The sequence below is a fragment of the Lactuca saligna genome, chromosome 6 (assembly GCF_052625555.1).
Source record: "Lactuca saligna cultivar CGN05327 chromosome 6, ASM5262555v1, whole genome shotgun sequence".
Classification (NCBI taxonomy): Eukaryota; Viridiplantae; Streptophyta; class Magnoliopsida; order Asterales; family Asteraceae; genus Lactuca; species Lactuca saligna.
Genome location: NC_136422.1, coordinates 180853684 through 180925772, shown reverse-complemented (window position 1 = coordinate 180925772; position 72089 = coordinate 180853684). Strand labels below are relative to the sequence as shown.

Genomic DNA, 72089 nt, shown 5'->3' with positions numbered 1-72089 from the left:
GAGCTGAATAGTCGCTTCCTCTCGATTTTGCTGGAGCAAACGCCTGGTTTCCTCCATTTGACGATCCAACATTGCCTGGATCATCGCTTGCACTCCGGCCATCGTTATTGGTCCGACAGCGGCTTCCACAACTGGTATTTGCTCGATCACGGGGGGTTGGTGTCTATTCCCATTTGCGTTTACGTTTCCGCTACGGGTCCTTGCCATCTTGATCTATACACCGAATAAGGTGAATTTAGATCTTTATTTAGGAGAGACGTTTTAAATCGTCCTAATCACTCCGAAACGTTTACATGCTAGTTCTAATATCGTAGTCGTACGTTTAGAATCCTAAACACATAAGGTTTCCAGATCCGGTCGGCAACAGACCATAGATCCGAACAAAATAACAGCATATCATGCATAAAGCATTTAGCACATATAAGCATTTTAGGCACAATTCCTAAAATAAGCTAGTGCTCACACCTCACAATCATCGCTTAGCATTCTAAGTTTAAGTCTAGAAATCCTACAAATTCCTAGTTCGCTTAAACTAATGCTCTGATACCAACTGTGACATCCCCAAAATCACGGCCAGAAAAGACCGGTTTTGTTTATACTTTATTTCAAAATCAGAGTTATTTTTTTAATAAAAAGGGTTGCGGAATTTGTCCCAAAACAATAATATGATAAAGATTTATCAAAAGCATTTCCATAGAAATGTATTTCATTAAAAGACTCGGGATGTCATGTTCGTACAGATCAAAAGTATAAACAGTACAATATAAGCCTTACTACATTATTTCATATCTACAGGCCTATATCCGTAATCCCTCGTCCAAAACATCACACCTATGCTCATGCGCCACTACCTGTAATGCATAAAACTGAGTGGGTCAGGCTTGGGAGCCTGGTGAGCACATAGGGTTTTCAACCCACAATAAATAAGTTTATTAATTTCATCAATCAACAATAACCCGATTACCCGTTCCCGTTATCCTCACTTTACGTCCCTAAACACCTATCATAAGGGACCTAGCCTAAGGATCATCATCGGGACGGACACTACTGCTAAGGGGATTCCTTAGCAATAAATGTCCTAATAGGCAACCATGTGGGGGATGGAGTACACCGGTGAACACATCGTTCACAACACCTACAGGTTGCGAGCCTGCTAGTGTTCCACTGGACTGTCTAGAAGAGTCCGTGGTCGTCATCTATACTCCGCTAGATGACTGGATCAACAACAACAACATCGAGGCCTCTCATCATTTTATCACACATCACCTATTACATCTACCCATGTTTTACCCCAACATTTTCGTAGATATAAAATACGTATACAGTTTAAATCATTGAAAACATGTATAACAACGTTCATCTAGCATAGATAACAAGTATTCACATAATATGCACACATAGCACGTAATTTATATAAAATACTTCATATCTATGTGTAAGTTGAAGGTAACTATGCACTCACCGGAAAAGGTGGTGATTCCGAACTCAGACAGCGCTTCGCTTCTTAAAAAGAATTTTTCTTCGACGAAACCTAGTATTATTACCACTAGAGTTTAGTTTATTATTCGTCGAGACTAATTAATAGTCTAGCTATTATTATTATTATTATATAAGCGTCAAAAAAATACTCATATAACCCATAATAATAGCCCAAGTATTTATTATAAGTTCCTAATAACGTTACTATAATTAAATAAAAGTTATATTAAAAATAGCGTAGGCGTAGCTCACTTACAGCGGGTTTTATAGAAAACCGGGCTTTGCTTGGAGCAGCGTTCCCGAGCCGAAAATCTCTTCTTCTCAGAGCCTTCGAGCACTCCGGGGCTTCCGCCTCGTGCTAGGGAGGTTCCCTAGGCTTTTCGGGGGATTTCGGGGCTAGAGAGAGGTTCTAGAGAGAGAGAGAGAGAGTAAAGAGAAGAAAGAATGGGAAAGGTGTGAAGAAAATGAGGGTGGGAGAGGTGGTATTTATAGGGTGAAATGTGGCTGAACTTGGTGCCACATGTCACCATCTGGTGGCAAGCCTTGGGGAGAAAGCAATGGCCAAGATTGTGCCACATCACCCATTTTCGCACAGCACACTTCCGACTTCTAAAATCCGTAACTTTCACATACGACCTCCGTTTTTGACGTTCTTTATATCCACGCGTAGGTAATACTAAGATCTACAACTTTCATTTTGACACCGTCAGCTAATTCTCGACCGATCTTAAATTTAACAGTACAAGGAGATTATACTGTTAAACGTCTGCGTAAAATTAATAACTTCTACATACGGACTCTGTTTTTGTCTGTCTTTTTACCGTTGATTTCCTATTAATGAGATCTTCAACTCTCATTTACATTGCGTAAGCCAAAAACCGCTCGAACTAAAATTCGAGTTTCAGGCCGTGCACTGCTAAGCCGAATCTTAGAAAAATCATAACTTCTTCATACGAAGTCAGATTTGGGCGTTCATTTTATCGATGTTCTTAGTTTAACACATTCTACGACTTTTGTTTAGATTGCTAAGGCTAAAAAGTCTTCTATCGTAAATTCACTATTTACGTCTCCCGGTGTCGTGCCGGTTTAGCCGTAAAACTTCGGCGGGCCATAACTTCTTCGTTATAGCTCGGATTTGGGCATTCTTTATATGTACGGAAACCTTGAGACATATTCTACAACTTTATGTAGAGATATCGGGATTATCTCACACTTTAATTTTGACGCTCATTTTTATTCTTTATTAATTATACATTTATAATTAAATAATAAACACATAAACACACATAATTCACATAATACTCAAATATTTCATATTTATTACTTCAAAAAGAGTTACAATAGTTGACCTAGACTATTACATTGACAAAAATGCTTAGCCCTGAAAACCCGGGCGTTACAATATATGATTCAAGTAGATGAAATAATATTAGTACTAATTTAAGAGATTTAATTATAGAAAAAGGTCCTATTAAAATTTATGATTTTAAATTTCTAAAAGATCAACATTTAAGAAGCTTCAGTACATCTCTTTATATGCAAAATATACCAAATATAGAAAAATACGAATGAACATGGTTGGTTTATTCCATAGATGTAGATAAAGTTTTTGATTTTTGTTGTAAATTATTTAATGTGAATACATCTATATGTTCATTAGCACATAAAGGTAACAATGATTGGAATAATATTTCTAGTATAGTAAAAAGACGTGAAGAAAATAATAGACACATTCTTAATATGAGATCATGGATTGACTCAGAAACTAGATTAGCAAATAATAAAACAATTGACAAGTAAATACAAGAACAAATAAATAAAGACAAAGAACATTGGAAAAATGTGTTAAAAAGAATCATTGTTGTAGTAAAAACTTCAGGAAAAAATAATTCAACATTTCATGGAACAAATGAAAAAATTTATGAAGAAAATAATGGTAATTTTTTAACTATAATCGAAATGATGGCGGAATTTGATCTTATTGTGCAAGAGCGTATTAGGAGAATTAATGACAAAGAAATTCATAATCATTATCTTGGACATAATATGCAAAACGAACTTATTAGTTTATTAGGAGAAGAAGTTAAAACTAACTAAAAAAGTAAAAGAAGCTAAATACTTTTCAATAATACTTGATTGTACCCCCGATACAAGTCATAAGGAACAAATGTCAATTATCTTACGATGTTTAGATCTTTCAACAACTCCAATAGAAGTTAAGGAGTACTTTATGAGATTTTTATTGTAGCTAATACAACCGGTAAAGGCTTATATGATGTTATAGTTGATGAAATTAAAAATATAGGACTAAATATAATGATGTTAGGGGTCAAGATTACGACAATGGTTGAAATATGAAAGGAAAACATCAAGGTGAACGATTGTTAGATATTATGTACGCCCCGTTCCTAGTACGCATTCATAACATTATTTTCCTTCTTATTTTAGAAGTTACTCGACGAGTCAGTGGCCCTAACTCGTCGAGTAGCAGCGGGTCAGCACGTGAAATTGGCCTGGCGACTCGACGAGTCCATATTCCGGACTCGTCAAGTCTGCTAGTCTGGATGAAGCCCTAATTTTCAGGGTGTGTACCCTATTTAAACACCATTATAGCCCAAACCAGCGTACTTCACCTCTCATAGACTTATTCCTGAAACCTTAGCCTCCTTGAAGTGTATGTGAGTGATCTTTGCCTTGTGAAGGAATCTTATTGCATTGTTGAACAAGAAGAAGAAGGATAAGGTAGAAGAACTCAAGGAAGAAGAAGTAGATCCATATTATACTCCTCTTTGGCCATCCTTTCTGGTAATAAAGCTTTCATCTTAGTTATTATATTGCTAGATCTAGCTTGTCCCCAAATTGATAGTTTTGAGCTCAAAAACCCCAAATCCCTAGTGATGAAGCTTTGTAATCAAGCCATATCTTGGATCTAGCCTCTCTTGAGTTCCAGGAGCTAAAGAAGGCCACCTTTTGGCAGCCATGGCTTTGTTCTAGTCAAGTAACCCCCATGATAGCCAAGTTTGAGTGCTATTGCTTCATTGCATCATAGATACACGTAAAGTTAGCAACTTTACATGTTCAAATAGTCCCAGATACCCAGATCTATGAATTGGATGCACTAAAACTGATTGGAATCGACTGAATAGAAACTACATGCAAAGGACTCGGTGAGTCATTCTTCGGACTCGGCGAGTTAGGTTGCGAGTCTTAGATTCCCTGTTCAGTAGTAGCGAGTCTGTTTAGTGAGTGGATGTAAAGACGCAGTGTGTTAAGACATGGATCTGAGTGTAGAGGGACTCAGTGAGTCTACGCCCTGACTCAGAGAGTCCAAGGCAATCTCCTTACCCATAAGAACAAACTCAACGAGTTTTTCATACAACTCGACGAGTCACAGATTGGACGTGTTCTTATGTTGAAGGCGAACTCGACGAGTTAATCATACAACTCAGAGAGTCGAAAGAACATTGGCAGGATATCAGTAAAGAAGGAGAACTCGTCGAGTTTTGGTTAAACTCGACGAGTAGAGTCGGGAAGGGGAGTAGAAGGAAATATAGGGACTCGACGAGTTGGCGGCCCAACTCGGCGAGTCAGGTCAACGGATTGTTGACTTTGACCAGGGATAAAATACTTATTTTACCCTAAGATTAGTTATCAGTGTTTGATTAAGTGTCTTTTGGGAATTGTAGTCGGGGAGTTACCGGAGTAACAGTCACACAGTTCTCGAGCAACATTTCAGCAGCTAGCCTTATGAGATGAGTTTCCGTCTAGTAGGAACGGGTCTACGACCACAATGCTGGCCCGTTTAGTTAGCAGTAGTTACGGACTACAGTCTGATGTAGTAATTCGGTATGCTTGGTGTCTTTGTGATACAAGCATGGTATGTGTTATGTGTTCCGAACTATGGTCTGATGCATTATGCAATATATGTGTTCATATTACATGCTATGATTATGCTATGTTATGCTCAGTCAGTTCCGGACTTCGGTCCGATAACCCTAGAGCATTCTACACTCCGTGTGGTTGTCATAGTTTAAATTTAGTAATTTGTGATATGGCTAATTTGTGTGATAAAACTAGTGAATTTTTTGAGTTATACAATGTATATATTCGATATTTGCTTCATCAACTCAAAGGTGGAAAATATTACAAGGTAATATATCAAACCTAGCACTTAAATCATTATCGCAAACTCGATGGGAAAGTAGGGTAGAAAGTGTAAAAGCAATTAGATTTCAAGCACCACAATTAAGAAAAACACTTTTATAATTATCCAAAAGTTATGGAGATCCAAAAATTAAAAGTGAGGCTAAATGTTTAGCTACATATGAACTTGAAAACTATGAGTTTTTATTAGGAATGATTATTTGGTATGATGTTTTGTTTTCTATTAACACTGTTAGTAAAAGCTTGCAATCAAATGATATGTGTATCGATGATGCTATAGATCAACTAAATTGACTTTTGTGTTTCTTTGTAAAATATAGAGAAAACGGATTTGAAAAGGATTTAGATTATGTAAAAGAATTTACTTTAGAAATGAACGTAAAACCTAAATTTCGTGAAAAACTTATCATTCAAAGAAATAGATGATATGATGAAAATGTTGCAAATGAAACTACTAAAACTCCTCTTCAGTTATTTAAAACTGATTACTTTTTATATATAGTAGATAAAGCCATTACTTCACTTAAAAATAGATTTGAGCAATTTAACGAGTTCAAAAATATTTTTGGTTTTCTATTTAGTATAGAAAAATTAAAATCATTTGATGAAAATACTTTAAAAGAACATTGTTTAAATATTGAAAAATCTTTAAAGCATGATGATAGCTTAGATATTGATGGTTTAGATTTATTTCATTAATTAAAACTTTTAAGATATATTGTACATTTAAAACGTGATACAATTATTAATATACTTAATTAAAAAGTTTAGTTCTTTTCCAAATGCATATGTTGCCTATAGGATTATGTTAAGTATTTCTGTAACCGTTGGCTCTGCAGAAATAAGTTTTTCTACATTAAAACTGTTAAAAAATTATTTAAGATCTACAATGTCACAAAAAAGATTAAATGGATTACCTATTTTGTCAATTGAAAAATAATTAGTTAAAGAATTTGATTATGAAATTTAATTAAAGAATTTACATCTAAAAATGCTAGAAAAATTAACTTTATGTCATAAAATATATTCACAAAAAACATATACATAAAAAAAATTAACTCCGCCATTTGTAAACTTTTTAGTTTATTATTTCTGGTCCCAAGCTCGGATAAAGGAGGAGGATTTATAACATTAAGTATAATAAATGTCAAAAGACCCCAAATTTTTGGTTCGCGTAGAGCCCTCAAACTCGTTGACCCGACCCTGGCCTATATCTCCCTCATGAAGAATCCTACGAAATCACTCAAAGATACCTGAATAATTTAGAAAACAGAGAATTCAATATGTTAAATAATATCAACAATGACAAATGGAAAGGTGCTCATAAATGTCACACCCCAAAACCGGAACGGCGGAAACGTTCTGGGGCGGAGGACGTCATGTACAGTATCACAACACAGAATAATAGTAAACAAGTAAACAACATCATCCATTACATTAATAATGTATCTTAATACAAGTGTGATATGTATAGTTTATAAGACACCAAAATATGAATCAAAATAAAAGATGAGTCTTGAATGTGCTCCATTTTCTCAAAAGCTGGCTTCGGTACATATCTACTGATGACTTGTGAATACAAGTTATTTTGAAAGAGTTTATCAGCTTTAAAGCTGGTGAGTTCATAAGTATTTTAGTGTCATTGTTTGTATGAAAATGTTTGTAAGTGTTTGAATGTATAAGTTTGCAAATGTTTGTAGTAAATGTTTGTATCTGCTAGAAAATCCTATATTTCCTACTAATAGTAGCCTTCTACAAAGGCATCAAAAGTACTATATGTTTGTTCATTGTAAAAGTGAGTATTCCCACCAAAGGTGACTATCATTAATAAAATATAGTTTTTACATTATTGTTTACGTGAAATGATCACCAAGTAGATGTAATGGGGAAAATAATGAATTACGCATAGTATTATGTTATAGTAACTACTGTTGTACTAACTACCTTAAACCAATTGTTAACTAAGGTATAATGTGATATAATTGTAACCGTACTAAGTGACTAGTATAATCACAACATTGTAATACGTCGAACAATAATGATATTTGTCACCCGAAGACCTGCAGATCCCACTGTAGCTAGCAGCAAGGTATAGGATGGTCAATCCAGTATAGATCTATACACAAATTCACGCTCTCCCTCCAGGAGATTCTGGATACAAATCGAGCCATGGCAGGTGATGCCATGCCCCGAAATAGTGGTTCACATTTATTCTATAGTATACTTGTATATGTATTGTATGTACCAGAGTATTGTATGTTCTCTCTGCTTCTCATCCTAGTATGTTCTTTTGTATAGTGTATAGTGTGTATGTATTGTATGTACTAGTGTAAGTTCTCTTTGTATATTGTATAGTATGTATTGACTCATGTATGAACTGACTCTTTGTATGTTTCATTGTACTAGAAAGTAGTAAGTAGTACACCTCTAAACTATACCTTTTATAGTTTAATAGAAATGTTGTTTGAATTACTTAGTAAGTTTATACACCTTTGCTAACCAAAGGTGATGGGACTGAGGTAAAAGCTTTATATCTATACATATATACATAATATATAACTAAGGATTAAACGACACTCGGACAAACAACAGGGTACTCTAAGTCAACAACCAAACAGGGAACAGGAATTAAAGTGAGTTATCAGTCCTAAGTCCTTCAAACCTTACTTATATAACTATATATGTATTAGACATGATTTTGTGTCACACCCCGGCCGTCGGCGGAAACACCGGGTAGTGTAACGTCATTTCTCGTATCATAGTTATCAACTTCCTAAAAACACATGCAATTTAAAATACATCAACATAAAGTTGTTGAGTTCACATGTTTTGACTCCATATAAAAATAACACTTTTTCTCAAGTTCAAAAGTATAGTTTTGAAAGTATAATTTTGACTCTCCAACGTTTACTATATATATCGTAGGTATAAAAGTTTACTTACCAAATAAGTATATACCTATAAGTCTCATATACTATAAATATAAGTGTTTGTAATTCCATAAAAACAAAAGTTGCTACGTATAAATCTTATTTCAATTCTATACGAGAAAACCACTGTGTATAAATCTATTTCAATTCTATACGAGTATGTGTGCTAGGTATAATTATCTACTTAATATAAGTAGTACCTAGGGTTTAACTAGGGGAAACTTATACTTAACATTAATACTTGTATAAGGACGAAGTATAATCTTTCTAACAAGTTGCTACCATGAGTCTGTAACTGCTGCTTGACAACAAAACCTCTGATAAAACAATACACTCATGATTTACCATGAGAAACAATACACTCATGATTTACCATGAGAAACAAACACCGCGCACTTCATCGACGCTGGAATACAAATAAAAGGAACGAATCATCACTCGCTTGTCTTGGGTTGTAATTAACAACCACGAGTGGGGTCGTCAACCCGTATCTTATTCATACACGACTTCCTCGCTCACACGGGATTAACGGTTACAGGTCAGAGGAATTCCACTAAGATCCCAAATCTTAGTTGATGAATGAGGTAGCTCATGTAGACTTTGACGGCTTCCTATAGCTCTAACAACAAAAGCATTTTCAGGTCTAAAACCCTAAGTCACTAGACTATGCTTGTAAACATTACTCCTAACTTCATAACATTTAGGCAGTATAACAACTATATTTTGAAGTATAACCAGGTTTTATCTTGACCTAAAACCAGTAATAACAACACATAACGTTCCTAGTTTTATCTTGACATAAAACTATCAATAACAATACTAAGTTTTATCTTAGCATAAAACTAATAATAACAACATATAACATATCCAGTTTTATCTTGACATAAAACCAATAATAGCAACGTACTTTATAACTTAACATACAGAACTTCTGAATATAACTTCGCGACTATACCACACACAACATATATATAGAATCCTAAGTATATCTCAAGATCTACATTAGTAAATTAACATACCGATAAGTTGATAATAGTTGTATATATTCAAAATATTATATTTAGAACAATTATACCCTAGTTATTATAACTATATATTATCATTTAGACATAATAATAACATATATATAATATCTAGCATGTGTTTTCCCCCAAAATATTAGAAAGTGGGGCCGTGAAACTCACCTTAGTAGCATGATTTTATGTAATCTAAGCAGAAACGGTCAGCGGTACAAGGTCGTCAGGGCTCGGGAAGCGAAACGGCTTCAGCAAACGAGAGAGAGAGAGAGAGAGAGAGAGAGAGAGAGAGAAAAAAAAAAGAAATGGTGTACTAAGCTTTGGGGTCGAAATGGCTATTTATAGTAAGATTTTATCACACTCACGTCGTGAGTGTCATAAGGCTCACGTCGTGAATCTGCCTGATTCACTCCGTAGACTTGCCATTTGCGTCCCTAGCTTCGGAAGGTGGCCATGACTCCTCACGTCGTGAGTGTCATAAAGCTCACGTCATGAATTTGGATCCTATCCTCTCGCAGCTTCTAGATTCTGAATTATGATAGAATAACTCCTCACGTCGTGAGTGTCATAAAACTCACGTCGTGAATTAGCTAGTTTAGGGTTTTTAAAAGCTAAATCTTCGGAAGGTCATAACTTTTGCATACGAACTCCGTTTTTGACGTTATTTATATGCACGCGTAGGTATTTATGAGTAACACAACTCTATTTTAGACTTAAATAGCTAATTCTAAGTATATTTTAAATTTTACTTATTATAGAGATTTATAGTGTTCGGTTATCATAACTTCTTCATGCGAAATCAGATTCAGACGTTCTCTATATTTTTGGAATCGTATGGATGTATACTTTGAGTTGTATCATAAAGAAAGTTCATATTTGTATTAGAGTTTATCATGAACTACATAACATTCTTACCACATTACATGATTGGCATAATCACATGTGATTGTTATTGACCTAATTTTGACGGGTGTTACATTTTGACAATATATAAGTTTAAAGAATTGAAAGTAAAGATTTGGTAATTAAGATCAAGTTTTATAAAGAGTTTAACATGTAAAAGAGTTTGATAATCATTTTGAAGTAGTTTTGTTGACAAAACAGTTAAAAGTATAGTAAATCCATTTGTTTGATAGTTATAAATCACATGTGATTGATATTATAACTATAATGATTCAACTTGTACCCCCCCCCCCTATAAAAGCATTTAAAAACATTTAAAAGGTTAATTAAGGGGTATGAACTCACATTTAGTGAGTAGATTGGATGAACAAGTGGTATTGGATGCTAGGTGTCAAGTGAAGACTTGAGCACACACACGGATCCTAGTTAACATATAATGACACATATGTGTATCTAATTAGTGATTAAACATATAATTAAGCAATTATGGACACCCTAGAACATGGAAAACACTTTGATTCAAGCGTTATAAGTACAATAGGGTTGCATCTAAGGGTTGTAGGGCTTCACCTTGGAGTTTACGGCCCAAGAGTAAACTCCCCATCAGTTCACGACCAAGGGTTTGCGGCCCTAATGAGTTTACGACCGTAAACTCATGGCAAGTTGTACCATTTTGAAGTTTGAGGTCCTTAACTCACTTTGTAGGTGTTATAGACTTAGTTCTAAGGCTAAGGAAGGAAATTAGGGCTCATATGAACCCATCAATAGAGTTTACGACCCAAGGAGATTGCCTTGGCCATAAAATCCCTTTTGATCTTCATTTTTGCGTTGTTTTCAAGGAGTAAACTAAGTGATTTAGTCATATAACAAGCTAGGGTGAGAGTACTTACAATATAGAAGCTTGTAAGGGTGTTTAAAGTCCACGAACACTAGTGTGTGCTCTTGGTGTTCTTGGTGAAATGAAGAACACTTGAAGATCTATCAAAATGAAAGGATTTCATGGATGAAATCATGAGGAAGTGATGTAAAACACATAGATGAAGTGATTTACTTACATTTTTGGAAGATTTGGAAGAAAAAGTCTCAAGATCCTTGAGAGAGAATTCCGAGTTCTTGGGTTTGAAGGGTGAAAAGTGATTAAAATGACTAAGGATCATATATATAATAAGGGGTTTATGTCCACCTTGAGTTTACGGCCGTAAACTCTAAGGTTTTGGCCGTAAACTCCTCTTTTGAGGGCTTAGGGCCTGCTTGACAGTTACAAGTTCAACTGACACTCCCTTTCACTTATTCATTTGATGTATTTAAGATTAAAAAGACCCACACGGACTCCAAAAGTGCTAAAAGTTAACAAAAGTAAGTTTGACTTTGATTGAATGTAGGGTTTGTACAAGATAGAAATTTCGGGTTGTCACAATAAATGTCGAGATCATTAAATGTTGTTGTAACTCTGATCTTAAAATACCTTGTTTTCCCCTTTTCAGTAAATGACAAATCAAACTTTTTTTCTTTTGATAACAACTATTATCACTATCTCCTTCTTTTTCTGTATAGACACGAATGATTACACATTTTCAGATATGTTGGAAGTAAAAAAAACTCTTTTTCCGTTGTAACTCTCGATTTCTGCAGCATAAGAACCAAACACATTACTGTTGTACTATTCACTCGAATTCATGCTAACATCACATCGATTATTTGTTGTCCCCTTTCCTTCTTCACAACGACAAATCAAATCAGTTGTTGCTTTTAACTTTATATCCAAGGTTTTCTCTAATCAACAACAAAAGAAACATCTTTTCTGGTTATTCTCATGTGACAAATCGAGATCATTAATTATATTTCAGCCTTTGACCTGTTCTGTGATAGCAGGTGACCTCGAATCTTTCTTGTCTCACATATTCTGATCATACAACTTTTATAAGAATCATGACCCTCGTGAAATCTAGTAACAATGATAGCCATCCCATCGTCATTTAATGCTTATACAAGTTGTTGCTTTTTCATTTTAGTAATATAGTATTGCCTTTTTTATTGTAACTTTTATTAGACAACGAAAATATTATCTATCCATTGATAATCAAATGCAAATACCTAATGCAATCCCAAAGTTGACTTCTTTACTTTGACTTTTAACTTTATGATCATTTTATTCACCAAATGTGATTGACCAAAGAACACGAAGACAAATAATTCCCCATAAATCAATTCAATATTTTTAGGAATCTACTTGAGCTTAAGAACATGTGAAAAATGCCTTGAAAATTCATTTCCCTTTAGAAAAACACGAATTGAGTATAGAATCACCATTTTCATGAATCTGAGAATAAGTTGAACTTCTTGGCTCTTTGGTAGGAACTGAAAAATTACCAAGCATCACATTGTACCAACCATGAGATTTTTTCTCATTTCTCTGATATCGTAAATTGTCATTATGTCGAATTTGAGAACTTTTGACATCTATGGCTTTGAAATTCGACACCATAGTAACATTTGACGATTTTTTTCTTAGGCACCCAAATTTTATTTACTTTAATCTTCCTCTTCTTCTTCTTTTTTGACTTTTTCAACTTTTTCGACTTTGAAGATTCGTAATAAAAATACAAAACATCTTTCTTCACAAGTTTGGCATTTCACTTTTGAATCACATTCTTTGGAGTTTGATACATTTTGGCCTTTTTGTAAGGAATCATTCCTTCAAATGAATCACAAAGAAATGAACAATCTTCAATTTGATTTCTAATCGAACCAAACACCTTCACAATTTCTGGAGAATCACTTTGTGATTCACCATTTGAAACACTTGACCCCCACTCGACAAAAGCATCTAGAGTCACATTTATCTCTAAAATGTGAAGAACATCATGATCATCATCATGAATATCAAGAACACCAAGAACATTTTTTTCTTTTTCTTTTCTTTCCACCTCTAAATTCCATTGTTTATTTTCCCAATATAAATGATATTTGATAATACGAAATTTCTCCATCAATCTATTATTATTTCGTAAACAGCAACGATAAAGATCACAAGATGTGTCATCAAATATGTTTCTATCAACAAAAAGATTATACATATTAGTAGCATTCTTCAAATAAGGTGCACAAAAAAGTTCCCAATAATGTCCCTTATCAACATTATAGATCGGAGTTGTAATTTTTAATCTAAGTTCTTTAATGGATGATAACAACAAATATGTAGAATCCATTAAATCTTCAACACGAAATCGAAATTTGAAGAGAGAGAGAAAACGAATCTGAAATGAATTCTAGAGAGAGAAACTAGTTTTGAACAATGCTCTAGAGAGGGAAAATCAAATTTGAATGAATCAGATAATAAAATTCAATTTCTAGAACAAGAATTCCTTCCAAAAAAATACTCGCAACAATTGAAGAACGATGTAAGATTCATGAGATTAAACTGTCATTTAGGATCATTTTATTGAAAAAATTGTTAAACCTTCAAGATTAATCGTTGATACCACATGTAGGATCGCATGGAAAATGACATTGTGGAATTAAGAACAATCAACATGAATCAAACGGTAATAGTAAGAACACAAGATGTAAATAATTTCGTGTAAGCGCCATTAATGTCTAGAAGGTAATCAAAGTGTACAAAATAGGAAGGTTAAGAACACTCTCTCTCCCTTACACTAAAGACTACAACACTATTGATAGTAGTGTTCTCACAGATTCCAAAATGTACATTGTGACTAAGCTATCAAGGTATAACTCGAAAATGCACACTGAAATACATAGATATATCGAAAGTCATTCATTTCGATATAGAGAAAATCTATGTCATACAATAGAGAAGCTGGGTCTTCTCAACCATAAATGCTACATCATCAGATTCAATATTTCTTTACTCAACAACGACATATGAAACTTCTTGGATGAAAAAAAATTCATTAAGGGTCTAATGGTTGTTCCTTCCCTTCAGGATCCCCTATAGATATTTTGTGACAAAGAGGGTGCCATTGTGTTAGCCAAGGAACCCATGTTACATCAAAAGACCATGCATATTCACCAAAGATTCAACTACATTCTAGATGAAGTTGGATAAGGTGATATATATGTATTCACAAAGTTCATACTGATCAAAACATAACATATTGATTCACAAAGCCCCTTCCACAAGCTAAACATGAAGAGTTATGAGTTGAAAAATGGTTTTAGGTTGTTCACTTGTATTTTTAAAATAAAAAAATTGATTGAAAATTTTGAACGTTACAAAAAATTCCTAATTATGTTGGTAGTGGATATCGAGTATAAAGTACCCATTCTTGGCTAAATCAAGTCCTAAGTATTGAATTGTTGTAACACTCCAAATCAGGTATTACCTTTGAAGCCCTTAAAAATTTAAATGTTGCATAATAAGTCCCTTAAGTACGCCAGGCGTACTTCATAGGTACGCTTAGCGTACTATGCATGGATGATCGTGGAGGGACAGCACGTACGTTGGGCATACAAAAGAGTATGTGGGGTATACGTGACGGATGTTCAAACCCTAATTTCCAGACTTGAGACATATATAAGTATCCTTATCTCATTTGAACTTCACCCTAATAAGCCTCTTTCACATTCAAACGTCCCTGGAAACCCTAAAATCATTAGAGAGTGTGTTTTGAGTTTAAGGAGTGCATTTATGGCCATTTTAGTGTCCATTCAAGAAGAAGGAGTTGCTAAGCAAGCTTGGAGTGGCATTGGGCTTCAAGAATCTGCATCTAGTTCACCTTAAGAAGCTTCTGGAGGTATAAAGCCTTGACCTTGTCATCTTATTCATTTGATCTAGCTAGGGTTTTCTATTTGGTCCCTTTAGTTGGTTTTGGACCTCCTCTTGAGACTTGAGCAACTCCAGAGGCTGAAATGGTTAGATATGAGCTTTGCGAGCATGCTAGATGCATAAAGGTTCTAGATTGGGAAGTATCTAGACTCCATGCATGAGTTTGAAGCCTTATATGAAGTCCTAATGTGAGGAGTGAAGGTTTTAAGTCCCATATAGCATGCAAGGGCATAAAGTTGCCAACTTTATACCCTAGGACGTCTTAATGAGCTCATATTTGATATTGGACGTTAAAACACCGAGTATTAAGAACTTAATGGAATAAAGTGATTAATTTGATTGTATGTCGGGCGTAACTTAGAGTACGTAGCGTGTACGACCCAGAGACTCAATACGTTACGCGTACCAGGGTGGTACGCAAGGCGTACGCACAATAGATGGACTCGGACTTGTTTTGGGCTTGTAAGCTTTGGGGCCTTAATTAGTCATTAGGCCTAATCACATTTTGGAGTTAGTGGTCCAGCCAATTTGTTTTGGGCCATGGATGCCTTGGTTGGGCCTTATTGGGCCAGGAGGCCTATTATTGATTTTGGACATGGACTTTGGGCCCATTATCAAAGGAAGACTTTTTGGGCCATTGTAAAAGGACTTGGGGTTTGGCGTCTTCAATTGGATAGTGTTCAGTCCTAACCTTAGGTAATGATATGATTGTTCAGCACGGGTGGTTGCGAACTGTTAGGAGAGCAACTTTCAGATTCAGCAGACGGAGGTAAGTCTTCTCACCATACCGATGCGTCTAAGGCACCAAGGCCGACCCATTTAATGCTATATGGATTGACAGTTAGTTATGTGATATGTCGCTAGTACATTTGTATGAAAGTCCCCGAGGGGTTCCCGTGTCGGTATATTAAGACCAAGAGGAGGTTCCCATGACATTTAGTATAAGTCCTTGGAGGATTTCCATGGCTTCTTAGTATGTTTACTTGTTTAGCTTGTATGATATTTTCATGATTAGTGTACACCATATGGAGGTTCCCGCAGCAAGTAGCCAAGACCACGTGGGGGTTCCAGTGGCGGCCGGTAAAGACCAAGTGGGGTTTGTCATAGCACTTGGTGTAAGACCTTGGGAGGTTTCCACGACATCCCTATTTGTCTATATGCATGGCTTATGTGATATATGTAGCTTTATAGCTAATATGATATGTGTTATGTAGATTATACGTGGGGTATGCTTCGGGGGACTCACTAAGCATTAGCTTACAGTTTGTTGATTTGCTTCAGGTATTTCTGAGCCTAAGGGCAATGGTAAGGCTTGATGATGTGACATGTACTCTCCGACATTTTTTTGATGGGACACTCTGATGTTTTGAATAAAATGTTAATGTTATGAATTTTGAAAACAGTGGTTAATGTTACTTCACATTTTATAAGAATGCTTGGTTAATTAAAAAAACGAAAATTTTATTTGAAAAAAATTTGGGTCGTTACAATTGTCTCACATGTATAAACTCGGTATAGATTGGTATCAACTACTTGTCCTATTAAACATTCCTTGAAAATTATTTTCACTACTTTTTTATAGAAATGGTTATAACCGTTATACATTTATAATAATAATTAAAACTTTGATTAATAAAACTTAGTTATCAATGTACAATGAATGAGAAGACAAACGAGCAACAAGTTGTGTCGCTAAGCCTTTTTGTATGGTTAAGCCAATTCTTTTGAAGACTATATCCACAGATCTAGGGGATATAACATTGCTATGCATGATCCATTGTACTCTACTAAGAACCTCCACCGTAAGGAAACTAAATGTATTAAATGGAAGTGGTATGAACACGTGTTGATTTTCCATGCATGATTTCTCATGTTTTGTGACCTTGCATGTAGCAACTTTGAATGTAGCATGTATCGCTGTGAAACCCCTCACCCTCAAGTCTATGAGAGGGGATACCCATGTAAGGTCTACACATGCATGTTTCCCTCCAAGCCATCAAAAAATCAAAATGTCAGCCGATCTAAGGAATGACCTTCCTTCTGTCGGGGCAATCAAGAAATTCACAGGAGATGCTTTCTTAGCATAAACCCAACACACTTAAATATGTCGACCAAAACATCCCTAACCACATTGTGCCTGTATTTGAAACCCGATAGTTCTTTGCAACGAACTGCATGCTCTCCAAAAAAGACCAAACATGCCTTGTGGCACACAAGGTATATCTCATCAACTGGGAATTTTGGAATCATGAGTCGATATTTAAGGATGGTATGATACTCCACATGAGACATATGTTACCTAAGCCCATTTATAGGGATAGCTTAGAAGAAAATCTTGAGCATGTGGTGCACGTAAACATTGGAAAACTGCTTTATGCCGAGTCATCATGTTGAAATTCACTTCCATATCTTGGACAATTATACTAAAAAAGTCACTCGCTAGTGTATTTTGGGATTTAAGGGGGTGTCCTTAGTAGTAAACTGCTAAGGTCAATGTTCGGAAGCTTGTTACGAAGAGAAGCTAAGGTACAAACATAATTAGAATCCATACCATATATGATGTTATCCCATAAGATGTGGTCTTGAAATACCCAAGAATGGGCCCTTGAGGTACCAAAAGCATATGAGGTAGCCTCTACTGCCGAGTGTAAACCCAAACCACCAAACCTAATGTGTATGGAATAAATTCGCCATTGTATGTCGCCAAAGAAAGGGCCACCACAAACCACAAAGTCCTCAATCGCCACGCGCAACCCATTGTCAAAGAATAACGCCGCATCCTCCATGTGAACGGGTTGTCACGTCCTCAACCAAAAGAAAAGTTTAGCAATACCCATACAATACCGAAGTAGAAGGAGCTCACTCTACGGATCAGACAATTATGGAAGAAGACGCATCAATTTCAAAATGTTTTCAACTCTCTTTATGATTAAATTACTAATGAAACTAGCATCTCTACTAACAACTCCCTCGAGAAGTTTCACCCCGAATGGCGGCCTCCCGATGCCAACAAGGAATAGCCCCTCATGCAACTTCCTTGTAACATCCCAAAATTCAAGACCAAAAATTTCATTTTGATTAATTAAAAACCACTAAATAAATTTTGCTCAATCATTTAATAACATTATCAATAAGACATTTATCAGAGTTTTAAATCCCAAAGATCATCTAGTGCGGAAAACATGGCGTGATACGCTGCGATCGCCCTGAGCTCCTTCCTCGAAAAAACATTAATACCTGAAACAAATAGCTAAAAACCGTAAGCACGAAGCTTAGAGAGTTCCCCAGATACCACATACCATACATATCAACTGATCCATACATGCCACATGTAACCATGAGCCATACATAATAAACATATCCATAATCAAGTAATGTGCTATGTGCCAAACATAGTCTTGTTGTTATGCCACAGGCCACACGTGGTCTTCCTTGTCAAGCCTGGGGCCACTCCCTGGGTCTTACATACAAGTGCCAAGGGTCACCCCCTGGTCTTCCATGCAAGCATCACAAAGACAACTATACATACTACTCTACTAGGCTACTCAACATACGGTGTTCCAGAAGCCACCTCCTGGTCTTTCAAACATAACAGCATACAGTGTGTCATGAGCCATCTACTAGACTTTCATACATATTGCCTAAGGCTAACCCCCCGGTCTTCCTACGATACATAAACAAATACAGTGTGCCAGGAGCCACCTCCTGGTCTTTCATACATAATGCCTAGGGCTAACCACCGGGTCTTCCTACCATACATAATATCATATTGTGTGTCAGGAGCCTCCTCCTGGTCTTTCATGCATAATGCCTAGGGCTAACCCCCGAGTCTTCCTACCATACATAAACTAAATGGGCTGACATTGTGGCTGTAGACCAATACAAACAATGAGGAGATGCACCTCACACTGCTGAACACTTGTTAAACACTTCTGACTGCTAACTGCCATTTCTAAACTGCTGACCCTTCTGCTTCCCGAACTATCAGTACCCAAAACAACATTTAGACCATAATAATCCACAAAACAACAGTTAGAGCACTGCATTTCACGGCAGGGGCCGTTGTGGTGGAAGTTGCATTTGTTGCACTTCGGCAAACTTCCAGCATACTGCTTCGTCGGAGCAGTAGTAGCAGCAGGGGTTACCGCGTCATGTACTGCCACAATTTGCTGCTTCTTAGCAGCTCGTTGCCTCTTCTTTTCATCCCAGAACTTCCGCTTGGTGTCAGCGGGTTTGGAAGGTTCCGAGATGGCTAGGGTTGTTGTGGTTGCAGGGGTTTTGACACCATGGTCAATGAGTCGCTGTGCCAGTCGCTTGGCACTATCGAAGGTAGCGGGGTTTGATGATAGGACATTCCCCTGATACGGAGGCACTAGCCCCCATATGTACCTTTCAATCTTTTTCCCTTCAGTGGGAACCATATTAGGGCAGAGGGCCACCAGTTCGCTAAAACGGGCAGTGTAAGCAACAATGTTGGTGCCCTTCATGGTCAGGCTCCAAAGCTCCTGCTCTAGTTTCTGGATCTCGCCCCTCGGGCAGTATTCCTCAATCATGAGGTCTTTCATCGTATCCCAGCCTATGTCGTTGGCCACGACGAGAGTTAGAGATTTAACGTGGCCGTTCCACCACATCAGTGCCTTCCCTTCGAAGGTGCATGCGGCATATTTGACTTTGTTCGCAGCAGGGCAAGAACAAATTTCGAAGACTAATTCAGTCTTCTCGAGCCATTGCGAGAGGGCAATGACTCCGCCGGTCCCATGAAAGGACTTCGATTTGCAGTTGGTGAAATCCTTGTAAGAGCACTCTCTCGAGCGCACAGGAGTTTCAACCGGAATGGAGTTAACCGGGGTTCCACCTCTGCTGGCATCAGTAGAGTGATACTGTGCCATGGCAATTGCCACTGCTGCAGCTATGGCAGCATTTAGGGCTGCTGTATCGATGACCGGAGGTGGTGGAGGTGTAGGGTTATTCCAGGTAGATTTGCGAGGAGGCATCTTTCAGCTATAAGTTTATAAAGATGAGAAAAGTGGTAAGAATCAATTTGTAAGTAATGTGCGAATGACACATGGACTAACTAACCATAGCCCAAGAATTGAATGAGTGTTTGAAATCATAACCAGAAAGATGTGTAGGAAAACCCAAATGTAAAGATTCTTCCCACATAGTAGGTAGTTGTCAATATTACTGGTATTACTGATGTAACGAGTTCAATGAAAATTGACCTAACAGTAGGTATTACATCATACCATACGGAAAGTTTGACAGTTCTTAGATTCCTAATTAGAGTACTGAAAGTTAGGAATATTTTACAGATAAGTGCTACTTAGAGCACGGATGTTAAAGGCTAATCCTTAACCCAAAAGATAATGATGTACTAGACATCATCTAACGGTGATGAGTATTTCTCGGGAGAACCCTGAGGTCTCTCATTTGACGTACCACCTCTTGAAGGTGTCGTTCATGAGCCCTTTGACGAGCTCGAAGTTCCATGACTTCTGCTTGAGAGGCAACCAGACGTTGCTGTAGGGTTTCATTGATTCTCCGGGTCCGTTCCATATCTTCTTCAAGATGGCGAATGCGGACTGTGTTGACACCAGAGTTGGCATCAATCTCCACGACCCGGTCGATGGCTGCTCGACATTACAAGCTATTATGCGGATAATGACAGGTAGAGCTCGGTCAGCAGAGCCACCATCGCTGACGTTGTAAAAGGTTCGGTCCCCAAAGTATGGTAAGGGTTGACCCTGTTCGTCACTCCAGTGATTCAAGTTATCTACCCACAAGGGAGTGGGACCTAGAAAAGCTGGTCGAGGGTTGTTGTTCGGGGCTTGACCTACTGGAGGTAGGTTGTTGACTTCGGGCTCAGAGTCTGATCCATCTGAGAATCCTTCAGCTTGATGATCATCCAACGGGATTGGGTGTTCATCATCAGACTCTGCTTCGAGCCATCCTGCGTTGCCTTCATTTGGAAAGTACGGGTCGCCGTGATGGAATCTAGCCATTTAAATCTACGCGAGAAGAGAGGTATAAAGATATAGTATATATGTAGTTAGTAGTACAAAATACACCTATAGTATTTTAAGTTTAGGTTCTACTGATCTTCTTGTGGTATTGTCGGTAAGTTTTTAGACTTGTTAACACATCACAACCATTCTAGGGCATATGCTAATCACTCCTCAGACCAGCATAGTTGATCAGGCTATGCCATTCCCAGGACTGACCATACATCCCCGAGCTTACTTGTGATATTTAACAATCATAATACTTTTGTTCTTGTCGTTGTGACACTGGTTTTAGTATGAATGTAGGCTAGTATACTTAATTAAATATTTAATATTTTAAGTATAGACTCTTGGTCAGAGTGTTTTAATCCCAACTGGGTTTATAGTTTAGTATATCTTTTATGGGTTGATATACTTGATTCACTATAAACAATGCTCTGATACCAATCTGTCACACCCCAAAACCAAGAACGGCGGAAACGTTCCGGGGCGGAGGACGTCATGTAAAGTATCACAACACCGTAAATGTAAATAAGCAAACAACATCATCCATTGCATTAAATATATAATTTTAATACAAGCGTGTTCTGTACAGTATAGACACCAAAAATAATGTATCTCAAAAATAATAAGATGAGTCTTGAATGCGCTCCATCTTCTCAAACGCTGGCCTCGGTACCTGTCTACTGATAACCTGAGAATACAAGTTATTTTGAAAGAGTTTATCAGCATTAAGCTGGTGAGTTCATAAATATTTTAGTGTCGGTGTTTGAACCTGTATCAAGTATAAGTTTGTAAAACGTATGTAAAGGTTTGCAATTGTTTGTAAAAGTTTGAATCTCTCAGAAAAACCTATATTTTCTATTAAAGTAGCCTTCTACCAAGGCTTAACTGTTTTGTATGCTCGTTTGATGTAAAAGTGTGTAATTTCCCAAGTGTAACTATCATTTAACAAAATATAGTTTGTACATTAACGTTTAAGTGAGGTTATCACTAAAATATGTAATGGGTAAATCATTGTAGTACTGTAGTCTTGTATTATAAGAACTACTGTTGTACTAACTACCTTAAACCGGATTTATATTAAGGCATTATGTGATAAATTGCACCATACTATCGACTAGTAACAACGACATAATGAATGGTCGTAATAACGGAATGACGTTTGGCACCTGCAGACCTGCAGGTCCGGTTGTAACTAGCAGCAAGGTGTAGGATTGTCAATCCAGTATAGATCTATACGCAAACTCACGCTCTCTCTTCAAGAGAATTCTGGCTACAACTCGAGCCATGACAGTTAAGTCATGCTCCGATTTAAATCACAGTAAATAAAGTATTCATGTATATGTAATGTTTCTCGTTCTAGTATAGTTGTATATGTATTGTTTCTAGCATCATTGTATATGTATTGTTTCTAGCATCATTGTATATGTATTGTTTCTAGCATCATTGTATATGTATTGTTTCTAGCATCATTGTATAAGTATTGTTTCTAGCATCATTGTATATGTATTGTTTCTAGTATAGTTGTATATGTATTGTTTCTAGCATCATTGTATATGTATTGTTTCTAGTATAGTTGTATATGTATTGTTTCTAGCATCATTGTATATGTATTGTTTCTAGTATCATTGTATATGTATTGTATTACCCCGATGGTAACTAGCTATCGATGTACCGGTAAATATGAATATGGAAGTACTTTTTATGTCTATACATGTATATATGATATATAACTAATATAGAAACGACCCTCGGATGGTCACCCGAAATCCCACCAGACCACATCTCAGTGCGCGAAAAGGAAATAGGGTGGATGGCCTTCCTAAGCACTTATATATATATACATATATGGGCATGCAATTTATAAGAAGTAAAACAAAGTTTAATAAAAGCATTTGATAAGTAAAAAGAGTTTGTAAAACATTTTGAAGTGAAATAGTTTGATAAACAGTTGAACAGTGATAAAATCATTGGTTTTCTAGTTATTAATCATATGTGATTAATGCAATCACATGTGATTGATGTAATAACCATAAGTATTTGACTTGTATTCCCCCCCCCCCATAAAGTATTTAAAACATTTAAAAGTATTTCAAAGGTTGATTAAAGGGGGTATGAACTCACATGTGGTGAGTAGATTGAATTGATGTATCGGGTACCGTGCTAGGTGGCAAACGGAGACTTGTTCACACGTTCGAGCCTAGTTATCATATAATAAGCATATATATAACTAATTAGCCAAATAATAACTTAACAAAGTAAGTTAAGACACTTAGGAACATGTATACACTTTATATAAGTGTTATAGGTCCTAATGGTTGCATCTAAGTTGATACGGGACAAGGCAAAAGGGGTTTAAAGCACAAATGGCCTTGTATATGAGTTCACCACCCAACAAACCCCACCCTTTGGAGTTTACGGTCATAAACTCCTTGAGTTTATGGCTGTGAACTCCTCACATGGAGGTTTTGGGTGTTTTGAGGTGTTATCTTGATCCCAGAATAAGCCTAGCCTTGTTGGAATAATACTTGAAGTAGTTTAAGGCCTTGGAATGCTCCTTTGGGGAGTTTACGGCCAAAGGACCATATCCCCTAGAGTTTACGGCCGTAAACTCCTATCGGGTGTTGGTTTTAATTCTTTTGAGGCCCTTGCATGTGTAGGATAGCTTCCATGCTTTTATCTAAGGCTAAAGGGGACAAGAGGCACACTTTTATGTCATCACTTGGAGTTTACAGCCCAAGATATGTTCCTTGGTCGTAAACTCCCTTTAAGGAGTGATTTTGATGTCTTTTGATCTCCATTCAAGTCCCATGTGTTCAAGGTAAATTGTCTTAAGGCTTTTAGGGTGTTTAAGGCATACTTTGCCCTTGAAAAAGGGGTTTACGGCCCAAGATCCTTCCTTGGTCATAAACTCCTAAAACCCTATGATTTTGAAGTGTTTTGGTGTCCAAAATAAGCACAAGTATTAGAGGGTAAAGTCCTTAGGCTTAAGGAGGTGATTTAGGGCATTTATGACCCTTAAAAAGGGGTTTACGGCCCAAGAGAGTTCCTTGGCCGTAAACTCCTATAACTTGTGTTTCTTGTTTGATTTCTAGTCTCAAATGTCCATACCTTAACCCCTAAACAAGTTGTCTAACAAGGAATCGGGACTAGGAAGCCTTTAGGCTCCGTTTTGGAGTTTACTCCCCAAGATCGTTCTTGGGCGGTAAACTCTCGGATCTTGCAGTTTAGACATGTAATTGATGTTATAAATCATATAACAAGTATTGAAACACATTTAGGAAAGTAGACTCACAATCCGGGATGAAAACCCGAAGATCCGTCAGAGAGAATTGGCTTTTCTCTAGTTGGAATTGTGAATAATGAATTAATTAAATTCAGAAATCTATCTATAGTCTTGAAATATTTTGACAGAAAATATTTTTATTCCGGAAGTCAGACTATAACATTATGAAACTTACAATGTTCAAGTTTCACAATTACAGGAGCATCCACTCTCCTGATATATCCAGAAACGTAAACCCTAATGTACACAAACTTGTTCGGACAAGTCTGAAAATTACAGAAACTGGACTACCTTCTATTGAATAGATAATGTTTGTACAAATGGAAATTTTGGGTTGTCACACAACTAATCTACCATTACTTGAAATATCGGTCCCCCACCGGTTACTGAACGTAAGAAAATTCCCTTAGTCGCTCTCAGCGACTTAAGAAGATACATCGACTACCTAATTTGCTCTATCAACCCAACCACTCTGGCTCTAGAAAATCTAGGATCCCCGATCCCCTACCTTACCCTAAGGTCTCTACCAGGTCTCACCTGTTGCTAATAGAACACGGGCTCGCCCACGAGTCTCGCCCATCTATACTTCAGAGCGGCCTCTCCTACAGGTCTTACCTATCCAAGGCTATGCAAACCCACTCATCCTCTAATCTCATCTAGCTAAACTTTCTTGATTCTTATCATGCTAACTCAGAGATACGGGCCCCGCCCACCCTCCGCTAACTAAGCTTCTAATGAATGCTACAGCTTACCTACAATCTTACATCACTCCTAGTCTCCAATGACCTACCTCTTTTCGAATCCAATCATAATGTGGCCCACTCACATCCAGGCGGCTGCTTCGCCCTATCTTAAACTATCTGAAAAACCCTGCCAGTGAATCACGCATCTGATACATTCGTACCATCGAATAGGGACCGAAAATGCTACGGGCCACCTCGTTGTCTTACTATACTTGTTCTGCCAACTAGTGAATGCTACGGGCCAGCCCCATAGTCTTACAAAACTTCTGCGCTACCAGCCAACTGATGCTACGGGCCACCCCGCAGTCTCACCATACTTCTACACTATCTGCCAACTAATGCAATGGGCCATCCCACAGTCTTACTATACTAATGCTACAGGCCACACCGCAATCTAACTATACTAATATACGATTATTACGGGCCACACTACAATCTTACAACTCCCTTACTTTATCTACTAACTAGTGCATGCTACGGGTCACCCCATAGTCTTACAACACTCCCACAGTATCTACTAACCATTGTTACGGACCACCCCACAGTCTTACGGTCACACCCCCAAACCAGAACGGCGGAAACGTTCGGGGGCGGAGGACGTCATATTCAGGATCATAACAGTTCATAGAAAGGAAAGTACACACCACCATATATATTAAAGTTTCCAAGATGTTTACATAATTGTATTCATTACATGTTCAAAGATAAATACATAAACATCATCCAAAAGAAGTAATTAACGCCAGCGCGTTAATCCCAAAAGTTGATTCCCAAACCTGCTTAGCGGTTCCCTGAGAATACAAGTTATTTCAAAGAAAAAGTGTTAACAATTAAGTTGGTGAGTTCATAAGTAGTTTAGAAAAATTGGATGCCATTCCAAAATGGGTGTATATTTTCCAGAAAATGCAGCATTTCAAATGTAAAGAGTTGTGATTTGTTGTGTTGAAAGTGAATGTATTAGATCCAGAAAATCCCATATTTTCCCTAATGGTTGAGATACGAGTTGTTGTGTTTTCCAAGAAAAACCCTTATTTTCTTATAAAAGTATGAAATGCATATAAATGTTCGTATTATAAATTGTAAATAATTGCACCAGGAAAATCCCTTATTTTCCTATTAGTTGTTTGGTTTGTATGCAGGAGAAACCCTTATTTTCCTAATATAATTGGCAGTCTCTAAGACCGAAAATCGCAAGAAACCGACGTTCTCAAAAGTTGTGTCATAGTTTTATATAGTAAAACTATACGAAGATCGCATTTATTAGATGAAGAATAGTTTTAATAGCTACTCGTTCATAATAGCATAATACCATAATAATTGTATATCCGATGAGTTTTATAACCATACTAAACATAATATGCCTGTAACGACGTTCTTCAGGCGTCGCAGCGTTATGACAACTGTCACCCCAAAAGACGGACTGTAGCTAACAGTCAGGGCGCGGGATCATGACTTCCCGTATAGATCTATACACATTTGACACATTCTCCGAACGCGAGACTCTGGTTATAGACAGGACTTGCAGCATTACTTTCAAATAAAGAAAAGTAACGTTTGAAGATATACACGTCTCATGGATTCTCAAGTAAGCCCGTATTAAAGTGATAGTTTTCTATGCAAAGTTTATCCTTTTTCACAATGTTTGACAAAGCAAAATCATAAGTTTTTAGAATGTATAAAACGACTTAACAACGAAAGTTACTTTGAAATCATTATATACTTTGTATAATGTCTGATGCACGCAAAGTATGACAAGAGTTTTCCATAATAGTAATGAGTTCCAAGTGATTTATTCGATAAAACAAGTAAAGTGAAACTTTATAAAATACACGATAATAACCGTATGTTTACTTGTATTCCCCCCCTAAAAGAGTATAAAAGCATTTAAAATGTATTTAAAGTGTGTTTGAAAGGGGTATGAACTCACCTGAAAGTTTGAAGATAGCAAGATGGAAAACCGGGTAGAGTTTCGTCTCAGGAAATGGATTTTCCTCGGAAATCTCGGGATTCCTCGGGAGAAAAATCGACCTTCGGGACTTGCACAAAATGACCAGGGCTTCGGGGTAGTGCGAGCACGGAAAACGAGGTAAAACGCAAGAAAAAGGAGAGAGAATGGGCCATTTTCCCGGGAACCCTCGCATGCTATTTATAGGGGGGCCTGAGAGGCCACGTATGCGGGGCGTACGCTCGTACGCAGCGCGTACGCGTACGTCATGCGTGACCGAAGCCTCGACTGCCTCAGCCTCGGATGGGACGGCTCAGGCAGTCGGGTCGGATGGGACGGCGGGTTGGACGGGCGGGTCGGGTGCCTTGCATAGGGCGACGTGGACGGTTTGAGGCCAAGTTCCTCGGGTACGCGGGGCGTACAGGAGTACGCAGCGCGTACCTCGGATGAGGACGCTGACTCCCCTTCGGATAATACCGAAGTTTTATAAAAAAAAATATATAAATTAATTATCAAACTTCGAAAATTCATATTTCCTTCATACGAACTCCGTTTTTGACGTTCTTTATATCCCCGCGAAGGTGAGACTACGATCTACAACTTTCATTTAGATTTTGTTGGCAAATTCCGGAATTATTTTTATTATTTATTTATTAAAATGACGTGATTAAGGAATTTCTTTAAAAATTCATAACTTATTCATACGATGTCCGATTTGAGCGTTCTTTTTATGCATGTTTGTAGTTTAACGATATCTACGACTTTAATTTAGACACCTAATGTCGGAAAGTGTTTTATTGAAACTTTGCGTTTTTACGCAACTTCGCATTGCTGGTTTTTGTCGGAAAACTTAGAATGAGCATAACTTCTTCGTTATAACTCGGATTTTTGTGTTATTTATATGTTTGGAAACCTTAAGACGATAACTACCACATAGTGTACTCCAAATAGAGTTTTTGAATACTTCATTTTTCGATGATATTCTATTTCCTTTCTCAAAGAGGTTACAGGACTCGATTTTTACTGACTTGAAATAACTGGTTGTTACATCATCCCTCCGTTAGAGGGAATTTCGTCCCGAAATTTTAATACAAAAGAAGAGTCTTAGGGGATGGGGAAGAGATGTGGATACTTCTGTTGCATTTGATCTTCTCGTTCCCACGTGAACTCAGGTCCCCTCTTAGCATTCCATCGGACCTTTACTATTGGAATGCGACTCTGTTTAGTTCGTTTAACTTCCCTATCCATGATCTCGATGGGTTCTTCCACAAAGTTAAGATTTTCATTTAGTTCGATCTCATCGAGTGGAATTACAAGTGTTTCGTCGGACAGACACTTCTTTAGGTTTGATACGTGGAATACTGGATGTACTTTGTTAAGCTCAATTGGAAGTCGGAGTTTGTAGGCTACTGGACCAATCCTTGAAATGATTTCGAAGGGTCCAATGTACCTAGGATTTAGCTTCCCACGCTTTCCAAAGCGTATCATTCCCTTCCAGGGTGAGACCTTCAGTAGTACCCGATCGCCAATCTGAAATTCCAAGGGTTTACGTCTTTTGTCGGCATAGCTCTTTTGCCTATCCCTCGAGGATTTCAGTCGTTCTCGTATTTGCACGATCTTTTCAGTAGTTTCCCTGATGATCTCTGGACCAGTGAGGGTGCTATCAGGGACTAGACCTTTTGCTAGTTGTGTGTCGCCCACTTCCGTCCAGCACAGAGGTGATCTGCACTTACGGCCGTAAAGGGCTTCAAATGGAGCAGTATTGATACTAGTATGATAACTATTGTTATAAGAGAACTCAACCAAAGGTAAGTGAACATCCCATGCTTTACCAAAGTCGATTACACATGCTCGCAACATGTCTTCCAAGGTTTGGATCGTTCTTTCGCTCTGTCCGTCAGTTTGGGGGTGATAGGCAGTACCCATGTCCAATCTTGTTCCCATGGATTTTTGCAATGATTGCCAGAATCTAGACGTGAATCTGCTGTCTTTATCCGAGATGATAGACATTGGCACTCCATGAAGTCGTACGATCTCTCGGATGTAGATTCTTGATAGCTTTTCCATTTTATCAGTTTCCTTGATCGGTAGGAAATGAGCGGACTTGGTTAATCTATCGACGATTACCCAAATAGTATCTTGGCCACCCTGAGTTTTGGGCAGTTTCGTTATAAAGTCCATGGAAATCTGCTCCCATTTCCACTCAGGAATTTCAGGTTGTTGGAGTAGTCCTGAGGGTTTCTGGTGTTCTATTTTGATCTTGGCGCAAGTCAAACACCTGCTCACATATGTAGCGATCTCTGCTTTCATGTTTGGCCACCAGTAGAGTTGTTTGAGATCTTGATACATCTTGTCTGACCCGGGATGTACGGAGTATGGAGTCTTGTGTGCCTCGCTCATAACTACCTCTCTAAGTCCACCAAACTTGGGCGTCCATATTCGGTTCATGAGGTAGCGTGCTCCGTCACTCTTGATTTCTAAATTCTTGTCCATTCCCCTAAGGGTCTCACCTGTCACGTTTTCGGGTTTCAGGGCCTTTATTTGAGCTTCCTTGACTTGTGTCGACAGGTGCGAATGGATTGACATGGCTAATGACTTCACTCTTCGTCCAGAGTACTCCTTACGACTAAGGGCATCTGCCACGACGTTAGCCTTTCCTGGATGATAGCGAATCTCACATTCGTAGTCGTTGAGCAATTCGACCCAACGTCGCTGTCTCATGTTCAACTCCTTCTGGTCGAAGATGTGTTGTAGGCTCTTGTGGTCTGTAAAGATAGTGCATTTGGTACCATATAGGTAGTGTCTCCAGATTTTAAGAGCGAAGACCACCGCCCCAAGTTCTAAATCATGAGTGGTGTAATTGACCTCATGCGTTTTCAGTTGTCGTGAGGCATATGCAATAACCTTTCCCCTCTGCATTAGTACACAGCCCAGCCCTTGCTTCGAAGCGTCACAATACACCACAAAATCTTCGGTCCCTTCTGGGAGAGAAAGGATGGGCGCGCTGCAAAGGGCCTGTTTCAAAGTCTGAAATGCAGCATCTTGCTTTTCTCCCCAATTGTAGGTCACAACTTTCTGGGTTAAGGCAGTAAGAGGCTTTGCGATGCTGGAGAAATTCTGGATGAACCTTCGGTAATAACCAGCAAGACCTAGAAATTGGCGAATTTCTGTTGGTGTAGTTGGCGCAGACCAGTTTTTGATAGCCTTGATTTTTTATGGATCCACGTGGATTCCTTCCTTGCTGACCACGTGACCGAGGAAGTCCACCTTTCTAATCCAAAATTCACATTTTGAGAATTTTGCATACAGTCTCTCAGTCCGTAACGTCTCTAAAACTTGCCTCAGATGTTGACCATGCTCTTCTTTATTCTTTGAATAAATGAGTATGTCGTCTATGAATACTATCACGAATTTATCCAAGAATGGACGACATACCCGATTCATTAGATCCATGAACACGGCCGGGGCATTGGTTAGTCCGAACGGCATCACTACGAACTCGTAATGTCTGTATCGTGTTCGGAAGGCCGTCTTGGGAATATCACTCTCCAGGACTCGCAACTGGTGATATCCCGACCTCAGATCGATCTTGGAGAAGTAGTTGGCTCCTTGGAGTTGGTCGAATAAGTCATCGATTCAGGGTAGGGGGTATCGGTTCTTGATGGTAAGTTTGTTGAGTTCTCGGTAGTCGATGCACATTCTGAATGCTCCATCCTTCTTTTTCACGAACAGTACGGGTGCTCCCCATGGCGAGAAGCTCGGCCTGATGAATCCTTTTCCAAGTAGTTCATTCAGTTGGCTGGATAGCTCCTGCATCTCTGCCGGGGCTAATCGATAGGGTGCTTTGGCTACTGGGGTAGCTCCGGGAACTAGATCGATTCGGAACTCAACTTGTCTCGCGGGTGGTATTCCCGGAAGGTTCTCGGGAAAGACGTCGGGAAAATCGCGTACGTCGGGCACACTCTTGATGTCTTGGACTTCGCGTTTCACATCTACAACATGTGCCAAGAATGCGTGACACTCCTTGCGTAGGCATTTCCGAGCTTGGATACTTGAGATGATACGAAGAGTGGTACTTGGTTTGTCGCCCAAGACAATGAAAGTTTCGCCGGTTGGCAGATTAAGGCGAACGGCCTTATCGTAACATAGAATGTCCGCATGATGAGAACTCAGCCAATCCATGCCAATGATGACATCGAAACTCTTAATCGAGACTGGCATGAGGTTGATTGAAAAGGGATTATCGTTTAAAGTTAGGGTGCAGTTTAAGTATATCTCCTTAGTGCCTTCGGTTTTCCCGTTGGCCATTTCTACTATGAATGGTTCACTTAATGATTGTGGTATTGATTTTAGCAGGCCTTTAAAGTCGTGACTCACAAAACTCCTTTCCGCTCCACTATCAAACAAAATGCATGCATACGAGTTATCGAGAAGAAACGTACCCGTAACAACAGTAGGGTCCGCAATGGCTTCATCTTGTCCCATTGCGAAAACTCGCCCCCTTCCGCCGGTATTCCGGTTGTTTGCCTTTGGGCAGTCCCTGCGGTAGTGCCCCGTGTCTCCGCACTCAAAGCAGGCGCGGCTTACCCCGGTATTAGTAGTGGGGACGGATGGTTGGGTTGGACCTTTGCAATAGCAGGTTGTATGTCCCTTCTTATTACACTTGGTGCATTGAAGATCAGGGCAAGGACCATGGTGGTGGAAGCTGCATCAGTTGCATTTAGGAAGTTTCCCATTATATGAGCTTGTGGGGGCAGGGTTCACAGGTATAGTCATAGCGTGGGTCGCTATTACTTGTTGTTTCTTGGGGTTTTCCTGGAGAGTTTGTCCCCTCCTTTTGTTCCAAGTCCTACTCTGGCCCTGAGCCTCCCTAGGTGGATTTGCGGTTGTTGAAATGATACTGGGTTTTACTCCGTGGTCGATGAGTCGCTGAGCCAGGCGTTTAGCACTGTTGTAGGTAACAGGGCCGGAAGCTAGGACATGCCCTTGAATCTGGGGTGACAACCCCCAAATGTACCTTTCAACCTTCTTTGATTCTGGGTTGACCATGGTAGGGCACAGTGCAACGAGGTCGTTGAACCTAGCTGTGTAGGTGACTAGGTCAGACCCAGTCATTTTCAGATTCCAGAGCTCCTGCTCCAGCTTTTGCACTTCGCCCCTTGGGCAGTATTCTTCCAGTAGTAGAACCTTTAGATCGTCCCAACTCATGGCGTTGGCGACAGTGAGCGTCACTGAATTCACATGGCTTTTCCACCAAGTGAGGGCTCGATCCACGAAAGTGCAAGCAGCGAACTTGACTTTGCTTGCTTCTAGGCATGAGCAGATCTCGAAGACCGTTTCGGTCTTCTCGAATCATTGCATTAGTGCAATGACTCCCCCAGTTCCATTAAAAGTTTTTGGCTTAGCGTTACAGAACTCCTTGTAAGTACATTCTCTTCCTTGGCCATGACCAGTGCCATGATTTGGATGATTCGTGCTGCTTCCCGCCCCTCCATTTCTGTGAGAGTTTATTTGCGAGAGGGCTGCAGTTACTGTTGCTGTGATAGCAGCCTGGACCATGGCTGGATCATAAGCTGGTGGTGGAGGTGGTGGTGGTACCGTGCTCGGCCTGGGCCTTAGGTTTGGACGAGGAGGCATCGTGCTGCCAAAAGAAAAAAAATATGGAAAAATTTATAAGTTTTGGCAGTTCATAGTTGAATGATATTGAGTTAACTTCTAATAGTTCTAAGAAGTTGGGTTTGACTGACACAATGTTTTGAGCTTGAAAGTAAAGTTTGAATAGATGTACCAATGAATCGAACGATTTGCGCATGATTAACAACAACAAGAAAAGGGGTATACCCTTATATATATTAAACATATAGTTGTGTTACAGCGGGGTCTAGACAAAATTTCTTGGCCTTTCTAAAGGCCTCCGATTACAGAACAATTTAAAGAAAATAATACTTTTATCCGAAGTCCTAATTTATAACAAAATTTGAGGGTTGGGCAAGTACTACTTGCGGTGCGCTTTGCGTTTGGAGCTCAACTCCGTGTCGGACTGCTTCGACTCCATGAGGCGTCTATCAAACGCAGCTTGTTTTTCTCTTAATTCTGCGAAGGCCGCATTCGCTTGTGCTTGAAACGCTTCGGCGCGAATGTGGATGTCGTTCTGCAACAACTCTAGGCGGTTGATATCGGCCGTGTGGATTTGTACTTCCACATTGACCTCTCGGATTCGGTTGGCTTGCACTCCGGATTGATAGCACTGGTTGGCGAGTTTGCCAACCATGACCGGAAGTGCGCGGTCGGCTGATCCCCCGCCTCTCACATCATAGAAGTCTCGGCACATGCCGTAAGGAGGGCGTAAGCTTTGTTGTTGGCTCCAATGATGGAGGTGACTTCCCCACACTGGAGTGGGTCCTTGGAAATTCCTCACGTGGACGGGAGATTATGGGATTGGTGGATTTATAATTTCTGGCTCCGAATCCGTGCCAGAGTCATCCCCTCCCTCCAACTCTATAGGCTCTTCGTCTTCTTCAGGATCTTCTTCAATCCACCCTCCATTACCTTGGTTGGGGTAGTAGGGGTCATTGGGGTGATGGAATCCCGTCATTTAGACTGTACGAGAATAGAGTTAAAAGTTTACTATAAGCTAGAGCACATGAAACTTACCCTTAAGTTTAATGGTTGACGGCACTCGAATACTCCCTCAATATTCTTTAGCGATATGCTTTTGGTAAGTTTTAAATTTGTTGTCCATTACAGCCACTCCTTGGCATACGTTAGTCGGCTCTTGGACAAATATAGTTGATCAGGCTATATTCTTCCCAGTTCCGATTACATGTCCCAAGGCGTACCTGTGCCGCACAACTTATTTATAATACTTCTAAAGTTATTTACTATGAAACTGTTATTAGTATAAAAATGAGTGCATGCTTACCTTAAAACTAATTTGGTTTACTTTCAAAAGTATGAATTTTTCTCAGAGTGTTTTTGCCCAGTTGAGTTTATAGTTGTATATCAAAAAGGAATGGTTTTGATATACTTAATTCCCTATAAACAAAGCTCTGATACCAATCTGTCACACCCCCAAACCAGAACGGCGGAAACGTTCGGGGGCGGAGGACGTCATATTCAGTATCATAACAGTTCATAGAAAGGAAAGTACACACCACCATATATATTAAAGTTTCCAAGATGTTTACATAATTGTATTCATTACATGTTCAAAGATAAATACATAAACATCATCCAAAAGAAGTAATTAACGCCAGCGCGTTAATCCCAAAAGTTGATTCCCAAACCTGCTTAGTGGTTCCCTGAGAATACAAGTTATTTCAAAGAAAAAGTGTCAACAATTAAGTTGGTGAGTTCATAAGTAGTTTAGAAAAATTGGATGCCATTCCAAAATGGGTGTATATTTTCCAGAAAACGCAGCATTTCAAATGTAAAGAGTTGTGATTTGTTGTGTTGAAAGTGAATGTATTAGATCCAGAAAATCCCATATTTTCCCTAATGGTTGAGATACGAGTTGTTGTGTTTTCCAAGAAAAACCCTTATTTTCTTATAAAAGTATGAAATGCATATAAATGTTCGTATTATAAATTGTAAATAATTGCACCAGGAAAATCCCTTATTTTCCTATTAGTTGTTTGGTTTGCATGCAGGAGAAACCCTTATTTTCCTAATATAATTGGCAGTCTCTAAGACCGAAAATCGCAAGAAACCGACGTTCTCAAAAGTTGTGTCATAGTTTTATATAGTAAAACTATACGAAGATCGCATTTATTAGATGAAGAATAGTTTTAATAGCTACTCGTTCATAATAGCATAATACCATAATAATTGTATATCCGATGAGTTTTATAACCATACTAAACATAATATGCCTGTAACAACGTTCTTCAGGCGTCGCAGCGTTATGACAACTGTCACCCCAAAAGACGGACTGTAGCTAACAGTCAGGGCGCGGGATCATGACTTCCCGTATAGATCTATACACATTTGACACATTCTCCGAACGGGAGACTCTGGTTATAGATAGGACTTGCAGCATTACTTTCAAATAAAGAAAAGTAACGTTTGAAGATATACACGTCTCATGGATTCTCAAGTAAGCCCGTATTAAAGTGATAGTTTTCTATGCAAAGTTTATCCTTTTTCACAATGTTTGACAAAGCAAAATCATAAGTTTTTAGAATGTATAAAACGACTTAACAACGAAAGTTACTTTGAAATCATTATATACTTTGTATAATGTCTGATGCACGCAAAGTATGACAAGAGTTTTCCATAATAGTAATGAGTTCCAAGTGATTTATTCGATAAAACAAGTAAAGTGAAACTTTATAAAATACACAATAATAACCGTATGTTTACTTGTATTCCCCCCCTAAAAGAGTATAAAAGCATTTAAAATGTATTTAAAGTGTGTTTGAAAGGGGTATGAACTCACCTGAAAGTTTGAAGATAGCAAGATGGAAAACCGGGTAGAGTTTCGTCTCAGGAAATGGATTTTCCTCGGAAATCTCGGGATTCCTCGGGAGAAAAATCGACCTTCGGGACTTGCACAAAATGACCAGGGCTTCGGGGTAGTGCGAGCACGGAAAACGAGGTAAAACGCAAGAAAAAGGAGAGAGAATGGGCCATTTTCCCGGGAACCCTCACATGCTATTTATAGGGGGGCCTGAGAGGCCACGTACACAGGGCGTACGCTCGTACGCAGCGCGTACGCGTACGTCATGCGTGACCGAAGCCTCGACTGCCTCGACCTCGGATGGGACGGCTCAGGCAGTCGGGTCGGATGGGACGGCGGGTCAGACGGGCGGGTTGGGTGCCTCGCATAGGGCGACGTGGACGGTTTGAGGCCAAGTTCCTCGGGTACGTGGGGCGTACAGGAGTACGCAGCGCGTACCTCGGATGAGGACGCTGACTCCCCTTCGGATAATACCGAAGTTTTATAAAAAAATATATATAAATTAATTATCAAACTTCGAAAATTCATATCTCCTTCATACGAACTCCGTTTTTGACGTTCTTTATATCCCCGCGAAGGTGAGACTACGATCTACAACTTTCATTTAGATTTTGTTGGCAAATTCCGGAATTGTTTTTATTATTTATTTATTAAAATGACGTGATTAAGGAATTTCTTTAAAAATTCATAACTTATTCATACGATGTCCGATTTGAGCGTTCTTTTTATGCATGTTTGTAGTTTAATGATATCTACGACTTTCATTTAGACACCTAAGGTCGGAAAGTGTTTTATTGAAACTTTGCGTTTTTACGCAACTTCGCATTGCTGGTTTTTGTCGGAAAACTTAGAATGAGCATAACTTCTTCGTTATAACTCGGATTTTTGTGTTATTTATATGTTTGGAAACCTTAAGACGATAACTACCACATAGTGTACTCCAAATAGAGTTTTTGAATACTTCATTTTTCGATGATATTCTATTTCCTTTCTCAAAGAGGTTACAGGACTCGATTTTTACTGACTTGAAATAACGGGTTGTTACACTTACCACACTTCTCATACTATCTGACCACTGGTGAATGCTACGACTATCAGGTAGTCTGACAACACCTTCCACACTGACTGGCTGCTAGTGGATGCTACGGCTAACCCATAGTCTTACAATACCTTCCACACTAACTCGACCGCTAATCATGGTCTTTCGCTCACTACTAATCCGTACATACCCATAATCGAGCATACAAGCACAATCTAGTACCCTAAGCTGTACTCATGTCCTAACTGAATCTCCTAACTAATTCTTCTGAAATCTTCTATTAGACATCCCGAGAATACGATCTCACAATTGGCAAGTTTTTCGAACGTCCAATTCACACTATCCTCAATTCATATAGCCGCCTGGGCCGTCTTTCTCCCTAACAGGAGAGCAAAACTTATCCCATTTTCAAAACCGCTTCTGCTCCCATAACATGATTGTTTCTCCCCCACTTAGCTTCGGCTAAGTCTTTACGGCACGCGAAAGTCCAAGGATTTCCATTCCTTCCTCCCTTACACAATATGCATGATAACTACCATCGCCTTAATCTTGGTAGTGATTTGTCACTAGCCCACTCCAAATACCGTACGATTATGGAATACTAGATGAACACTTCCTGCATCCCTGATACTGATAATCCCCTGAGCTCAAACTGACATCCTTAAGGTCTGAATAACTAATGCTCAGAGCAACCTCTTCAGTGATAGACCACTTCCCTTGATGCTTCCAAAAGCTATCCCAAACACCAAGACTAGAACCACCGAACCCTAAAAATGGTGGATGACTACTCCATGGACCCTACCCACCGACCTCCACGTAACGCTCCTGAACCGTCCTTAAGGTCTGAATAACTAATGCTCAGAGCAACCTCTTCAGTGATAGACCACTTCCCTCGATGATTCCAAAAGCTACCCCAAACACCAAGACTAGAACCACTAAACCCTAATAATGGTGGATGACTACTCCATGGACCCTGCCTACCGACCTCCACGTAACGCTCCTGAACTGTTTTTGGTCGCAACCGAGATAATACTGGACACTTCAAACCTGAAGTGAGAGATGACCTTACACTAGCTACTAATAGTTCCTGGTATGCAATTGGAATATGAGAAATCTAAAAATACAATCCGAATACAAGCAAAGAGACAACTCATACATACTATCACCTGAGACTGAGGTAAGAACAATCCTGATACATATAAAATCGAAAATAGCCATCGATACATACCTGCAACATTCCCTACTGTAATCCAAATCTCCTTCATCTGTCACTGCAAGGCCCTACCCTCTCACCCATACGTAATCCTCAAAGTTATCGGGGCAGACGCACACCATGCTTCTCCCTTCATCATCGGGCAGTCGGCCTTCTTGTGGCCCACCTGATTGTAGTGAAAACATATTGGGCTTGCCCCCTGTGGGCAGTCCCTACTGACGTGACCATCACTGCCACACTTATAGCAGCCTGGATCCGTGGAACGACAAACTTCCTCTTGCAGTTTCCCGCATGTGTTGCACTGACTTCGGCCTTACCGACCTACTAATCGCTGATCTGAAGACTTGGGTCTCTTCCTGGGACCCTCCAAAGTATACATCTGATCCGACCTCCTTTTTGCAATGTGATCCAAATCAATCTCCCTTTCCCGCGCCCTAGCAATCATATAGTCCAGGGTCGGGCATGCCGAGAAGTTGACGTGCTCCCGAATACCAGCTCTCAACATGTCATGATAGCGGGTCCTTTGCATCTCCTCATCCCTTTCATACTGAGGCACCAATAAGGCCCTCTCCCAAAACTTGGCGGTAATCTCCACCACCGACTTCATCATTTGTCTCATGTCTAGGAACTCCCTGGCCAGCTGTAGAAGCTCTACAACCGGTGTAAACTCCTCCCTAAACCTGGTCACAAAGTCGGACCAGGTCACAGACTCAATGGATGAGGCTCCCAAGGAATCACCAACTGACTCCCACCAGTCTCTAGCTCTGTCCCTCAAGCATCATGCAGAAAATCAAACCTTCGACCCCTCGGGATAGAATCTTGTCAACTATGCAGACTTAATGTTTGTAATCCATCTTCTGGCAACAATGGGGTCCTTCACCCCGTGGAAGTCTGGCGCGCCACTCCCCCTGAAGTCCTTGAAGGACAATGTGCGTGATTCTGACTGGCTGGATGCCATATCACTTCGGAACGCTCTGAGGTGATCCTCCATCAGCTCAATAATCCCTTGCTTGATCGACCCGAAAATCACTGGGGTCGACTCAAGGATACCTCTCGTGATCTCATATGCGATGAACTCGCGTAGTCCCTCATCCACTGGCTCGAAACCTGCACCTGAATCTGATCCTGAATCGGATCCTTATCCTCCTGCTCAGTATCGTGTAATCATCACCATTCTGAAACAAAACACATAATTGTCAGGGTCGTATGTCACCTCAGAAGGTCTCACATACTACAAGTTTCCTGGTTTTATCTTGTCGCTCCTTGACTCGAGTACGGATCCTCTGCTTTCAGTAGTACGGGCCCATACTACCTTCCACATTTGTCCGTACTTTCCTCAAGGATTGCTTCGACTTTACAAAGTCCCCTCTACTACTGCTGCTTTCTATTACTCTCCTCATAGGCTTACCCTAAGGAAATCTCCAATCCTAAACCCAGTCCTTAGCTATTGAAAGACTCTTCATAATTCCAATTAACCACTACATGAATACCATCACATGTGACGAGGCTTGGATAATCCTTTGAGTAAAAGACTCATCCCTACAACGGTTAGACTCAGACAAGCGTTGTGCAATAGGGTTAAGTCCAACACTCTGAGATTATTCAACCATGATCACATGTGACTTAACGCATTCATCTAGTAGCTAACTCCCATTACTTAAAGTCCTTTAAAGCACAAAGCAAGCAACATTTAGACAAGCGGGAAATCTAACCAAACAATCCGTTCTATCCACTTATTAGGAATCTACACTAGCATGCAATTCTAGGGCTCATATAATCAGGCATAACCTAAACAGACCATCCTACTACTGGCTGATTAGTTCTAGCATTCAATTCTATAAGTTCACATAAGCATACAGGCATGTCTCTTAGATCCTTAGCCATAATCTAGCATGCAATTCATATAATCATATAATGTCACATATCAAACATGTATTGGTATTTTGGGAACCACTTACTTGAGCTCGGTCGATTGCACGCATCACACACCTTGTTCTTTTCAAAGTTCTTTTCTCTTTTCAAATACTTTTCAAGTCCCTTTTGAAAATTTTCATATCAAGCCCTCAGTTTGAGTCTAGACACACCCGAGAGTGTGCCTGAATCCCTCAAACCAAGGCTCTGGTACCAACTTGTAACATCCTAAAATTCAAGACCAAAAATTTCGTTTTGATTAATTAAAAACCGCTAAATAAATTTTGCTCAATCATTTAATAACATTCTCAATAATACATTTATTAGAGTTTTAAATCCCTTAGATCATCTAGTGCGGAAAACATGGTGTGATGCGCTGTGATTGCCCCGAGCTCCTTCCTTGGAAATACATTAATACCTGAAACAAATAGCTGAAAACCGTAAACATGAAGCTTAGTGAGTTCCCTATATACCACCATGCATATCAACTGATCCATACATGCCATACGTAACCATGAGCCATGCATAACAAACATATCCATAATCAAGTAAGGTGCTATGTGCCAAACATAGTCTTGCTGTTATGCCACGGGCTGCACGTGGTCTTCCTTGTCAAGCCTGGGCCACTCCCTGGGTCTTACAAAAGAGTGCCAAGGGATACCCCTTGGTCTTCCATGCAAGCATCACAAAAACAACGATACATACTACTCTACTAGGCTACTCAGCATACGGTGTGCCAGGAGCCACCTCCTGGTCTTTCATACATAACAACATATAATGTGCCAAGAGCCATCTCATGGTCTTTCATACATATTGCCTAGGGTTAACCCCTGGTCTTCCTACCATACATAAACAAATACATTGTGCCAGGAGCCACCTCCTGGTCTTTCATACATAATGCCTAGGGCTAACCCTCGGGTCTTCCTACCATACATAATAGCATACTGTGTGCTAGGAGCCTCCTCTTGGTCTTTTATACATAATGCCTAGGGCTAACCCCCGAGTCTTCCTACCATACATAAACTAAATGGGTCGGCATTGTGGTCGTAGACCCATACAAACAGTGAGGAGACGCACCTCACATTGTTGAAGACTTGTTAAACACTTCTGACTGCTAACCGGCATTTCTAAACTGCTGACCCTTCTGCTTCTCGAACTATCAGTACCCAAAACAACATTTAGACCATAATAATCCACAAGTCAACCCTGGTCAAACTTGGTCAAAGTCAACAGTCAAAGTTAACCTCCAGTTGACTTGACTCATCGAGTTGATCTACCAACTCGTCGAGTCCATACTCCTCCAACCCCATACAACCCCGAATCCACTCGTCGAGTCTAGCAATAACTCAACGGGTTCTCTTTCAACCATACAATCGGGACCAACTTCATCCGACTCGCCAAGTTCGACCTTGAACTCGTCGAGTTCATCATCCACATATGAATGTGTCTAGCCTGTGACTCGTCGAGTTGTATGAACAACTCATCGAGTCCATCTTCATAACTAAGGAGATTGCCTTAGACTCATCGAGTTCTTCCTTGAACTCGTCGAGTATGATGAACTTCATGATCATTATGGACTCGGGCCGACTGAGTCCCTTTCCAAGCTCACTCATACCCTTAATAGAAGGGTTTTGGGGCAAGAACTGGCCTGACTCGCCTAGTCCCACAAATGACTCGCTGAGTCTCTCTATGTTCAACACTATTAAGACGATTTCAGACAAGCTTAAGGCATCCAAGACCCAGATCTGGCCTCCTAGGGTCGTGATATCACACAAAGCCACTACCTTTGCACCCATGCATGACCCTTTTTGCTCAAAAGCCAAAATAACTCCTTAAACTTTGCATGGAGAGGTATAATGGCATAAAACTTCCATCTTTATGCCTCTACTACTCTGAACACCTCTAAATCTAGAAGGATCTAGCTTGGGGACATCCAAATCCCACAAGACATCCTTCTTGGACCATAAACTCCATAAAAAAGGAGATAAATATATCTATCAAACTAGAAGTCAAGGTGAGAACTTGATTACCAGAAAATGAAGAAGATGAAGCAAACTTCCTGGATCTACAACCTTCTCCTTGGACCTCCAACCTCCTCCTTCTTCTTCTAGACTTCAAGAACACTCTAAATCCTTCAATAAAGGCTCACACACTCAAAGAGAACACTAGGGTTTCGTGGGGCAGGTTATGGACAATGGAGGCTACAAACGAGGTTGATAGAATGAGAATAAGATGCTTAAATAGGGCACCAACTCCCGATTTAGGGTTTTCCCAAAACCTGGCCAACTCGCCGAGTCAGGGGACTCGGCGAGTAGGTCACTTAACCCGCAACTAAAATCGCGCTCCTACTCGTCGAGTCACCCATCTACTCGACGAGTCACTCCCTTATTTGAGGTTTCCTTTCCTTTCTAGGCCTCCTGAATTCAGTGTGTTACATTCCTACCATCACATGAGGGCCAAAAGAGCTTGATTTTCTTGATATTCAACCGAAGGGCCAATTTTGGGTCAATAATCTTAATGATGTTTAACGTTTTGGCTACCTCCTCCTAATCTCCAATAAATATGCCATCATCAATGTACAATGCACGTAGAAGGAGCTTGTAATTATCTCTAATATTATGCAAAAGCAGGTGCAACACAAAGGCAAAAAGAAGTGGTCCCAATGGGTCTCTTTGCTTAACTCCAGTAGTAGACCAAATATGCATGTCTCCTAGAAACAACTTGCTCTTTGATTATATAGGAATTCAACCCACAAGAATATAGAAGGACACCTCACAATAATACGGATCTATAACTACTTTTATTGTTTTCAAAATATCTATGTTTAGGTTAAAAAAAAAAAAAACACTCTGGACGAAGAGGAGTAACCGCAAAGCAAATAGTTGAGGGGTTGAGGGACAGAATTTAAAAAAGGCGATGATATTATGTATTTCTACTTTCTCACCTCAAGAAATCTCTTGTTTCCATTTGAGTCTCAAGATTAGTTTAAAACGCATCCTTTCTCTCTTTCTCTCTCCTCTCTTTGCTTTCTCTCACCGAAGGCTTCGTCTTTGTTTCTCTCTCCTCCGCCCTCTGCCTAAGCGTTTTCTTTCTCTCTTTTCCCAAAAGAAAAATAAACATTCGGCTACAATAGTAGAAGAAGCAGAGCTCCCATCATCACTGTAATTTGATTCCCCAACTTATCCTTCTGTTTTGATTTTTCTTACATAATATTTGAACTCCAATTCTTCTCCTGTCGATATTTTATCCAAATTATTCCTCTTCCGGATCCACATTTAAGATTTCTTGCGCCACTTTCACTCAACCCGCAAAAATCTCATCGTTCATAGCGAACAAACGAGGTAATTCTTTTCATTAAATATTGTATAATTTATCAGCGTGATAAGGGTTATTGCATGTTTAATTAGATCTCAATTGGGTTTTGTTTGTTCGTTTTATTGTATTATCCGCAGGTAAATTGGATAATTTGAAGTTGGTGGCGGTGTATTAATCTGGAGTGAAATGCTAGGGTATGGTGGATTGTCAGGGTTTTACAACCTATTTTGGGTTTCTTGTGATTACCCATCTGGTTAACCTATTGAAACTGTGAGTTTTCCCTCTACTCCTTCGTTTCTTCCCATAGAGTTCCATATTCTTTGATGTTTTTTAGGGCTCAATCGTTTAATTGACCGATTATCTAGTTTCCTGACGTGGGCCCCGTAATTTAAATATCTGTTATATGCGAGATTCTGCCTTTTGCTGTTCAAAAGTTTGCTTCTTAACTAGAATTGTTTATGGCATTGAGGTGCGTGAAATAGTCTTTCTACTGTTGACACTAGACGCATAGGAGAGGGATTGATCTGCTATATGATATAAAAGGATAGATTAAGCTTATAGTTTTACTGTGGTGCTTTCTAATCTAAGAAGATAAAATTTTGATATCATGAAGCATCCCCTAAAAAAGATGTTATGAAGTGATGTTACATTGTCATCAATAGGACAAAATTTGCATTTTCATGTCTCACCCCAAAAAGGTGGGACATGGATTCTCATGTCTGTGTAAAAGACATATATGCCCTCGTCACCCTCACAATCAAAGGTAGCCATAGAAATCCAGTAGGAATGCATTGGACTCACTCTCAATCTCACATCTATGCAAAAGACATGAATACCCTCCAAAACAAAATAAAATTCTTGATATGCATTAAGCATATATAGTGTTGTTATACATAAGATTAACATGTTTTGCATATTTTTAAGGATTGAAAAGAGGATATGGCTCTTCACAAGAATGTTCCTCCCAATGAGCCAGCTAGTGGGAGTTTAAAATCGTTGACTTTTTCCGGAAAGGTGAAGGAGAGAAGTCAACTTGTTGAGATGGAGAATAAAAGAGGAAATGAAGGTGAAGCAGATATTGACCTTCGAGAGGTGTATTTTCTGATTATGCATTTCTTGTCAGCTGGGCCATGTCATCGGACATATGGTCAGTTTTGGAATGAGCTTCTTGAGCATCAGTTGTTGCCTAGAAGATATCATGCTTGGTATTCAAGAACTGGTGCTACAAGTGGAGATGAAGATGATGATGGCAAGTCTTTCCCTTTGAGCTACAATAAGTTGGTGGAAAGGTATCCTATCCATCTTTTATTTCTTTTAATTCAACTTCATTTTCTATATTAAATCATCGGGCTAAAACCTAGAAAAAGTAATGTACTTCCATTTTGTTTGTTTATTATAGCATCCTACTTGTGTTTCCTTCTATTATACCAAAGTATAGCTATTTTTTGCATTTAACCCTTCAATCATCAGCTATAATTGCATACAATAGTTCTTTTCAAACATTATTGTGATGGGTGATCTGAATCTTGTTTAATTTGTGTTTGGTTAGGTATCCTCACATAGAGAAGGATCACTTGGTGAAGCTGTTGAAGCAATTGTTAAGTGGTGCAGCTTCTTCTTCTTCTTCATCATCATCACAGGGCATCATTGTACATACTCCATTGAATGCTGCTGCTGTCCCTACTCTTTTGGGCACTGGCTCCTTTTCACTTTTGAATGGTATTATCTGACCAAATATGATAAAAAAAAAAACTATAAATTTAAACCCTTTTTTTTTTCTTCAAGATTCTCCTATTTGGATATTTGATTGATAGTGAAAGAAACAATGAATGATTATTCAGGTGATGTGAAGAACAAGGAAGTGAAACGGGGCCCACCGGGGTTCATGAGGTGGCCTCATATGCAGGCGGATCAAGTGCGTGGGCTTGGGCTGAGGGAAATTGGTGGAGGGTTTGCAAGGCATCACCGGGCCCCATCCATCAGGGCAGCTTCTTATGCCATTGTGAAGCCCTCCACCATGGTTCAAAAGATGGAGAATCTTAAGAAGCTTAGAGGCCATAGAAATGCTGTCTATTGTGGTAACTCAGCTTTTCAATATCTTTATATATTTTGTAATGTCAGTTATGAGTTTTATGTGTGATGTTTTATTCTTTTCAGCAATATTTGATCGATTAGGGAGATATGTGATTACTGGTTCAGATGACCGGCTTGTAAAAATCTGGTCAATGGAAACTGCATATTGCTTAGCCAGTTGTCGTGGACATGAAGTGAGTAGTACTTAAAATTCCATTTTTAACCCTTAATTTTAATAATGAGAGGTTGATTTATCATTTTTATGTTTCAAAATCAAATAGGGTGACATTACAGACCTTGCTGTGAGCTTCAACAATGCACTGGTTGCTTCTGCTTCAAATGACTGCATTATTCGAGTTGTAAGATCTCATTAAAAGTATTTATTTATGTATATATATATATATTTTTTCATAATTTCATTTTGGTTTAGTTAACTTTTTTTTTTTTTGACAGTGGAGGCTAGCAGATGGGCTTCCGATTTCAGTCTTACGAGGTCACACAGGGGCAGTTACAGCAATTGCCTTTAGTCCTAGGCTGGGCTCCGTTTATCAGCTATTGTCGTAAGTTTATTCTCAAAAATTACATATTTACCCTTGTTTTGTTAGACTTAGATACAACAACAAAAAAAAGGATTATCAAAATTCAAAAGGTGGAGTAAAATTACTTCTTTGCGCATATTTCATAACATTAATCAGATGTCAAACAAACCCATAAAGATTCACATCCAAACAAACACCCCTTAGTTACTGATTGATTCCCCTATGATTTGAACAGAATGGATATTATCTGTAGCTTTATATGATGTTATTCTATTTTGATTTTGAATTTTTATTTTTTTTGGTGTAGGTCGTCTGATGATGGATCATGTAGGATTTGGGATGCTAGGCATTCTCAATTTAGTCCAAGAATATACATTCCTAAGCCTCCTGAACCTCAACCTGGTTAGTAAATATTCTTTTTTTATGATTAAATATTTTTGTTTTGTTTTATTATAAATGAGTTATTTAGGAGTATGTATGTATGTATGTATACCTTTGTATTGGTAGGGAAAAGCAATGGCCCATCAACATCAAATTTTGTTCCTCAAAGTCATCAGATATTTTGCTGTGCATTCAATGCTAGTGGAACTGTTTTTGTCACTGGAAGCTCAGACACTTTTGCAAGGGTATAATCGGGATTTTCAACTTCCTTTTTGATTTAGATTCTGTTTGTTTATGTATGTTGTTTTCATTTTTTAGGTTTGGAATGCGTGTAAACCTAGCAATGATGATCCGGAGCAACCCAATCATGAGATGGATATTTTAGCTGGGCATGAAAATGATGTTAATTATGTACAATTTAGGTACAAATAAAATTTTTTAAACTTTTTTTTTTTTTTTTCCATGGCTAAAAAAGTACCAATCCTTCTGTCTTTTGATGCAGCGGCTGTGCTGTGGCTTCTAGATTTTCTCTATCTGATGCTTCTAAAGAAGAAAACCTTCCGAAATTCAAGAATACATGGTACTTTTTTATTTTTCTTCATAAAAATTGGGTTAAATACAAGAAAATAGCAATGTATGTGTACTACTTTGTTTATTACAGAATTCTACTTACCTAATTATAACAATATCATCCAAATAGAATGTAATATTCAGTGCTATATTTGGATAGAATTTATTAAGCAGTATGTCCTAATAAGGAAAAAGTCTATAATTGGATAGATTTTTCAAACTAGAATGCCTTAATAATCCCATTCCACACGCTTTTGTTTGAGTTTTCAGGTTTACCCATGACAACATTGTCACTTGTTCCCGTGATGGAAGTGCAATTATTTGGGTTCCAAAATCACGAAGATCCCATGTGAGCTATTTTAAGCCTTCCATTTTTATTATTAACTTTTATACCTTCTCATGCATCTGTTAAGATTAAATGAAAGTAAATTGGCATTTCTTGGGATTGTAGGGTAGAGTTGGAAGGTGGACACGGGCGTATCACCTGAAAGTTCCTCCACCACCAATGCCGCCACAACCACCACGAGGAGGCCCCCGGCAAAGGATTCTGCCGACACCACGTGGTGTTAATATGATTGTCTGGAGCCTTGACAACCGTTTTGTCCTTGCTGCCATCATGGGTAGGTTTAATGTATCTTAAAAGTTTCACCTTTTCTTTGCTTTTTCCCAACAAACTGTTTTTTTTTTATTATATAAAATATGCGAACAATGTTTTACCTCTTGACCAATTTATGCGACTCAAATGAACTATGCATATACCACATTTTAACCAATTACCAGTAAAATATTGCATTTTATGATCCTAATGAAACTCTGGTTCATTTTTTTTGCATAAAAACCGCTTTTTTTGCATAGGTTGGGAAAAAATCAAATCTTGTTGCATAAATGCACATTTAACCTTTAAAAAAGGGCAAATGCTAGAAAGCCACTTGAGTATTGTAAGTTTTCCATGAAAGCCATTTCATAATCTTTTACTTTTTTGAACTATTCAGTATTAAGATAACTATTTGATCTCCTTTACAGAAAAGCCTGTAAAGAGGCATAAAATGTAAGGTTTCTATTATTTACCCAAATGTTAAATGGCTTTAATGAAAGTTCTACAGTTCTCAAATAATTTGGCTCTAATAAAAAACATTTTTTCATATTGGTTCTTTTACAAAATAGTAAAAGCTATCTTTCTTAATATTTTGCCCAATTAGCTTCTATTTCAAGGTGGATCTAGTATTTTTATTTCTTTGTATGCATATTTTCTTGCTGAAGTTGTAAATTTTATGGATTAAAGAAGTCCCACTCCCACCCAAATGAGTTGTTATTCATTTCTATTGGATGCAGATTGCAGAATATGTGTCTGGAATGCTGTTGATGGTAGCTTAGTCCATTCTTTAACTGGTCACAGTGAATCTGTAAGTCCTTTTTATTTTGCAGATTGCAGTGAGTTTTTTGAAAATAAGGTGTAATGAGTTTTTTGTGCCTAAAAAGCTGTAACATATGATACTCATAAGATAAGTCCTTAAAGAGTAACATATATATATATATATATATATATATATATATATATATATATATATATATATATAGTATAGAGAAACATATAAAAAGGGGGCATGAAGTATGTTACATTTTCACAAGCAAGAAGTATTCCTAATTCGATAAGATAAAGCTGTGTAATTGTTTTGTAATGATTGTGATATTATTTGTAGACTTATGTTTTGGATGTTCATCCTTTTAATCCACGGATAGCTATGAGTGCTGGATATGATGGAAAAACAATAGTGTGGGATGTGAGTACTTCCTTACTTACTTACATCTTTAAAACTTTATTTATTTTTCATTTTTTCTGTTTTACTAAATGATTTCATTTTGCTTAAAAATTATATATACAGATTTGGGAAGGATTGCCTATTCGTATATTTGAAATCGGACGCTTCAAGCTAGTTGATGGAAAATTCTCTCCGTAAGTTGACAGCATGCAATAATAATCTGTTTCATGTCCATTTTATGCATATCTGATGATTGATTCAGACCCTATTTTACTTGTTCCTTTATTTTGGTTATCATAGCATCCTACTTTCATTTCTTCATATTACAAAATTGTACTTTGAAAAATCGACCCAATTATAGCAAAGTCATCCAAATACAAAGCAATTTCCATTTGTTATTTTTTTAAAAAAAATTGAAAGTAGAATGCTGTAGTTGGGTGGATAAGATTTTTCAAATTACAATGACTTAATAAAAAGAAAAATGATCTATTTATATAAACCACTTAGCTGTTCTTTTCTTGTGATTTATTATTGTATATATATTACCAGGGATGGGACGTCCATTATACTGTCTGATGAGGTTGGTCAGTTATATATATTAAGCACCGGTCAAGGAGAGGCACAGAATGATGCAAAATATGATCAGGTATAAATAAATAAATATTTTTTCATATAAAATATAAATAAAAAGTCAGTTTTTATACTGACACTATATGAGGGTGGCAACCAGTTTTTTCTTGGAGATTACAGGCCACTGGTCCAAGATGCACATGGAAATGTTCTCGATCAAGTTAGTTTTCTTGTTTAAAAATACTTACTATTAATTTTTTTTTTTTTTGGTCAAAATTACGCAAATAATCAATTTTGAAAAGCAGAATGGAATTGGTAGCAACTTTTAAAGTCCACAAGCCAAGTTAGGAATTTTAAGATAATGATTTTAACCAGTAAAAAGAATAGCAACAGCATGAGTTTAATCGATATTATAAATTTGTTGTTTTTAGTTCCTAAATCTTTTTATGCTTTTTGAGAGTTTTCACATTTATCCAGGAAACACAACTTGCTCCCTATCGAAGGAATATGCAAGATCTCCTTTGTGATTCAGGTCTGTTCAAAAGAGATTTGAATTGAATTGGTTATAATAATGTTATCTACAAAATGGTTTGAAAGTCTAGTCAACCAAAATGTAATGATGTATTCAAGTTAAAATGTTAATGATAAATTGAGAGTTGGATTTGTAACATTTAATGATTTATTTAGGCATGATTCCATACCCGGAGCCTTACCAAAGCACATACCAACAAAGGCGGTTAGGAGCTCTAGGGTTTGAATGGAGGCCATCCTCTGTGAGGTTTGCTGTAGGAACCGACATCAGTCTTGACCAAGAGTACCAGGTCCCACCAATTGCTGACCTGGATATATTACTGGACCCACTTCCAGAGTTTCTTGATGCCATGGATTGGGAGCCAGAGATAGAAGTACAAAGTGATGAAAATGATTCTGAGTATAATGTGACCGAGGAATATCGGTCAGGAGGAGAACAAGGAAGTTTGACTTCAAATGCTTCGGGCAGCTTGGAATGCAGTGGTGGAGATACAGAGGATCAAAGTGACACTACTAGTATCCGTAGGTCTAAAAAGAAAAAGATCAAGCCAGAAGTAAGTCTCCATCTCACTTCCACTTTGTTTTAGTTATAATTCTTAAACAAAATCAAAGTGTATTTCTATTACTGCGCTCCTTTTCCTGACATTTTTGCACGCAATTTTGTCAGGTTGAGTTCATGACATCTTCAGGGAGACGTGTGAAAAGGAGGAATTTAGACGGTGAAGAGACTGCAATCAGAAACAATCGAAGCAGAAAGTCAAGATTCGGTCAAAAAGCTTCTAAAAAGAAGTCATCTCAGTCCAAATCTTCAAGGCCAAGAAGGGCAGCTGCCCGAAATGCCCTAAGTTTTCTTTCCCGAATAAGTGGAAAAGCCTCCGAGGGAGAAGAAGAAGAGGAGGAAGAAGAAGAAGAAGAAGAGGAAGCCATAGAAGGCGGTGATTCATATGAAAGCTATTCCAGTCAGCAAGAAACCGAAGCCGGAAGTGAGGAAACCGAAATGTCATTCGAAAATGACCAAAACGGACATTCAAAAGGTAAAGAAATTGCATCCGAAGACACTGGTATTCCCCAAGAAAGTCCGGAATTGCGTATTCCGACCGGAAAAAGACGATTGGTGTTCAAACTTCCGAGAAAACGGTCGGTTGTAGAGAACAAGATAGACGATGTTGCGGGCCCGTCTTCGATAGATGAATCTAGTAAGAATTTTATTGGAAATGGCGAATTTGAAAGTAATGAAAATGGTTTATCGATGCAAAACATGAATCATTTAAGCCTTCTTGAAGGATATAAAGATGGAGATATTAAATGGGGAGGTGCAAAATCCCGTTCATCAAAACGTTCAAGAATCTCCGAACCAATTGCTAAATCATCGCCATGTCCCGAGGGCAGTTTCGTCAATGAATTTGAAAACAAGGAGGAGTTCACGGTTCCCACAAGTCCTTTCGATGTCCAAATTGAAAAGGGCAAAATGGTCAAGTCCGAGCTGGATAACGAGACCCATATCCCGATACCGACAAAGTTTAGAATCAAGTCAAGCGTCCTTTTAAAAGACCAAGATTCTCCAACAAAACTAACGATTAGATCATCGGTACAAGAATCAAGAAACGGAGGAGGAGAAGGTACGATGTTGTCTGACGACTCAACCTCGGACCTTCCGGAAACAAAGCTAACAAATTCAGATGATCATGATCGGGACCAGGATACTCAAGAGACCCAAAAGCCCGATTCGCGGGATAATAAGATGTTTAAAGAAGTTTACAGACGGTCAAAGTCAACCAGGACAAGGGCAAATTCGTCAATTAACGGCATGGAAGCAAGTACATCGAACGCGGACAATCAAAACGAAAGAATCCATGGGACACGAAGGAATGTGAATTTGAGGGGGGTTGTTGATGACGTGGATGTGTCTGTTTCTGAAGACACTTCAAGTAAAGAAAAGTATTCCACGGATGGAGGTGATGAGGTGGCACGAGACGAGGGTAGGTTGAATTCAAGACACACGGTTGGATTAAGATCGACACGAACAAGGAGAAGCGTTGATTACAATCGGAAAAATAGGTCACCAGAGAAAAAGAAAGCACACCAGCTAACAAGAAGCTCATGGTTGATGCTTTCGACTCACGAGGAAGGGTCCCGCTATATTCCTCAGCTTGGGGATGAAGTGGTATACTTCAGACAGGGTCATAAAGAATACATTGAGGGTAGCAATTCAAGAGAGATGGTTCCATGGAGATCGCTCAAGGGAAACATAAGAGACGTGGAGTTTTGTAAAGTCAAAGATCTGGAGTACTCAACACGTCCTGGATCCGGTGAAGGCTGCTGCAAAATGACCCTGCAGTTTGAGGACCAGTCTTCCAATGTTGTTGGAAAGTCCTTCAAGTTGACTCTTCCGGAAGTTACCGGATTCCCTGACTTTCTAGTTGAAAGAAGCAGGTATGATGCTGCCATGGAGAGGGACTGGAGGTGTCGCGATAAATGCCAGGTTTGGTGGAAAAACGAAGGGGACGAAAACAGTGGGGAATGGTGGAATGGGAGGATTGTGGGGGTGAAGGCTAAAGATGCTGAGTTTCCTGATAGTCCGTGGGAGAGGTTTTCTGTTCAGTATAAAGGCGACACTGAAGTCCTTCTGCATAGTCCTTGGGAGCTTTATGATGCTGCTGCTATGGTGTTGGAGGAGCCACGTATCGATGATCATGTTAGAAATAAGCTTATCCGTGCTTTGGCTAAACTCGAACAATCCGGAAACAAATCTTCTGAGGTAAGTGTGCTAAAACTTAAGAGAGGGCATTTTTGTCTTTTGCATTCCTACTTACAATAATGTTAGACTGATTGGGTTTTTTCAACCTATATCATTATTGCAGGATCATTATGGTGTTCAGAAATTGAGACAAGTGTCTCAGTCATCAACATTTATCAACAGGTATGTTATGTATATCTTTTCTAGTAAGTTGATTGGGAAATGTTGGAAATTGATTGAAGATTGTTGTTGAAATTTCAATTTGTTGGTAGGTTTCCGGTGCCTTTGACTCTTGATGTGATCCAATCGAGACTAGAGAACAATTACTACAGAAGATTTGCAGCAATGAAACATGATGTGGAGGTGTTGTTAGAGAACGCCGAGATTTACTTTGGGAGAAATAAAGATAACTCAATGAAGATGAGACGTTTATCAGACTGGTTTACAAGGACACTTTCGTCTTTGTAGCTTTCAATTTTCTTTTTCTTTTTTTGATTTTTTTTTTTTAAAAGCACAGTTTTGTAGAGGAAAAAATGCCAGAGTTTGCGAAATTGGTTGGTGGTTTTTACTTGTAGATAAATTATCATGACTTGCGAATCTCTAGGGTTTTTTTTTTATTTTTTCTAAAGGGCATTTGGCATTATGAAGATTGCTTTGGTTTCTTGGATTTTAGTAGTAGGAGGGTTTATTTAGGAAGATGATAATTGTATAGACCATAGACAGACAAACAAACAAACAGAGACAGATTCTTAAAGCAATCTAACAGAAAGTCGAAACATTTCAGTCGATGTTACGGTTGTCATTGCTTTGCTTTGCTTTGTGTGTTTAATTATTATTATTATTATTATTATTATGCATTTAGACATGTGACCATTTCATCCTTTGTATATTTTAGTAAAAGGAAAAAGGGAAGAATATTTAGATTCTTATTAGTTATATAATTTTTGCTTTGATAAAATCAGATCTCACGGAGCCCAAATGATTTTAATCATCAGTAGAGCTTGTCTTCAAGTGATTTTTATTTTATTTATTTATTTATTATTATTATTATTATGGGGTGGAGGGGTTGAAGAGCATTTTTTATCTGTATTTAGATGGTTTTTTAATATGTCGAAAGAATAATCTTATTTGCAATAATAGTGTCCTTATTAGAGGCTTATATAATATTCTTGGTAATTTGTCTATCATTATATTATGAAAAAGCTCCATGTATAGAGGTAAATTTACAAAGCAAGTTGAAAAAAAACATCAACAATAGCTTGTTTGACTTTGCAAAGTTTATTTGATTCAATAAGGTGGTATTGTGGATGATGTTAGTTTGTGTTATGTTCACCATTGTTGCTTTTTTGGTTGATAGTGGGTGGTTATGGTTCTTGTATTGCCAACTGCTACTGTTAGTGTACGATTTGGCAATTGTTATGATATAGCATAGCATGGTTATTCTTTGGTTAGTGAATATAGAAGGTCCATATTCCTACTTACAAACCGTTGCCAATGCAATGCAATGTTCATATTAATACTACTAAATAATACACCATTAATGGTGGTCATGCTCATGGTTACTTAGTATTATTGTCAAATGTCATACAATCCGAATATGATGTATGTATGTATGTATGTATGTTCCCATCACAACCTTCACCATTACAAACAAAATGCAAACATTAATCCTATGGTTACGTTACACAAAATACAGTTAGATAGATGAACAAAATCCAACTTCCAACCTTCACCAATACAAAATATTAAGGGAGCTTCTAACCGGAAGAACAAAACCCAACTTACTTATAACCTAACCAACAGAACCTTCAATCTATCTACTTTCTAGCTTCACCACTTATCAACTAACCTCCTTTAGGTTCTTCTTAGACCTTAACAGACTAGACTGGAAGCATCATCATCATCACAAACATCATCATCTTGGCGTGTGTTATACATTCCAAGAGGAAATACAGTTACATAAAAAGTATACAACATATTGCAAAGTTTAAGTTCACATGCGTTATTATAATTAAAAATATATTATTATTATTAACACACATCATATGATTTAGCTGAAAAAACCCCAAAAATAAACGTTGTTTAGTGATTTTTGTCTAGTGCACTCACATTTCATTTTCCTCACAACCTGGTTAAAGTGATTCAGACTCTACTAAAATAAGTTATGATTAAAGCAAACTAACTTTAACTTTTCGACACCATTTCACAGATGAAGTGATTCAAACTCACATTCCTCCTAATCATACATTAGTCATCATTAGGATTAGGATCACACTTAAAAATGTCACAAATTTTCATCCACATTTTCCAATCAAAACTCAGTCATCAGTTTGGTTCCTAAAAGTTTTAACTCCTGATTTCTTGTCTCTCAATCCCTCCACCTATGGCCACAGTTGGGATTGCAGCACACGAAAAACAATGTCATACCTTCTTCCCCTCTTGCAGTTGCCTGACATATAAATAATAAATAAAAAAAACACTATTAGCTATTTGTAAATATTTTTTCTGTATCAAGATTTAAGTTATGTTCACATTAAGTCTTTCTATTGAATCAAAAAGAAACAACACCTTAGTAAGAAAGGAAGCATAGCATAGAGCATACACTGTTGAGTTTAAAAAAAGAAAAAAAGTGTTTGTTAATGATACCTGGAAGAAAACAGCTTCTCCATGACCACATTGAGCACATCTAACTGCTTTAGTGCGGGGAAGAGTTGGATCAGCAGCAACATCCTGCAAGACTTGAGTTCTCTCCCCAACTGTATGGTGTACCTCATTTCTGTACACACAGTTGTTATCTGCAACCTCCTGTTTTTAATTTTTAATTTTTAATTACTAATCTGAATGAACTTTCAAGAGATTAGAAAGGGGCATCGTTGCCATTTTTCTGTTTATTCACACAGTTTAATGCCTTGGGGTTTCATAACTCGCTATAAGTTTTGATGAAGCAAAGGAAACAGTTTCAGCTCGAAAATTCAACGTCTTTCTGAAACGCCTTTCAAGACTGATAAACATTTTTAGGGTTTCTAACAAAAAGCTTTTTTCGACTTGTTTAAGTTACAAAAGATACAACGTGTACGACATACGCGAAAAATATTAGGGTTTGCAAAAGGTAGTTGCATGTCACCTGATGATCGCAGTTGCGGCAAGCATAGAGGAGGATCTTTTGGTCTTTATCTTCTCTAGGGTAGAGGATGTTGTTGCTGCGAGTTCAAATTGTTAAAAAAACAAACTTAGACATTTACACAAACAGTTGGTGCTCATGTGTGGGAACGAATATTGCGACTTGAGTTTAAGATCAATGACAAAATGATCATAGAAGAACTATAGTTACCATTCTCGGCAAAACTTCATGGTACTCATCTTGGCTAGATTTGTGGTAAAAAGAGGTGATCTTCGAAATTTATCTCCTCTCGCTCTGAAGCAGCAACTGGTTGAAGTTGGGGGTGAGTGAATGATTTCAAAATGGGAACCGGAGAATGAGACGATGTAATTTGGGGAACCGGTGAATTTCGAAATACAATTTTATTTTTTTCTAAAAGAATAATGTAACTGTTGATGTGTTTTGGGTTTTAACCCATATTTTAGCAACTCTAAATAAGATAAACAAATTCAGCCGAATTTAATACCAAACAAAAACACTAAATACTAGTCTAAACAACCTCATAAAATTTCAATAGATTCAACATATTAAGCAACACATAATAGATAAAACTTTAACATAAAAGATTAAACAAATTTCAACAGAAAACCAACTTAATCAGATTAAACAAGTTTCAATAGAATAAACAAAATCCAGATTTCAAATTCATCATTCATGGCTTATATAAAATCATAATGAGCAAACATAACAATACAATACAAATCAAATTTCAGCATAAGTTGTAAGTTGCAAATAGATTTCAGCTTCATAGGTTGTAAGTTGCAAACAAAAATCACTCAAATCAGATTTCTGATTCAGGGGTTCAAGAGAGAGGTCGAGAGCCTGAGAAGGCAAGGACTTACTAATGCGTCGGGATTCGAGAGCCTGGCCGATCTTCCTTACGAAATTGAGAGAATATAGGTTAGGTTAGCGATTCCTTGTGCCGTCTTCACGGATCGACTAGGCGGTAGGTTAGCGTGTGACAATAGTTAATTTCGGGTCAAGTCAAAGTCAATCAATGTCAACAAGTCAACCTGGTGACTCAATTAGCCATTGTATACTAGGGTTTACGTTATGTAATTACTGTTCAACTCACTATTTTAATAAGAAAACATCAAATGGAAAACTCGTGTGTTTGAATTTCCTTAGCCTTGATAATGCTAAATGATGAACCAAAGCGATAAAACACTATTTCACACTCATCGGGAGTGTGTAGGACACTAAAACATGGCTTAACGGGGCTTACGGACCTTGCGTTGCGGAGCCAAACACTCACAAATGTCACACACGAAACCTCTCTCAATCGTTTTCACTCTATCTCTCTTTATCCAAAATCTCTCCCAAATCTCTCTTTGTATGAGAAATCTCTCCAAGTATGTCAAATCTCTCCCAAATCTCTCTTTGTATGAGAAATCTCTCCAAGAATGTGAAATCTCTCTTAAATCTCTTTTTGTATGAGAAATCTCTCCAAGAATGTGAAATCTCTCCCAAATCTCTCTTTGTATGAGAAATCTCCCCAAGAATGTGAAATCTCACCCAAATCTCTCTTTGTATGAGAAATCTCTCCAAGTATGTTAAATCTCTCCCAAATCTCTCTTTGTATGAGAAATCTCTCCAAGAATGTGAAATGTCTCCCAAATCTCTCTTTGTATGAGAAATCTCTCCAAGAATGTGAAATCTCTCCCAAATCTTTCTTTGTATGAGAAATCTCTCAAAGTATGTCAAATCTCTCCCAAATCTCTCTCCATATGAGGAATCTCTCCAAGATTGTGAAATCTATCCAAAATCTCTCCCGAAACCTCTCTTGAAATTTTTATAATCAATTGGGGCATCCCGATACTAGGCTTGATGAGGAACCACTCAAAGAAGGGAAAAATCTTGGAAAATACCCCTTTAGGACCGAAGCCTCTCCATAGGGGCCAAGTCCTCCTTGGACCGAGGTCCCAAGAGGCCAAACCGGAGTCCACTTGGCTAACCACAACAGCGAGCCGTAGTCAGCGAAGCGCAGCCAGCGAGCCGCAGCCACCGACCGCAGCAGGCTTCGCTCCAGACCCTCCTGACGAACCCGCCCGCTAAGCCTCCTCGGACCGCAGCTCCTTCCTTCTTAGATCCTCCTCAGCAGCCGAGCCACTCCGGTTCCAAGGCTGCTGATGACCGCACCCTTTGCCAGAACTTCAGATTTCACCCTTTTTCACCCGGTTTACGACCCCAACTCCGTTTTAAGCCCGTTTTTCATCATTTTAACGCGAGATTTTCTCCAAAAATTATATTTTAACATATAAGACCCTAAATATTCATAATTTAGACATATTTTTATGGAAATATATATATATATATATATATATATATATATATATATATATATATATATATATATATATATATATATATATATATAAGAATAAAATCTATTAAGTGAGATCATGAGGTGGAGTGTGAATTTCACCATAATATTTGACACAAACAACCACCCCATACCCATTCCCATGACCAGCCATTGTACTCCCCACCATACCTGGTCATTCAAGAGTACTTTCCCCACCTTTTGACCAGCCCCAATCATGGTCAAAGGCTGAAGACTCTTACCTCTCCTCATTCTCACTCACTTGCTCTCATTTGACTAAAGATCAAACACCTCTTTTCTCTCTAACTCCCTCTCACAAAAACGAGATTTCCAAAGTTTTTCTAGCTTTTCTCCTTCACTTGGTAAGTATAATTTATCCTCCTTGTGATAATTACACTTCATTCTACTCAAATCTTTGATGGCTTACACAAACTCCATCATTATTGTGTTAGATTCTTGAATCTTCAAAGCAATCCTTCAAGTGTTCTTGAGTTGAAAACTTCTCTTCTTCAACATTCAACCACTGAAATCACTCAAGGTGAGTTCATACCCCTGTATTTTCATGTTTTCTTAAGTTTTAAGGGGGAGAATACAAGTTAAATCATCAAGAACATAACTAAATTCTTCTAACAGCTTTCATCAGAAAAGTTTCACCCCATTCACGGACTGTTTTGGACAACTTAAACATTTTAGTTTTCAAAATTGTTTTAGGTTCATGTAGATCAAGTTTTTAGCTTTAAAATGACTACTTGCACATCTCCATACGATGTTTCTACACTTTATGGTGATTTTTACAAAACTATCTATCATTTCAAACATCAATCCAGACCATCTGTGATTATGGACTTGTTCACACAAGTTAGAGGTCACTAAAAATCATGGGAAAATTTATGAACAAACTAGACTCATTTTCCAAACTCTCAGAATTTACGGAATTTGATTTGGACATTTGATGATTTTTCTACAAATTTTCTAAGAACAGTTACAGAAAATGTTATCAACAGAAAAACACAATCAATTTCATTTCACCTTGTAACATGTTGAGCAAGGTATATATCTTTATGTGATTATGTGTTATTGCAAAATATGACATTTTTGCCTTAGTATATAGATATACATCAGTTAACAAATGGATTTTGCGAGATAAAGCATAGAAATAACAATTTGTTATAATCAAAGTACATCCATTACATACAAACGTTTGAATAAACTATGTTAAGTATAGTTTATGTACATTACTACTACCACCCTTGTTTTGATAAACTATAATAGGTTTAGTTTATGATACATTACAAAATATATATATTTCAAAAGGGTACAATTATACAAAAGAAAATTTTCATTACGTTACATGTAAATTCGTTAATGACTTTGTGAGACATTCGCTTCGCATTACTTATAAGTCCTGTATTGTAACCAGAGTCTCCTGGAGGGAGAGCGTGATAGTTGTATATAGATCTATATTGGGATTGACAAACCCACACCTGAGCTGCTTGCAACAGCTAGACCGGCAGGTCTGTGGTGACAAATGTCATAACAGTTCCGACGCCTGAAGAACGTCGTTTCGGGCCAACTAGGTTATAGTATGGTTATAATAGCTCACATTAAGAATTAACAAACATAGAATTTACGGGGAATTCATGTAGATCAAACGAGTTTACGTGGAATTAAACTTGCATCATTTTATCATAAGTATAACAATTTACTTGTGCACCTCGGTCTTTGGGTTTTAAGACTACTTTTACATTTTAAGGAAAATATTGGATTTTTCTGGAACAAACACTACTTTTACAAGAAAAAGCTTTTCATAAACCGTCTACTAATGCTTATGAAATCACCAACCTTTGTGTTGACACTTTTTCAAATAACTTGTATTCTCAGGAAATCACTAAATAGATAACCAAGTGCTTTTGAGGATGGGACGTTAAGGCGTCAAACATTTCACATTTTGTCAACATATTGTAATTGATTTGGAAACATGTAATTCATACAATGATGTAACTTTTTCAATTATAAATATGTTGGTTGTGTTTGCTTAAATCACTATTGCAATTGTTGTTATGATACTATACATGAAGTCCTCCAGCCCCGGACGTTTCCGCCATCCTTGGTTTGGGGGTGTGACAGATTGGTATCAGAGCACGGTTTATAATGAATTAAGTATATCAAACAACATAGGATATACAAACTATAAACACATTTGGGACTAAAAGTCTCTGATTTTAAAACATTTTAACGGGTTATACTTTTAGAAAATAAATAATTTTCTCGTTTAAAAGTATTCCTACATGCATTACATACTCGCGTAGTGTCATAACTAGAAGAACATAAAGTAAAAGAAGAGGAGTTGAACGCTGCGAGTATGCCTTGGTATGGGTAATCAGTTGTTGGACGGATATAGCCTGATCAACTATATATGTCAAAGAAGTGACTTACTCATACCGGGGGATAGTCGTAGGGGACAAAAAATCTAATAACCTAACTTCACTCTATAAAGAATGCTCTAAGAACCAAATCTAAACATTTAAAATACTATAGGAGTATTTGTATGTTGCTATAGCGCAATGTTATTATTAACCATTACTTGCTTCTTACACCCCTATTCTCGCGCAGACGACATGGCAGGATTCCACTTACTAGGAGATCCATATTTTCCCAATCAGGTAAATGTCGGCTGGATTGAAGAAGAGCCCGGAGAGGTGATTGAAGAGGACCCCGAAGAGGATCCCGAAGAGGAACCCGAAGAAGAAGAAGAGTAAGACGATGAGGAAGACATGGATGAGGATGAAAGTGAGGAAGAACCAGAGGAGGAAGTCTTCAACCCTCCTTACATCTCCAGGGTGTCGGCGAACCGCTTTGGCCACAACGGGCCTGAGCCCCGTTAGGCAACCATGATCGAGAGGTGGAGCCGACAACAACACCAATGGTCACCATATGGCGACCAACGAGGTTACTATGACCTCAGCCACGGGGGACCGGCTGACAAAGCCCTCCCCGTCATGGTCCAACACATCACGAATTTGGGGAACCAGAGTAGGGAAATGGCAGATCAGGTTCGAAATCTCAATGTTGTTATGGCAGCCACCGATGCACACACCAGGGATTTGGAGAGGGACTTCTATCCAGTGGACCAACTCATCGAAGACCTTACCACTGCTCGAGCGGAGTTAAGGGAGTACCAGGAGATGCATGCAGTTCTCGACGAGAGAGTGATCGCGGCTAAACCCCGGATTGCGGAGCTTTAGGGAGCCTCGACCTCATCTCAGAGCCACCATCGACCAGATGCCACCCGCCGCGAGTAGTGTTCGTACTGCTCATGTTTTGTTATAAAACTAGGATTTCGAGTATGCGTTGGTGCTACTTTGTATTGCGAATAGGTTGACCCCGCGACTAAGTGTCTACACTAGTCAAAGGGCTTTTTGTGCTGCCAAAGATCATCTTTTATTATGATGTACTTTAGACCCTTGTGAGGTCAAGTTTTCTCAAAACAATATGTACTAAAAAGTTATCAATGAATTTGGCATGTATTTTACTTCCTTAGATGTTGACATGAACCAAGCACATGACTCCATTTGGGTTAACACTATTTAATTCATAAATTTAATTGCATAAACTTTTCGATGACTTACCTGCTAAAGTAATAAACTCGGGATATAATAAAAATGGGATAAAACCAGTAATACTCGACTCGTTATTACTATTGAAGTCTTACCGACTTGTCATTTTAAAATTATGATAGAACTATGCCACCAAGAAAATACCAAGACCTTCCAGTAGCACAACACCACCTCCTCCACTGCCGCCACCACAATTTGACCCAACAATGTTCCAGGTTGCAGTAACAGCAGCTGTGGCGGTAGCTATGTCACAAATCGGCACTAATGGTAATGGTGGATCAGGATCTGGTGCTACACCCTCTAATCAGGGTGACAGTTCGGGGTGCACAAAGGAATGCACCTATAAGGACTTCACAAATGGCAAACCCGATACCTTTAATGGGAGCGGGGGCGTCACTACACTGATGCAATGGTTCGAAAGGACCGAAGCAGTCTTCAAAATCTATGCTTGTCCCGAAGCAAGCAAGGTCAAGTAAGCGACATTCACTTTCATCGGAAGAGCTCTTACTTGGTGGAACGGTCGGGTTAAATCACTTACTCCCGCAGTGGCTAACTCCATAAGCTGGGAAGATTTGAAAGCGTTAATGCTAAAGGAGTATTGTCCAAGGGGCGAGATCCAAAAACTCGAAGAAGAACTCTGGAACCTCAGAATGTTGGGCACAGATCTTGAAGCTTACACTACCCGGTTCAATGACCTAGCGCTCCTCTGTCCATTAATGGTCACTCTAGAGGGGAAAAAGGTGGAACGATACCTCTGGGGACTATCATCCTAGATTCAAGATAGTGTTCTGGCCTCGAAACCTACTACCTTTGAGAGTGCTAAGGAATTGGCACAACAACTTATCGATCACAGGGCCAGCCATGGTACCGTGATCACCTCCACCGACCAAGCAAAATGAGGAAACAACAAGAAGAAGTTCTGGAACCATAAAAAGAAGCAACCGACACTGGACCCTGCAAAGAAGCAACAGACCGTTGCTGTCCATGCTGCCACTACTGCTACCACTCCAACACCACCGAAGCAATATGCTGGAAATCTCCCTAAGTGCAATAAGTGAAACTACCACCACAATGGTGCCTGTCGGGAAATGCACTGCAAAAGCTGCAACAAGAAAGGGCATACCGCTCGTTTCTGTAAAGCGCCATCACCACCGAGCAACCAAGTTGTCAATGTAGGGGCAAGCCAAACCTGCTATGGATGTGGTGAAGCAGGACACTTCAGGAGAAACTACCCCAAGGCACAAGCTCCTAATGCTGGTGGTGTGGGGAGGGTCCTGACAATGGGACACGGGGAAGCAGTCAAGGATCCTACAGTGGTTACCGGTACGTTCCTCCTCAATAACTCTTATGCATGCATACTTTTTGATTGTGGGGCAGAAAGGAGTTTCGTGAGCCACTTATTTCAAACATTTACTTAAGCAAAATCCCCAGTCATTAAAAGATTCATACGTCGTAGAAATGGAAAACGGAAAGGTTGAGCGCGCTAATGATATTTACATAGGGTGTACCCTCACTCTAGACAACCATTAATTTAAAATCGATCTAATGCCAGTCACAATAAAAAGTTTCGACATATCATTGGTATGGATTGGTTAAGTCCTAATCGTGACGACATTTTATGTTACGAAAGGGCCGTCCGCCTCCATCTACCAAATGACGAAACTCTTCTCGTCTACGACGATAAACCCAGTACAAACCTACAAATCATTTCTTGCGTCAAGGCTCAAAAGTATCTCTGAAAGGAATACCATGCCTTCTTAGCCCACGTCGTAGATAAGAATCAACGGGTAAAAGACATCAAAGACATTCCGGAAGTGTGCAACTTCCCCGACGTATTCCCAGAAGACCTGCCAGGTGTACCGCTCGCACGACAAGTCGAATTCCGAATTCCCGGTGCTACCCCCATAGCCAAAGCACCATATCTCCTTGCACCGGCAGAAATGCAAGAGCTGTCTAGTCAATTGAGCGAACTATTAAGCAAGGGATTCATCAGACCGAGCTTTTCACCATAGGGAGCACCAGTTCTATTTGTGAAAAAGAAGGATGGATCCTTTCGCATGTGCATCGATTATAGGGAGTTAAACAAACTTACCATCAAGAATCGATATCCCCTACCCTGAATCGACGACCTCTTCGACCAACTTCAGGGAGCAAGCTACTTTTCAAAAATTGACTTGAGGTCGGGTTACCATCAATTGCGAGTTCAAGAAGAACATATCCCTAAGACGGCATTCAGAACTCGCTATTGACACTATGAATTTTTAGTGATGCCATTCGGATTAACAAACACACCTGCGGTGTTCATGGATCTGATGAACCGAGTGTGTCGACCCTTCCTAGATTAATTCATGATCGTGTTCATCGATGATATCTTGGTCTATTCAAGGAACGAAGAAGAGCACCGACAACACCTGCGACTAATACTGGAGACTTTAAGAGCCGAAAGGGTTTATGCTAAGTTTTCGAAGTGCGAATTTTGGCTCCGAGAAGTGGGATTCCTTGGCCATGTGGTTAGCAAGAAAGGGATTCACGTGGATCCCTCAAAAATCAAGGCGATCGAAAACTGGTCAGCACCTACAACGCCAACAGAAATCCGATAATTTCTGGGACTCGTAGGCTACTACCGAAGGTTCATACAGAACTTCTCCAAGATTGCTAAACCCCTTACCACTTTGACTCAGAAAGGTGTGATGTTCAAGTGGTAAAATAAACAAGAAGCCGCCTTCCAAACGTTAAAACAAACCCTATGCAGCGCGCCGATCTTGTCTCTCTCGGAAGGAACTGATGACTTCGAGGTGTATTGCGATGCTTCAAATCAAGGTCTCGGATGCGTGCTCATGCAGAGAGGGAAGGTCATCGCTTATGCGTCAAGGCAACTTAAGACCCACGAAGTTAACTATACTACCCAAGACCTTGAATTGGGAGCCGTAGAGTTCGCCTTAAAGATCTAGAGACACTACCTCTATGGTACAAAGTGCACCATTTTCACTGATCACAAAAGTCTTCAACATATTCTCAATCAAAAAGATCTCAACATGCGACAAAGAAGATGGGTAGAACTACTGAACGATTATGAGTGCGAAATCCACTATCATTCAGGCAAGGCCAATGTTGTAGCCGATGCCCTAAGCATAAAAGAATATTCGGGTCGCCAGGTGAAGTCATTGATAATGACGATCCATTCACACCTGTTCACACAAATCAAGGAAGCTCAACTTGAAGCCTTGAAACCAGAAAACGTGACAGGTGAGGCATTAAGAGGGATGGATAAAAACCTAGAAGTCAAGGAGGACGGAGCTCGCTACCTCATCAACCGGATCTGGACATCGAAGTTCGGTGGGTTGCGAGACGTTGTCATGAACGAAGCACACAAGACTAGATACTCCATCCATCCAGGGTCGGATAAGATGTATCTAGACCTCAAAAAGTTATACTGGTGGCCGAACATGAAAGCCGAGATTGCAACTTATGTGGGCAAGTGTCTGACTTGCGCCAAGGTCAAGGTGGAATACCAGAAACGCTCAGGACTACTACAATAACCTGATATGCCTAAGTGGAAGTGGGAACGGATAACCATGGACTTCATAACCAAGCTTCCTAAGACGTCAGGCGGTCTTGATACCATATGGGTGATCGTAGACAGATTGACCAAGTCTGCGAACTTCCTGCCGATAAAGGAAACCGACAAGATGGAGAAGTTAACCAGGACATACATTAAGGAGGTTGTACGACTGCATGGTGTACCAATATCCATTATCTCCGACCGAGATAGTAGATTCACCTCGCGATTTTTGTAGTCCCTACATAAATCTTTGGGAACTAGGCTAGACATGAGTACGACCTACCATCCACAAACCGACGGGCAAAGCGAGCGCAGCATACAGACATTAGAAGACATGTTGAGAGCCTATGTGATAGATTTTGGTAAGACATGGGATACCCATTTACCGCTTATCGAGTTCTCCTACAATAACAACTATCACACTAGCATCAAAGTCGCTCCATTTGAGGCTCTCTACGGTCGCAAGTGCAGATCACCCCTGTGTTGGGCCGAAGTGGGGGATAACCAGCTGGCTAGGGGGCAAGTCCCTAACAACGCCCTCATTGGTCCTGAAATCATAAGGGAGATCACAGAGAAGATTGTTCAAATTCGGAAAGACTGAAGGCGTCTCGTGATCGACAAAAGAGTTATACGGACAAGCGACGCAAACCCTTGGAATTCCAGGTCGGTGATCGAGTACTACTAAAAGTTTCCCCTTGGAAAGGAATGATACGTTTTGGTAAACGTGGGAAACTAAACCCAAGGTACATCGAACCGTTTGAAATCCTTTCCAGGATTGATCCCGTAGCGTACAAACTCCGATTACCACAAGAACTTAATAACTTACAACCTACCTTCCACATATCCAACTTGAAAAAGTGTCTGTCCGACGAGACTCTCGTGATACCTCTCAACGAAATTGAAGTTAATGAGAGTCTCCATTTCGTGGAAGAACCAGTTGAGATTATGGATCGGGAGGTCAAAAGAACGAAACAAAGTCGTATTCCCATAGTGAAGGTTCATTGGAACGCGAAACGAGCACCTGAGTTCACCTGGGAACGCGAAGAAAATGAAACAAAAATACCCGCGTCTCTTCCCAAACCCTTGAAGTCCCTTTCAGAATGTAAATTTCGAGACGGAATTCCCTCTAACAGGGGGATGATGTGACAATAGTAAATTTGGAGTCAATTCAAAGTCAATCAAAGTCAACGAGTCAACCTGGTGACTCAATTAGCCCTTGTATACTAGGTTTTACGTTATGTAATTACTGTTCAACTCACTATTTTAATAAGAAAACATCAATTGGAAAACTCGTGTGTTTGAATTTCCTTAGCCTTGATAATGCTAAACGATGAACCAAAGCGATAAACACTATTTCACACTCATTGGGAGTGTGTAGGACACTAAAACATGGCTTCACGGGGCTTACAGACCTTGCGTTGCGGAGCCAAACACTCACAAATGTCACACACGAAACCTCTCTCAATCGTTTTTACTCTATCTCTCTTTATCCAAAATCTCTCCCAAATCTCTCTTTGTATGAGAAATCTTTCCAAGTATGTCAAATCTCTCCCAAATCTCTCTTTGTATGAGAAATCTCTCCAAGTATGTCAAATCTCTCCCAAATCTATCTTTGTATGACAAATCTCTCCAAGAATGTGAAATCTCTCCCAAATCTCTTTTTGTATGAGAAATCTCTCCAAGAATGTGAAATCTCTCCCAAATCTCTCTTTGTATGAGAAATCTCTCCAAGAATGTGAAGTCTCACCCAAATCTCACTTTGTATGAGAAATCTCTCCAAGAATGTGAAATCTCTCCCAAATCTCTCTTTGTATGAGAAATCTCTCCAAGAATGTGAAATGTCTCCCAAATCTCTCTTTGTATGAGAAATCTCTCCAAGAATGTGAAATCTCTCCCAAATCTCTCTTTGTATGAGAAATCTCTCAAAGTATGTCAAATCTCTCCCAAATCTCTCTCCATATGAGGAATCTCTCCAAGATTGTGAAATCTATCCAAAATCTCTCCCGAAACCTCTCTTGAAATTTTTATAATCAATTGGGGCATCCCGATACTAGGCTTGATGAGGAACCACTCGAAGAAGGGAAAAATCTTGGAAAATACCCCTTTAGGACCGAAGCCTCTCCATAGGGGCCAAGTCCTCCTTGGACCGAGGTCCCAAGAGGCCAAACCGGAGTCCACTTGGCTAACCGCAGCAGCGAGCCGCAGTCAGCGAAGCGCAGCAAGCGAGCCGCAGCCACCGACCGCAGCAGGCTTCGCTCCAGACCCTCCTGACGAACCCCCCCGTTGAGCCTCCTCGGACCGCAGCTCCTTCCTTCTTGGATCCTCCTCAGCAGCCGAGCCACTCCGGTTCCAAAGCTGCTGATGACCGCACCCTTTGCCAGAACTTCGGATTTCACCCTTTTTGACCCGATTTTCGACCCCAACTCCGTTTTAAGCCCGTTTTTCATCATTTTAACGCGAGATTTTCTCCAAAAATCATATTTTAACATATAAGACCCTAAATATTCATAATTTAGACATATTTTTATGGAAATATATGCATTTAAGAATAAAATCTATTAAGTGAGATCATGAGGTGGAGTGTGAATTTTACCATAATATTTGACACAAACAACCACCCCATACCCATTCCCATGACCAGCCATTGTACTCCCCACCATACCTGGTCATTCAAGAGTACTTTCCCCACCTTTTGACCATCCCCAATCATGGTTAAAGGCTGAAGACTCTCACCTCTCCTCATTCTCACTCACTTGCTCTCATTTGACTAAAGATCAAACACCTCTTTTCTCTCTAACTCCCTCTCACAAAAACGAGATTTCCAAGGCATTTCTAGCTTTTCTCCTTCACTTGGTAAGTATAATTTATCCTCCTTGTGATAATTACACTTCATTCTACTCAAATCATTGATGGCTTACACAAAATCCATCATTATTGTGTTAGATTCTTGAATCTTCAAAGCAATCCTTCAAGTGTTCTTGAGTTGAAAACTTCTCTTCTTCAACATTCAACCACTGAAATCACTCAAGGTGAGTTCATACCCCTGTATTTTCATGTTTTCTTAAGTTTTAAGGGGGAGAATACAAGTTAAATCATCAAGAACATAACTAAATTCTTCTAATAGCTTTCATCAGAAAAGTTTCACCTCATTCACGGACTGTTTTGGACAACTTAAACATTTTAGTTTTCAAAACTGTTTTAGGTGCATGTAGATCAAGTTTTTAGCTTTAAAATGACTACTTGCACATCTCAATACGATTTTTCTACACTTTATGGTGATTTTTACAAAACTGTCTATCATTTCAAACATCAATCCAGACCAGTCTATGATTATGGACTTGTTCACACACGTTAGAGGTCACTAAAAATCATGGGAAAATTTATGAACAAACTAGACTCATTTTCCAAACTCTCAGAATTTACGGAATTTGATTTGGACATTTGATGATTTTTCTACAAATTTTCTAAGAACAGTTACAGAAAATGTTATCAACAGAAAAACACAATCAATTCCATTTCACCTTGTAACATGTTGAGCAAGGAATATATCTTTATGTGATTATGTGTTATTGCAATATATGACATTTTTGCCTTAGTATATAGATATACATCAGTTAACAAATGGATTTTGCTAGATAAAGCATAGAAATAACAATTTGTTATAATCAAAGTACATCCATTACATACAAACGTTTGAATAAACTATGTTAAGTATAGTTTATGTACATTACTACTACCACCCTTGTTTTGATAAACTATAATAGGTTTAGTTTATGATACATTACAAAATACATATGTTTCAAAAGGGTACAATTATACAAAAGGAAATTTTCATTACATTACATGTAAATTCGTTAATGACTTTGTGAGACATTCGCTTCGCATTACTTATAAGTCCTGTATTGTAACCAGAGTCTCCTGGAGGGAGAGCGTGATAGTTGTATATAGATCTATATTGGGATTGACAAACCCACACCTGAGCTGCTTGCAACAGCTAGACCAGCAGGTCTGTGGTGACAAGTGTCATAACAGTTCCGACGCCTGAAGAACGTCGTTTCGGGCCAACTAGGTCATAATATGGTTATAATAGCTCACATTAAGAATTAACAAACATATAATTTACTCGGAATTCATGTAGATCAAACGAGTTTAAGTGGAATTAAACTTGCATCATTTTATCATAAGTATAACAATTTACTTGTGCACCTCGGTTTTTGGGTTTGAAGACTACTTTTACATTTTAAGAAAAATATTGGATTTTTCTGGAACAAACACTACTTTTACAAGAAAAAGCTTTTCATAAACCGTCTACAAATGCTTACGAACTCACCAACCTTTGTGTTGACACTTTTTCAAACAACTTGTATTCTCAGGAAATCACTAAACAGATAACCAAGTGCTTTTGAGGATGGGACGTTAAGGCGTCAAACATTTCACATTTTGTCAACATATTGTAATTGATTTGGAAACATGTAATTCATACAATGATGTAACTTTTTCAATTATATATATGTTGGTTGTGTTTGCTTAAATCACTATTGCAATTGTTGTTATGATGCTATACATGAAGTCCTCCACCCCGGACGTTTCCGCCATCCTTGGTTTGGGTGTGTGATATAGCGATTTAAGTGCATGCGGCGTGCCTGAAAGGTTGAGAGAGTGAAAAAAAAGAGGAGCGTTGTTCCCCCAAAATACTACATACCAAACATACAACAAAAATTATTGGGCCCCGCCCGGTTTCGAACCCTGCTCGACATCAAGCTGAGCTCGGTAAAATGGGGCCCACCCAATCATATAATAACATATATCAAAATAACACATACACATGTAATAATCACAGAGATATATAGCATATAGATATCCACCAGGTCCCACCCGCCATCGGGCCTTAGCCCGGAATACATAATAACACAAGCACATGCAAGAGTCACAAAGACAACTAGCATACTAATAACATAATATAAACATGGGCCGGCCTTGGTGCCTTAGACCCGCTAAACCCGATAAGGAAACTCACCTCGAGTACAGAAAGGTGGTTGAACGGATCCCGACTCCGAATATCGACTCAACTCAACCCCTAAACATAAAAGATTTCCTTAAGTTCAGCACAAAAAGCCTAGAAGCCCCTTATAGGTCAAACTTGGTCAACGACCAAATTCAAAGTCAAAGTCATCAATCCGAGTTGACTCAACCCGCCGAGTTCATCCATGAACTTGCCGAGTTTATCTATAAGTCTGCAGAGTCGGGGGAAATCGGTCCAACTCGCCGAGTTCCTCCATCAAGTCATCGAGTTCACCAGAAATTCAACATCTTAATCCATTAATCCATCCTTAATGAAACTAAGAGCTTCATGACTTAGATCTTAACTGAAATAGCCTCAAGAAGGGTAAAGTTTCCATCTTTACCCCTAAGAACCACCAAAATGGGTTTAAAACCCAAACCTAGGCTTAAAAAGGGTAAGGACTTAATCATTAAGCACTAAATCACCAAAGGCTTAACCCCAAACTATAAACCTGGCCCTAAGAGCTTAAATACCACATAAAGCTTCCAACTTTACCTTCAAGTATACAAAGAAGAAGCTCAAATGCTCAAAAGAAGCTATAAGATGGACTCAATGAATGCATGGAGCCCTTAAGACCATAAAGTTGGCACCTTTATGCCAAAATAGCTCAAGAGGACCATAGATATGGAAGAATAGCACTTAGGACGTCCTTCAACCCCATCAACCACCTAAACAAGGCTAAAGCATCAAAACTAACCCAAAAAGAGATCTAATCAAATATTGAGCAAGGTTAGAACTTTATACACGAAATATGCTGAAAATGATGCAAAGAATCAAGATCTTGAAGGTTCCTACTTGAATTACCACCTTGCACCAAGCTTCTCTTTCTTACAAGGGCTTCAAACACACCAAAACACACTCACAAATAGCTCACAACACTAAAAAAAGGCTTTAGGGTTTCGAGATTAGGGTTAGGGACTATGGAGGCTAGAAATGAGGCCAACACTTGGGACTTAAGGTGTTTAAATAGGGTGCAAAACCCTAAAATTAGGGTTTCCCCCTGAGCGGCCAACTTGCCAAGTTGAGGCACCTCAACTCATTGAGTTGCCTCATAAAACCCTGCGGTCAAGACAATTTCTACTCGATGAGTTGAGGCTTCCAACTCGCAGAGTTCTCCAAGGAGAATATAACAATTGCAAAGATAAATTCATACCGAGAACTAGGTGTAACAAAACCACATCTTGTATCAATGATGCATGAATTTCAAATAGTGTTACTGATTTCAATAGAGTACATACTAGATGTACAGCTAGACACCTTGCCTTTAGCTTCTCTCACTTCTTGTAGGTACTCGTGGCAACTTCTCATATAATGTCCCTTTTGGCCACAATGAAAGCACACAACTTCTTTCAGATCACTAACAGGAGGAGCATCAAAGTTGACATGTCCCTTTGACCCATCACTAGACTCTCCAATGTGGGATTTCCCTTTCCACATGTGTTGAGAATAAGCCTTCCTTTTCTTCCTTTTTCCTTGTTGAATAGTCATGACTGGGGCACTTGCATAACTGTTTGAATGAGACTTCTTCATTCTAACTTCAACAGTTTGCAATAGACTATGGAGCTCAATTAATGTGGTTTCAGTATTGTTCAAATGATAAGTTAAGATAAAATGGTCATAACTACTTGGCAAGGAGTTGAGAACCATATCAATGGCATGATCCTTGTCGAAATTCACATTAATCTTCTATACTCTCTCCATGTGTCTCTGCATCTTTTACACATGAACACACATAAATTCCCCTTCTTTTAATTGACATGCCATTAGGGTCTTGACGACTTCATAACACTCTTCCCTTGCATTCTTGTGGAACATTTGAGTAAGATCCAAGTTCATTGAATAAGGCTAATAGTCCTTATAGGACTTTTGTAGATTAGGTGCCATGGTTGCAATCATAATGCAAGCAACCTTCGTGACATCGTCAATGTGTTGTTTATGTTCAACAATTTCCTCAGGAGTATCCGTTGCTTCATCAATTTTAGGAATAAGATTCTCGAGAACATAGTCT

General features: G+C 38.9%; 2 protein-coding genes across 2 annotated transcripts; one reads left to right on the top strand and one right to left on the bottom strand.

Moving 5' to 3' along the window:
* The first annotated feature begins 42867 nt into the window (after nucleotides 1–42867).
* Nucleotides 42868–53145, top strand: LOC145001647 (WD40/YVTN repeat and Bromo-WDR9-I-like domain-containing protein). The gene is made up of 24 exons (XM_078961003.1): nucleotides 42868–43222; nucleotides 43334–43466; nucleotides 44121–44485; nucleotides 44746–44915; nucleotides 45038–45274; nucleotides 45354–45463; nucleotides 45551–45628; nucleotides 45723–45829; nucleotides 46116–46210; nucleotides 46316–46434; nucleotides 46508–46611; nucleotides 46692–46769; nucleotides 47030–47108; nucleotides 47211–47379; nucleotides 48092–48162; nucleotides 48460–48540; nucleotides 48643–48713; nucleotides 49069–49165; nucleotides 49250–49309; nucleotides 49567–49621; nucleotides 49777–50174; nucleotides 50288–52378; nucleotides 52482–52540; nucleotides 52630–53145. Exons 3-24 carry the CDS (start codon nucleotides 44136–44138, stop codon nucleotides 52823–52825), a joined length of 4875 nt encoding a protein of 1624 aa, XP_078817129.1. The 5' UTR covers nucleotides 42868–43222; nucleotides 43334–43466; nucleotides 44121–44135; the 3' UTR covers nucleotides 52826–53145.
* A 1413-nt stretch (nucleotides 53146–54558) lies between these two features.
* NRPB9A (RNA polymerases M/15 Kd subunit) lies at nucleotides 54559–55855 on the bottom strand. The gene is made up of 4 exons (XM_078960439.1): nucleotides 55689–55855; nucleotides 55482–55557; nucleotides 55004–55162; nucleotides 54559–54806 (listed from the first exon to the last, which is right to left on the bottom strand). The coding sequence occupies exons 1-4, from the start codon at nucleotides 55715–55717 to the stop codon at nucleotides 54726–54728; spliced, it is 345 nt and encodes a 114-aa protein (XP_078816565.1). The 5' UTR covers nucleotides 55718–55855; the 3' UTR covers nucleotides 54559–54725.
* Nucleotides 55856–72089: the final 16234 nt, after the last annotated feature.

What these genes read in the sequence shown, in the direction of transcription:
- LOC145001647 (XM_078961003.1), top strand. Translation starts at nt 44,136, where the DNA reads ATGGCTCTTCACAAGAATGTTCCTCCCAATGAGCCAGCTAGTGGGAGT. An exon ending in TAACTGGTCACAGTGAATCT is followed by an intron (nt 48,163 to 48,459) that starts GTAAGTCCTTTT and finishes TATTATTTGTAG; the next exon opens with ACTTATGTTTTGGATGTTCA. An exon ending in ATGGAAATGTTCTCGATCAA is followed by an intron (nt 49,310 to 49,566) that starts GTTAGTTTTCTT and finishes ACATTTATCCAG; the next exon opens with GAAACACAACTTGCTCCCTA.
- NRPB9A (XM_078960439.1), bottom strand. Translation starts at nt 55,717, where the DNA reads ATGAGTACCATGAAGTTTTGCCGAGAATG. An exon ending in GCCGCAACTGCGATCATCAG is followed by an intron (nt 55,163 to 55,481) that starts GTGACATGCAAC and finishes AATTAAAAACAG; the next exon opens with GAGGTTGCAGATAACAACTG. An exon ending in GAGAAGCTGTTTTCTTCCAG is followed by an intron (nt 54,807 to 55,003) that starts GTATCATTAACA and finishes TTTATATGTCAG; the next exon opens with GCAACTGCAAGAGGGGAAGA.